Source organism: Apostichopus japonicus, chromosome 20, assembly GCF_037975245.1.
Source record: "Apostichopus japonicus isolate 1M-3 chromosome 20, ASM3797524v1, whole genome shotgun sequence".
NCBI classification, from domain to species: domain Eukaryota; kingdom Metazoa; phylum Echinodermata; class Holothuroidea; order Aspidochirotida; family Stichopodidae; genus Apostichopus; species Apostichopus japonicus.
Window position 1 is genome coordinate 8657099 of NC_092580.1, and position 72089 is coordinate 8729187.

Genomic DNA, 72089 nt, shown 5'->3' on the forward strand with positions numbered 1-72089 from the left:
ATCTGTTATAGACTTAGTAGACCAGCCATTTTAAATGATGATCCTCGTGTTTTTAAGAGGCATATTTTTTTTATTAACAGTGCACAGAAATACAACATGGAGTGAGAGTGGAGCGTTTTAACGAACTGTAACCTATCAACATGAACTATCTGCAAAGAAAGCGACTACAAATAAAATCAATTGATATTAATATACCGCATTCCTCCATCGAATCTGTAGACAGTTGATAAAATAGGGAAAAGGGAATGTTTTGAAGTCACCGTAATACTGTTGTTAGGCTATACAACTAAACAATCACATTGCTAATATAATTCAACAAAACCTACTGTTCATTATAAAATATACGACATTAATTTGCACACAATGCAAAGAATATCTGTGGAATTACATTGACATAGAGAAATGATAAGCTGATTATTGTGAATTCATACGGTTTAGGGTGAAGAATACAAATAAGGAAAAATAGCTGTGGTGTAGGTAGATTTAGATGATATGTAACGAATATAACGGTTACCGAGGTTATTACTATACCAGTATACGGCGGACACAATTAACAATTAAAGTGGGTATCTAGATATACGCTGTGTGAGAGCATTGCACATTTTTCAAGCATCTCTACTTTTCTACTTTTGAATATTTTTCATAAAAACGGCCAAAGCAGCACTTTTTCAATACATTTTTTTCCTACTGTTCAAGAAAATGGTGCTTTTAACTGTCATGATTTATTTCTCAACAAACGGATTTAGCAAGGGAAGAAAATGAAAGAGTGAACCATTTATTGAGAAGAACGACACTTCTCATATATTTGCAGGAGCCCTTTTCCCCCTTCCCAGGGGCGGCGATCTGTTTCAAATATTGGGGGGGGGGGGACATTTGCTTGGGTGCAGGCAAATTACTATCAAAGCGGAGCGCCACCATTGGTTGGCGGGCAGCGTACAAGAAAAATTCTGGTTTTGATAGCCCCCAGATCACCGGAAATGGCACTTCTCGGGCTTGAAAATGGCCAACCAAATGTACACTTTTGCCTGAGAACCAAGTTTTTTTTTCATTCACAACCTTTTTTCAAGATTGTCACCAGTCACACATCATGTTCGACCTCATTGCATCTCCTGTGGATCATTGCTTTTGTAGGTAATTCTACGTAACGCCCCACAATACCCGTCAGCCCCACTTTTCAAGGTATTAAGCCCATTATTTGTTCAGAATTTGAATAATAAATTCACTTCAAAACATATCCATAATGTTGCAAAAAATTCTATCTATGGACAACCAATATAGAAAAAAAACCTCAACCCCTAACAGACCGGTCAAAATTGAACGAGTAGAGGGAAATATGATGAAGAATGTTGGTCAAGGAATTTTCGAAAATTCAGACACAGTTAAATTATTGGTGTACAAATATTAAAACCTCTTATAATGGCTACTATCAAACTTAGATATCATAGAAAATACCCCAAAAATATGCTTGAGGGGGAGGGGCAGTTTCCACCCTTTGCCCCCCCCCCCTCCCTTGGCTACGCACCTGCGGTTAGAAATCTTGTAGGAAACAGGGCAAATGGAAACCCAGTGAACCCATATCGATGTGGATCACATGTATGATTGTACGTACTGACACTCATACACAAGAGTCAAACCAAATTTCATTACGGATGCGGTCCGTCTAGCTATTCATTTCGAAAAAAAAGTAAAAACTACTTTCAGTCATATAGTAACAAATTGTGCCACAGTTAGATAGGCGCCTTGCGAGGAATTTGCCAAGGGAGGGGCAAAGCTTGTACCCAGACTTTCTAAGCGTAGCGCCACCATAAGTTGGCGCGAAGCGCAAAAGAAAAGTTTGGCCGAAAATGCCTCCCAGATCAATGGAAATGGCACTTCCCAGGCCTTGTAAGTTGCATCTAAGCATTTCCTATTTTGAAATTACTAGCGATATCATAAAAAAATACAAAACAAATGCTTGAAAAAAACTATGCCACCAAATATTGGGGGGGATATTAGATACTATATCCCCCCACCTAAAATATTGGGGGGGGACATGTCCCCCCCCCCGTCCCCCCCATGATCGCCGCCCATGCCCCTTACATTTTTAAAGATGGCTTAGGATGGGGTGAGGTGAATTACCAAACTCAAGTCATGAATGCAATCATTGAAGATAATATACGTACTTTTTAGGCAGCTTAATGGGAACTCTGTTAGGATCAAGACAAAAGAAGAAAAACTGAATAATTGTAACAGTTCACATTTCAAATATTTCATTCTCTATCATGCATGTTATTATTTTTAATGTTGTACATACAAAAAAGTATATTAAGTTACACAAAAGTTTTAATATAAACTTAAAACAACTGCATGATGTGCTTATCAATGGGTTACTATAGAAGCCATTTTCCCACGTTGGTATGCTCGTAATGATCAAAATGACCCCTGACCTTTGAACCTATGTAGGCACTAGATCCAATCACCGGGCACATACTAAGTGTTTGAAGTTAACCGATGGTGAAGGAGTAGTTCGCGAAACGACACTTCTCCCTGATGTAGGACATACGTTATTATGACAATATAGGTACAAAATCATTGGTTAGACGTGAAACGTTAATATAAAAAAAAAAACAGTTATTTGGTCATGACACGTACACCCAAATTACCGAAACCCTCAAACCCATCTACAATATTGGAATATGAACGTTTACATAACAATAAACGTCGAAGGCCACATGATCAATGGAGAGATCAAAGATCAAAGTAGGTCAGATTCATATAAGTGAGAATGTGGCGACCTACTCCTCATTCTTAAACCTCAACCTTGATTGTTGAGTGTATGACGATCGATGTGTCCCAGATTGAAGTGGTCATATACCCAACTGTGGCCTGCAACTCCAGGGATTACCTACTTCTTACAACCTTTAAAAGGATGAGACTGTTAGCAAGGCATACCCTAGTGAAAGTGAACAACATCATCCACTATTCCCAACCCCACTCCACCCCACACCTCCCTTTTCACTTCCATCCCTCCATGTTCCGCCTGTCTCTTCCTCCACCCACCTCTCACCCTCTAGCTCACCCTCTCTCCACCTCTCTCTCTCTCCATCACCTTTTTGATTTCCTAGCACGCTTCCTTTCTCACAATATTATAACATATGACTTCGTATCCTGATTTGGACAAACTTGTGAATGACCAAGAAATTAAGCATAATTAAAAACAGATTGACTTTGAAAAGTATATTTTACACTAAATGTGTAACAGGTCGACATATATAGGATTTAATAAAAAGATATGTCAGTCTTCCTATCGGGAGACTCTCCACTTCGGCATATCACCGGGTCTTAACACATGGTTGTGCTAATAAATACATTTTTTTGGGTTTCGATCGTAATCATAACCTTTGCATTTATGATGGCGTATGTGGGTGTTCGTGTGTATGTGTGTGTGTGTTTGTATGTGAGGGCGTGTCAGGGGAATACAGCCAACGAACATATAAAGTCATAAAAGAGGACATTTAACAAATCGCTCAGGGGGTCCGAATTGGTTCTATACGGGCCTAACTGGTGTTTTGGGAAGTTATCGAATGGACTTGAGGATCGAATCAATTTTCCTTCATTATTCTCCTTGTTGACCTTCACATGATGAACATTTTTTTAAAAGGTATGTCTTACTTCGAACGATAACTATCTTTTATTGAGTAATCTTCCATGGGTCTATCCAAATTGTTGAAAACCGCAATACCGTTAAACAATAATTTTGCCAGCCATCCATTGAGCTGGAAGTATCCAACAACTATAACATCATCACTAATGCCAAAGTTCTTCCCGTATTTACAGCACGCCGCACTGCATTTTATAACCCGAAAGGAATTTGCTTTTCCCTCTATATCACCCCCCCCCCCTCCTCCCGATCACCCACACCTCAAACACCATTCATTTAAAGTCGCTTCGTCGGCAGAGCAGAGAATTCCCCCCCCCCCACACACACATCACCACCACCACCAGTGGGGAGAGTATGCTGTGTGCTTCCATGCATGGTAGGTCACTGTGTTCATTTGTATGAGAGATTTTGCTCCATATATCGGTGGAGAGTTCGCGCCGATGAAATTACAACACAGTTATCGATAGCTTGCATGTGTTACCCCGTTGAGAAAGATAAACACGTCGATCAACCACCAACCCAATTATGTCTCAGTAAAGCTTTCACCCCCTCTATACACTGAGCAGCCAATAATTAGGAAATCTGGACCACGACATGAAACAGTGTCAGGCACGCATAAGTAGTGAAAGATGTCTATTTGGAGCTTCGAAATACACATTCCATACAGTGCGTACTGTGTATAAAGTAATAAATAAAATAACCAATGGATTCTATATAGCGGTATATAGTCTACGTTAGAGTCAGGGAAGCATTACACAAGTAATCTAATTTGTCCACTTTTCCTGACACAGGGCAAATCAAAGCAATACGAAATGACTGAGCAATTTGGAATTATGGGTAAATTGGTCTTCGCCCTCGGAAAACTCGGAACAAAAAGCATAACTCATGCCATATAAAACTACAAATGCAAATGACTATCAAAAATGTGGTGGATGCATGTCGACCCGCTTAACTTATATGAAATAGTTTTACCTAATACTCATACCTATAACTCATTGATTGTAACAAACGTCAGAATCTGTTGGCTTCCGTGCTGCTCTCAGCGAGGACTGTATTACATACCACTGAACCTTGTTTAAGTCTCATCTCTCGAAACGGCTGGACTGCTTAGCTCATCAGAAGCAACCCGAAATTCAACGAACAAAATTCAGTATAAGAATAACAAATAACAAAAAAGGGCAAATGGCAAAGTACCAGCGCATTCCCTTTTTCACATATAGTGTGACATATTGAAACTAACATGTGTTTTTTTAACCACTCATGTAACGACCATGCACAGTTTACCTAACGAAATGTTTCCCATCGTTCGTTTGACAACTTTTACACATGCACGTCTGGTAATCCACCAATCATAAAGCTTCTTTGAGGTAATTTCAATCACGTCTGCTAAAGTAAATTTTAGCTTTGCCAGCGGCTTTAAAATTGTATCCAATGTTCGAAATGAAATATATACTGGACTTTCAATTGGGATGCTTCTCGTAATTAATTGGAGACGAGATCTCTTTAAACATTTTTTCACAACCAGTACATAGATTGAGAACGTTACAGCTGTGCTAAACAAAATCTTTGCAGACCTTTAAAAAAAAGGATCGATCATGCGCATTAGGAACCCATTTAGGGCTCTGTTTGTACCCAGAACCTAGACATATCCCTATTAGGAACGGTAACCAGAGCCTTATATACAGATATATTCCTACCATCTTCCCTCATCGACGATGCAAGAAAGTGAGGCATGAGCATCTAGTATATGAGTCACTCTACCAAGTGTTGTAAGCTGAAACAAATGGCAGCTTCTTTGCTGTAGCTTTCCTGTTCCTCCATGTTGGAACCCCCCCCCTTCCCCGGATCCCAACTTAACAGGTAGACAATTTGTGTGATTTGTTTTGATTTAATACTACGGGTTCAGGAAGCCTTTGAGGTTCATACGAGGAACCCTGGCCGTGATGATCGTGGATGAGCACCGACTACAGTGCTCAGATATTAACGAGGCAGGGGTGTAACCAAGCCCATCCTGCTCCCGGGACTGCCATTTTGTGCCCCCATCTGACTGATGCCAGCGTACTCCAGGAACCGACCACGTTCTCTGAACCTGGAGGAGAGGGAGGGATTAATTCATTTTTTTTTCGGCGTGGCTGTTTATATCCGACCGACGAGACCAATTGTGATACCCCGAAACAATCCCTCTCCCCTGCCCCACATGTCACCTTTAACCCTGCGCTCTAAATTTTGTGGGACTGGAACACAGACAAAATGTGATTGGTCCATTTAGTTACCATAGCAACCAATTTTCAAAGCCCTAGCTTCATGATTCTGTGCACCATGTCAGTACCAGTCACATGTCCAAATATCAACTTCATCAGCCATTGCTAGCTCAAGTTACAGTTAATCCCAATTTTGACCAATCACAGGCTTTGTTTGGTTACCATGGCAACAATGGAAGAATATACATTATTCCGCAACTGTGCAATATGTGTTACAATATGATATATTACCAGTCATAATACAATTTTACCGTACCAGAATATCAACTGTTGAATTTGGACTTCCAAAATGTGCCAACCTCATCCCCTTGAACTTGAGCGCAGCCAGTCCCTCCCCCCCCCCCCTCCCGTTCGACACTCGACGCCCTACTTACACAGCCTCGGCGCATAAAAGCACCACAACATGAGCAGGCCAAAAATAAAACCCAGAATCCCGCTCACACTTCTACAATGCTATCGAAAAATTCCCCTATCCACCTGAACGCCCATTCCCACACATACTGTATGTTGCCCATTTGGCCCCAAAATGGCGCCCAAATTTCAGTTGTCGCAACTCTCTGTATATACGGCTCTGACGGTAACGGTATGACAGCGCTCTCTGCCAAAATACGGTGAAGATCCCTGTTTGCAGTAATTAATGCGGTAAAACAATCAACTTCGGCTAATGGGTTATCACAGCTAAATCAACATAATGCATTAATATGCATGCATGACCTCCTTTTTCTGCCACTTTTCTTTAATCTTATATACTGCCTTGCGGGTTTATTAACGAAGGTTTGATTTATTTTGCCCTTTTAAAACTCTTGAAATAATTATAATTATATCACTTAGCTTTCTATGTGATAGGTTACAAAGTGCTCCGTTCATGTGCTGTCCACTCGGTGAGTATAAATATAAACTGAACCCTCGTCCAATTCAACATCAGTGTCAACAAGAGTTGTGTAATTTTGTTTATAGCTTGACCAAGGATATCTGGCGTTTTTCGTCTTCCGCTCCGAGGAGTTGGGTGTGGGACTCCCTTTTTCAAGGTTATAGTCAATTTCGATATGCCGAAAACCGTTAAACAAGTGTCCTATTAGTCCACCCAAGCCGAAAAGGTGTGAGCTTATATTTGTTCTTAACGTGTAGCATATCATGCATTTATATGCCAGGGTGTTATAACACACTAACACGTGTTATGTTTTGGGAGCATGCGAGAGCTAGATATGTTAAAGATACAATACAGTAAATCGTAGTGGTATTATATATATATATTTTTATTTTTTTATATTTTTATATTTTTATATAATATAAAATATTTTTATATTTTTTATTTGTTTTATTTTTATATTTTTATATATTTTTTTAACACAGGCCGCAATAAAATGTGCCTCTAGCATAACACGTGTTATCATGTTATAACACAGATGCATATAAATGCGTTATATATTCAAGTCGAAAACGCTATTATAAGCAACTGTACAATTCGGTTCGGGTGATTAGTCACTTAAAGTGGGCTTAACTAACTACTTATGTCCATGGTGTAACAACTCAATAGAATAACAAATGACTTTTATGTCATGGTAAAAGTCTACCCTCATATTAAAATTAAGTTTTCACCAATTAAAATAATCCTGTAATTAGAATCTTTCAGAACCATCGTACTTTTTCAGGATATAGAAGAATAGCCTATTTCAACTATTGAAAGATTTGGACGACTAAAATACTGTAAGCAGCCTACTTTCAAATTAGTGCAAGCATAGCAAGCACTAAGGAGTGCAAGCATAGCAAGCACTAACGACTTGAAAGCAATGCTACATTAAACTTTTCAAATTGAAAATTTTCGACGTTTTCAACTTTAACAACTTAAAATAGGTTAAACGTCAAAATAAGTTGAGAAATTTTACAATTACGAAAAGAAGAAATGGATTCCCCCCTCCCCCTACCTATGGATTTTCACCCACCGTGTTTTTCGGTTAGCTAGGACCCTCAGCTGTCAAAATATACTTGTTTGCCTTTAACTTAGTGTTGGGTTTGGCCATAGCAGCATAATAAATATTAGAAAAAAATCATATATTTGGGAGTATACAACATAAAAACACAATCTAAGTGTTTGGTAACATCAATTGTATGGTGCCTGGTTGATTGCAATCAAGATCTGAGTTATTTAAGGGTTTTATTATACCAAATCAGGACCGTTGCGATGACGACGCTTGAAAAAATATTGTTGGGGGGGGGGGGATTTAATATAATACATATAATTGTAACTGAACAGCATGAAAACACAATCAATGTGTCATTGGCATATATATTTTAGACTTTCTGATTGATTGAGCTCAAGATCAGGCCCATTTAAAGTCACGGAAGAGCTCAATCAAGACCGTTGCCATGGCAACACTAAGCTGACTGAATTTGAGTTTGAAATGGAGCTTGACAGTAAAATGTCATATTTATGTAACTAAACAACATAGAAACACAATGTAAGTGTCAAGGTATATAGATTTAGGGCTTCCTGGTAGATTAGATCAAGATCATTATCATCGCATATCAAGCTCATTCCCAATCAAGACCATTGTTATGGCAACACTATGCTGACAGAATTGTAATTCGAATTTGAGAAGAATATGTCATGTCTTTGCTCAAATATACAGTTAGACATTAGTAATTTGACATTTTGTTCTATAATTTGAATTTATCATCATAGTGTGACCATGGCAACAGCCCTATTAAGACATGACAATGACATTAAGTGATCCAAATCTTGACTGCAATCAACCGGGCAGCGACAAATCAATGCAAAAAACACATTTAGTTTGTATTTTTTGGTATATGTATATTATATGATATTTTTCTCAAAGTCCAAATTTCATCATGGTTATATACTGAGACACTAACGATGTGCTTTTAGGTTATTGAATTACAGAGATATGGCATTTTCTCAAATTTCAAGTTTTCATGAATTTGTCGCCATGGCAACAGCGCTGGTGGCCACACCTTTGTGATAGCTGAGGGTCCTAGCTAACCAAAAAAACATGATGGGGTGAAATCCCTGAGACACTAACGTTGTGCTTTTAGGTTATTTAATTGCAAAGATATGACATATTCTCAAATTCCAAGTTTCACGAATGTGTCGCCATGGCAACAGCGCTGGTGGTCACACCATTGTGATAGCTGAGGGTCCTAGCTAACCGAAAAACATGATGGGGTGAAAATCACTAAGAAAAAGCATGTTGGGGTGAAAATTTCTAAGGGATTCGCTTTTCTTTTCTTTTTCTTTTTCATTTTTATTGGGGGGGGGGGGGCGGAAGGGTGTTTTGCTGAGTTGCCCTATTTCGTGCTTCTGCACCAGTCCTCGCTTTTGCTACCGTCTTTTTTCACTTTCATGTTGTCACGTTATTTTCTTGATGGCAAACGCCAAACTGTATGAATTGAGCGTGACGCATTTGCGAGTTACCCAACGGTAATACCAGTTCCTAATAAAGGACGATACCATGGTTACCTACGGTTACCCAATTTACATAGCTACGTTTGTACCTTTCATGCTTAAACCTGAACTAATGCTTTATATTGATTTTAGCTGCTGATAGAGTCGACCATGTCAGAGTGTTGACTTGTATTGCACATATAAAGCTATAAAAACATCCAAACCCCGTCCTCGTCACCGTCCCTTCCTCATTACCATTCAGTCTTTCAAAATACAACCATTGTAAACAACTTTGGCTGATAATAGATCAAAATTAAATTGATAAAGATGATTGTAACATTTTGTATATAACTAAATACACACTTCGTATGTATGTGGAACACAGTCATTGGAGGGGGGGGGGGCGGGGGGCTATACACGCAAATAACGCAGTTTCAGAGGATCAATAAACACATCTAGTCATTTGCGGACTAAACAAATTCTTGTAGTTGACGAATTTCCGATCCCCGTGTTTCCCAAAATTACTTGCATAAACTTAAACCTCTATGAATTATGTTTCGGGTTTCGAATTACTGTGCTATTTCCAACCATTCAGATCCCTATATAAGATTAGCCACATGTAGTTAACGTGTTTGACTTAATAAGTATTGTCCCTTCCTCATTCAAAAAGGTCTTGGTATGTGAATAGGTATTGTTTGTTCAAATTTCAGGCTTAATCCCAGTTCATGATCGTCTGCATAGAATATAGTTGTAAAGGGAAACAACTTACAGCAAGAACTCTCTTGCGAGCATAATCTTAAGCAAGCTCAGTTTGTGAATAAGAAGATTTCACGGAATCCATTTTTCTTTTACTGTTTGCTTCAAAGTCATCGATAGTATCGGGGCATGAGCCTATTGTACATTTACGTCTTGGAAGGAAGCGACATTCTTACTGCTTGCTGCAATGTAAACAAAGACAAGCGTGAGCTTCTTGTAAATAAAGATATTCAGATCCGTTGTTCTAATGAGAGTAACACAGGATGAATAGAGATTTCGTTGGTAACAGTGTCGTTCACTGTTACCAATAGATTGTATCCAACCAACAATACTAATTTAAGCTCATAGTTAGTTAACTCGTCAAATGGTTCAGTGGGTAGAACAGTGGACTGGTAACCTGATGAACTGAGTTCGACTCCATCATAGATTATACACGTTTAAACATTCTTTTTCTCTTTCAGCAGTCCACGGTGAAGTATTGATATATTAATTCGACCATATAATTTACTAGCTGATGTGATGGCCGATGTTATAGAGGGTGACGAAAGACTCATTCCTCGTCGGTCGTGTAAATCGTGGCTAGGGTTCAAGACAGGCCTCTGGCGATAATACCTTTGGCTGTGGCATGGTGCTTTTTTGTGGCCTAGGATCCCGTACCATGTCTCCCTTGTTGTCGCAAAAGAACCCGGGAGGATGCGCAGAGGGTCGGTCAAATCGACCAGAAGCGTACTAGGTGGCGTGCGTGAATCCTTGCCTTTGGCCAGAGGTGGGGACACTCTCTGCGACCGGCATGCTTGCAGCCACCGTCCACTGAATACGTGGCTTGATGAGGCACTATTCTCCTAAAAGTGAATCTATGGATGCCTTTAAGAGCCATATTATTATTTTATATTAAAAAACACCTTGTTTCAAACTAGCGCCATCGAATTCCTTAAAAGCCGTTCTTTTTTCTAGTCACTCTGAAGGTGGAATGAATTTTATTGTAATGGGTTATTTGTGTAAGCCAAGCTAAACATTCAAACAGTCATGCGGTTCACAAGGATTTGCAGGAACTTAATTAAACTCATTGTTTGACATAAATGTGTTCAACTTGGCAAAGATTTACACAACTAACAACAATATTATATTCAAGTATTATATTCGTTGCAATGCCAGAGACATACAAGCCAGCAAGACCATAAGATAACGTTTTAATATACATAGAATTCAATCTATATCACTTTTGCAAGATAACCAAAGTAGACCAGTGTCAATATGGTCCCATTTTAATTCTAATACCCGATAGTAGGTAGTTTCAGAAACTGAGTGATTCTTAAGAACTTTGTTTGAGATTCACAAAAAAAAATATACCCCGTATTCTGTTTTGATAACTTCATGAACAAGATTAACTTTGATATGCCGTGGACTGTTCAAAACCACTGCTCTCGGTCTAGCTAGTGTTCTATAGCACATCACTTTTTTGTTTGTTTTTTTGAAGGATCCATTAAACAGTTGAGGTTCACTAGTTAAAGTGACTGGACCTTTTAGTTTAGTACACAGCCCATCAGACTAGTTCCTCAGTTGCCTTACTAAACGCTATGGGAGAAATTCAGATTATATGGTCTCAAATGACATGTTTATAATTTATTACAAATTTGTTCAGGACAAATGATGTTAAGTGCCATCCAAGGGAACTCTGTTGCTTACATGAAGATCAACGAACATATTCTGGTTGACCCCATAAACAAGGGATGAACATTAACTATAAGAACTGCAGTGAGGAGCCGACGTCACCATCCAGTTAGCCTATACGAATATTCCAGTAATTAAGGATATTTAACGATACTATCTTGAAAAATACTGGAACAGCTACAGAAACATTATTGGACTCAAAGTTTTCTGTTTTCTTTGTATTATAACATATAAAGACTAAAATTCTGCTTTATTCATTATTTAATTATTTAAGTGCATTATTTAAGTGAGTTATCAAGTTATCGCAAAATCTATCTGTCGATAATTCTCCCATGATTGAATACCGGTAATACTTTTTAAGAAAAGTCACCCAGGAAAGAACCTGGGCACGAAAACCAAACTACTGATTCGTCTGATCAGCTCTCAACCCCAGTCCCATTGCATCGAGACTGTGACTGTGTGATCATCGCCAGCTGTGTATAACCATTCCCCTCGAAAGGGAACAGATACTACACATGATCGTCGGGGATGTCTTCAACACCTCGGTCTATCCAGGGGCGCACATCCCGGGGGGATGGGGATATACCCCTACTATTTGGTTAAGGGGGCTGGTCTACATAATCATCCCCCCCACTTTTCAGTCCGATATTAAAAAAAAGTTCAAATTAAAATAAAATAAAATAAATTAAAGTTAAGTTAAAATTAGGTAAGGTCAAAATACTGAGGTTGCAACCTCAGTATTTTTGCAAGCTGTTCTCACTCCAGGGTTCCATACACTGCAAACAAACAACAACAAAATGTAACGAATATAGGCCTATGATATAACGAGTCGGGGCGTCGGAACATGTTGAGGATGAAGGGATATGCCTAGCCTACTTGAAGAGCTTGCATCGTGCTGACGTCTAAATGCCTCTTTAAACACTTACATATATTTGCTAGCTTTCACAATTTGAGCGCTGTAGCGTAAAACATTGGAACAGTAGGCGTTCAAGATTTGAACACTATACACACCAGGCGCTCAAAAATTAGGTGTCACTAAAAAGGGCATTAGATGTCAAAAAGTATACCACTTAACCACTTAACTTGTTCTTTATTGTAATAAGGCTTTGACGCCCAGGTGCGTTCTATATCGGACGATCATCGGTTACATTTTGCTGTTTGTAGTGTATATATAAGATTACAAACCGACGATCAAACGTCCTCCTTGTAGTCCACTCACGTTACACACCGTTACACACGTTACACACAGAATAAATGAAAGAGGATACACAATTCATTATCATTTTCTCAACTCATCTGACATGTATTACTTTTTTGCATAGATTGAATATTTTCTCAATAATTGAGGAATTGCATACTTGAAATTTATATTTCAAGGCTGAACTCATCAGCCTAAAACACTTCGGGGGCCGTTTCCGGACATCTGGGGGGTTTGTAAAGACTAACATTGTCTTGTACGCTCCGCGCCAACCGATGGTGGCGCTCCGCTTAGATAGTCTACTAATATCATCCCCCCCACTCTTCGGAACGGATGTGCGCCACTGGGTCTATCTGTTCGTTGTACACGTCTCAGGATAAAACTAGTTTGATCTCGGAAGAATATTATCCGATGCCTTGTTCTTTATTCTATTTGTTTTACAATTCAATGGACTACATTCTGATGAACAAAGAACAGATGAAGAAAACTGCGATGACTAGAATACCAAGTAGTCCCCGCTATGTCCAACACGTAACACACTAATGGACCGTACGCGTATCGATACTCATCGACGAACCACATCTTCTTTATTCGAAACAAGTTTATAACAATAGATAGAGATTGATGCCATTCAAGTGGTGCATTTGCTTTGTCGTCGATTTGTACAATTTTTTTTTTGTTGATCCGCGAGTACAACAATTACTGCAAAAATGCATGCCTTTTTGCATGGTCACGCGCCTCTACTATCTGATCTACGACAAATGTTCTTGCAATTACACGTCAGAGGATCTCTACCGTTTCTATGCTGACTTCCTATTTCTCTACCGAACGAACTCGTTCTTCGGTAATACTGCAAGCTTCAATTGAAATTACACACAGCTTGCTATACTGTCCGTAATAAGGCACCAGCTAGTGTACAGTCAATACATACGGGCTGCGGCCAATACCACAGCACAGTGTACAAACGATGTAGCGAAGGACATCTCAGGTCCAGCTAAAGACTAGCAACGTGCATAATTGTGTAGCAAAAAAATCACTTTCAGGCACTTTTCAGAGGGCGGCACGCGGTCTGGGGCGAGTCTTCTTTCCCTTTAAGCTGAACTGTTGAAAACCTACCTAGCCAGGCTACCGCGTATAGGTTTTACTGTTTTTACTCAGTGTAGTATTTACTATATTAACAGTTTGTAATTAAATGAGTGACATTCGGAAAGAGAAAGAAAGTAATAATTATAAATAACGTTCAGAATTTGATGTATTTCCAAATTGTTCATTAAACAGTGTTTATGTTTACATTGAAGCTGTAAAAATCCTGATTTTCTACTTCAAACAGTTGAGTATCCTTACATCTTTTGAAATAAGTAACTTTTGATTAGTTTCCAAAACTGGCGCCTTTGTGCGTGTATATGTACTGCCAATACTCAGCCTAACAACCACGCCTACACCGTCAGCTTTGAACCAATACTGTGCGTGCTTGCTGCTGGCAGTCGCCTTTGAATGCAGCGCTTGGGCCTTTCACAAAAGCAGGTCTGCATACTGTAGTGTTGATTGGCGGGTTACATCTTTATATTCCGACGTCTCTATGTTCCGACGTCTCTATGTTCCGACAATTTTTTTGGACTCAAATTTTTTCGGACCAAAATTTTTGACACCAACATGTTTTCGGACCAACTTTTTTCTGACCAAATTATTTTTTGACCAAACTGATTTTGGCCCCAAAAAAACATAACATAACAAACTTTGGGCCCTTTTTTTCCTGAAAAAAAATTGGTGCGTCCAAAAAATTGTGTCCCCCAAAAAGGTAGGTCAGAAAAAATGTTGGTCCAAAAAATTGAGTCCCCCCAAAGATATTGGGTCCCAAAAAATTTGGGGCCCAAAAAATTTAGGGCCCCAAAAATTAAGTCCCCCAAAAAAATTTGGTCCGAAAAATGGGGGACCAAACAGATTGAGTCTCCAAAAAAAAATTGGGTCCGAAAAAAGTTTGTCCAAACAATTTGTCGGAACATAGAGACGTCGGAACATAGGGATGTCACCGTTGATTGTTTGTCTTCGTTTGTTTATCTTCGCATAGTATTATGAAAGTTGCCGGCTGCAGAATGTAATAACGGCCCTACTATAGCCAGCTATCTGATTCACTGCGAATATGCTTCTGAATTTGTTTGAGTGAGAGTATATGCGATTGTGCTTTAGAAAGAGCACCTAACTCCCAGTTTCGCTGAGTTCTTTGGTTGAAAGGTTTAAAAATCTTTTGGGTAGTTTCTTCCTTAAGCGCCTTGTCTTGTTCCAAGCGGTATTGCCCATGCTCAATTTCTTAAAGGCATTGAAGACTCGCCCCAAACCGCGTGCCGCCCTCTGATAAAAAGTTAACTTTCCGTTGCTTGCAACTGAAGTTTTCTTCTTGTCGGAACAAATTGCAGACAGTAATGAAACGTGATACCATCGTATCTTTTATCTGGACCTGAGATCAGGGAGCTCCATAACAACTCCCTGCTGAGATGTCCATCGCTGCTATGTACACTGTGTTTGGGGTATTGAAGGTAGCTGCATGAACTGACTGTACACTAGTGTCTAATTACCGACGGTAGCAAGCTGTGTGTGTATTTTCTGGTATCGATGGCGGTGTCTAACACTTTTGTTACACCTCATTCCAAACTAGGTCAGTTACCGGAATCAGACGTTTCTTTGTGCGCGAGTCTTCACCCTCTTTAACCGCGCCCACATCACACCACACCACAGGAACACAGTCATACGTAATGAAAGGCGCTTCCCGCCGTTCAAGCTCTTTTAGATTAACGTGCAAGTAGGACGTACGGTAAATGAGGCCTGCGTGCATTGCAGGGTTTCCAGTCTTGTTGTCTGCGACACCCGATACTAATAGCTAGTACGTAACTTCTATGCATGTTCCACAACCGTGCACCAGTAACTATACTGCGCTGTGTTCGTAACACGGTAACATGTGTTACAGGTGGCACAGTAATTACTGCAAAGCTGTTACACGTTCCCTTGTAAGACAAATAACTGCGCGACTGGACAAGGAGTCTATGAGAATTTGACGTGGTAAACTATTACTATATTAAGGCCTAATTTAGACGTGGAACTACCCATAAGGCTAATCTAGGTTCCCCTCCCCCACCTTAGGTCCCATTTTGTGTATCTGTTTTGTGTATATTTGAGACTTGCACACACTCACCCGTCCGTGAATATCTTAATCGAATGGATTTACTACTACGATAAGAAAAGAGTTAGGCTACCATCTGAATCTCGCATGCAGTATAAAATAACCGCCGCAGTGTGTCGGCTACGTGTTGTGACAGCGCCGACCATGCACTCCGTATTGTACAGCTAGGGAGTAGTCTTCGTTACCCAGCCGCCTCGCATTTTCACCTTTCGGACTCGTAGTTCAACGTGTAACGGCTTTGCAGTAGTTACTGCAGCCACCTGTAACACATGTTACCGTGTTACGAATACTGCGCAGTAGTAACTGATGCACGGTTGTGGAACATAAACAGTACTCACTGTATTAGCTATGAGTATTGGGTGTCTGCGAGGATATATTTATGGAAGGTTGGGTGGGAATTTGGGGAAGATCAATCCACGGCGACACATTTAAGTGGTCGACGAGTCAGTATATGTAACATGAACTGTTTTAGTTAGTGCAGTATAGTCTTGTTTAAACCCTACTATGTACAGCCTAGTGTGCCTTTCTTTTGCACAAAGCTATTTTCCCGTATCTATTTGCTGTACTGCCCAGAAAACGTCCGCTGCAACGCTTTAGATTGATACTATAGTTTGTATCGAACAAATCTTAGTAGTAGTAGTCAGGCGCGGCGAAACGGAAAAATTATTGGGGGGGGGGGGTGCTAACGTGTGGAGACTATCTAAGCGGAGCGCCACCATCGGTTGGCGCGGAGCGTACAAGAAAATTTGGGGTTATTTCAAACCCCCAGATGGCCGGAAACGGCACTTCCCGTGTGTTTTATACTGCGAATACCTAGCCCTAAAATATGGGTCTCAAGTCTGCAATTTCTCAGATTGCACGTAAAAGTCTGTAAAAACATTGTAATTTGTATATTCGATGGTGTTTCAAGAGAGTAGCTATTATACTCGTAGTGTACTCGCAAAGACGGTTTTTGAGTGTAGTAAGGGCAGTGGCGGAGCTAGGGGTATTGGTCGGGGGGCGGCAAGAATGGTCTGAAGGGGCGCTTTCGACACTATCTAAGCGGAGCACCACCACAGGTTGGCGCGGAGCGTACAGAAAATTTTTGAGTAAAGATACTCCCTAGATCGCCGGAAATGACCCTTTCCGGTCCTGGCTAATTTGCAGATAAACGAAGAATAAGGTGTCATCGCCAAATTTACACCAACAAAATGTGACAAATGTCAATAAGTAGATGAGAGCGCTATAAGAAAGTGAATAATCTAGAATAAGTAAAAAGTGGTAAAGAGCTGAAAAAGGCGCCAGCAGTCCATTTGAGTCCGTCAGGGGGGGGGGCATCCGCCCCCTGACCGTATGGACGCTCCGCCACTGCGCGGCGGGGTGCAGCCCCTAATTCGCCATTACTAATGTAAAAGAGAGTTTTGACATAATTGGACCTCCATGCTTTTTATAGGCCTACATCTACATGAGACATGTCGTTGTTTACATTAGCATCCCGCGGTATACTGCGCAATTTTAACGGACCGTACGGTACATGATGGCATGCGATGTAATAACCGGTGCTTGCTTATATGATATTGACATTAACCCGTTGAACGCGCGCGAAGCGCGCGAAAATCTTTGGTTATTTTTCCAGGCAAGTCAGACAGTTTTGAGGCTTTTCATCCTGGAACGCCATTTTCATGCTCACTGATATGATGTGATATCTGCTGTTTGCGTTACAAATTCGAACAGGCGCGTAGCGAGGAATTTGCCAAGGGAGGGGCGAAGCCTGTAGGCAAATTATCTAAGCGTAGCGCCACCATAGGTTGGCGCGAAGCGTACAAGAAAATTGTGGCCGAAAGTGTCTCCCAGATCGCTGGAAATGGCACTTCCCAGGACCATTTGTTAGCGCGAAGCGTACAAGAAATGTTGGCCGAAAATGTCTCCCAGATCGCTGGAAATGACCCAGGCGATTCCCAGGCCTTGTAAGTTGCATCTAAGCACTTTCTATTTTGAAATTACTTAGCGATATCATTTAAAAAAATGCTGAATGGGGGGGGGGGGCGGGCGGTCGCCCCCATCCCAAAAATCGTCATGTTCCCCGACGACACGGTCGAGTTCGAGACCAGCCACAGTTGGTTTCATAGCACAATTCTACACACGCGTTATGATAGACCATATATAGTATATATATAGATCATTAGTGAGAGAGGAAAATGGAAACGTAAAAAATGGAGTTGTCGGTGTAAGGGGTAGGGTGAGTCACACTTTTACGAAATCATTGATCCGACTGCGTCTCCCACCCATGAGAACCAACCGTCATCGCAATTCGTTTATTCCACGTGCAATAAGGCTTTACAATGATAACTTGAGCCGTTAGGTCCTGCCTATGTGTGTTTTATTGTTCGGTTGTTTTATGTTTATTGTTTTATCGTTCCGTCCTATCCCTGTTTTTCATATTTGTAACATAGCCATATTTTTAGCTATATTTTTATACTGTCTTTTTACATTTTATGTGCAAGATCTCAATTTCCTTCTTTGGAGTAATAAAGTTCTACTTATCTTATCTTATCTTATCTTAACGGTGGGAGTCATCATTATAATTTTCAATTTCGGAAATTTCGTCAGTTAATTATTGTTCATGGGCAATTTTGACTAGAAAATGTTGTTGTTTAATTATTTTGTTCCTTTTAGTTTTTTAATTTCTCTTTTGATCAATATCTTTACAGTTGTCAAGTTGGAGTCTAAGGTCTTTTTGTTTTTTGGATAAGTTTGCTATTTCAGTATTATTAAACGTACCTTTTTGTGGGTGGATTTAAGTTTTGGGCATTGTCTAAAAAATTGTTGACAGTTCATTCCAATAAGTAGCTGGTGATTGGGAAAAATTGGTTTCGTTTAATGCGTTAAATACCTTTCATTATAGTCAACTTTGTTTGATTTAAGATGGCAGAATTACTACTTTCAACAGTGTTATTTACTGGATAAATTTGTCTTCTTGTTGAACTATTCAGGGTGAAACTACTTATATTGATTTTGTGATCAGTGTTAATATGAAGGCCATTATAAGCTCGAGCATCAATATTAATATATTTGAAGTTTAATAGGGCTATGATATAGTCAATTTGGCTTCTGATATGGTTTCTGTGATTATTAGGTATAAAATTACTTGTATAAGTGTTGATATGCTCAAGTTTGTGTTTTTTAGAAAGTATTACATAAGCATAAATCGTTACGTACAATTAGGTCTGTTAAGAATTCATCATTAGTATTAGTATTACCAGTGGTGTATTTTCCAATATGTTAGGAAAGAAAGGATTTGATGAGCCAACTTTTGCATTGAAATCACCACATATCATTACTTCATTTCTATTGACAGTATTTAGTAGATCTTCAAGATTTTGGTAAAATTGTTCGGTTTCTTCAGGATTCTTATAAGTTATTGCTGATGCAGGGGCATAAGCAGTAATATTATGTAGCGGGTGGACTTTGTTATTATAAGTTCTATAAATGGTCAACAGAGCAAGGCGATCAGATATGGTTTTAAAAACACAATAAATTCCTCTCTAAACAAAGAAACCTACACCGTGATATGAATTGCTACAAGCTGCTTTTAAAATGTATATGAATTGGATTGATCTGACCTTGGTAGTTTGACATCGCCTGGACCTCTAATCTTTGTTTCTTGCACAGCGGCGATGTCAATATTGTATCTTTTGATGTCTTCAAATTAATTCAAGTTGTTTTTCTTCTTTTGAAATCCCACGAACAGATCCTCTGGCATGTTTATATAATGACAGTGGGCAAGCACATTCGTGGTATATATGCAAAAACGGACTCGGAGGCATGTACAGTTGCATGAGAGAAAATGAGTATTACAAACAACTTGGCCAAAACTAAGTGTTGACGGCTTATACAGCACGAAAAGCTAAAAGTCAGCGTTTACTTTACAACCACAGAAACATTTTGAAGTTAGCTTCTGTAAACAAGAAGCACTGAAAATTACTTATATTGATTTGTTATTTTCTTAACGAAGTTTACGTACTTCACCAACGTTGTTTTAAGGTCAAGGGATACATAGAGTTGACTTCCAATAATGTAAAACTTAACAATTCTAATGTTAAGAAAACCCCAACTCCGTTGCCATTTTCCATCTCCAAGGGGGTAGAAATTGGTAGCAAGTACTATTACGTAATAGCTGCAGATTGGTGCGTGAAAAATATCGCTATTACTCCATTGCACTACTTCAATCAAAGCGATCTCTTACGCAATGAAAATCTAAGGATTAAAATAGCATCTTCCTTCCACTCGCAACTGGGTTAAGTGAAAATGTTTGCTAATAAACTATCAGCAATAACAGCAAACTTGTCTCAAAACTACTTAAATTGTTGTATATTTTGCAAAATATGTCTGTAGGATATGCCTTAAGAAATAATTTAGGAAGAGTGTGAAGGAGCACCTAAAGTAGAAGAAGAGTATACAGTAAAAGAAGCTGGCTGTTTTTGTGGAGGTCAAAGGTTATTTGGGGTCACGAGGGGTCAAACTGTGAAAACATTGTAAACAAGATATCTCAAGAAGAGAAACTTGGACGAGTCTCATATTTAGTATGTAGTTGTAATACGTTCAGTTTAAGAAGACTTTTGTTTTCTGTAGAGGTCAAATATAATTTGTAGTCACCAGAGGCCAAATCGTGGGACCTTGTTTATAATCTACCGTATCTCCCACCGACCAGCCTAGTAAATAACACGTGCGTACGCCTCATTAGCATAGGAGGCTGCTGGCAATTGGAAATAAGCTTATGGGCGTTATTATCTGTAGAATCTAGTCAAAGACTGGTGTAAAAATCCCCATAGCCTTCAGCGCATCGCTCCGGAGCATACTTTGGCTACATATTCTTGCGTGCAAAAAAGGTGTAATATTGTACATACAGCGGCGCTGTCGGAAGGATTCCGTCGTATTTTGCAATTGTTGAGATTCACTGCCAAATGAAAACTTCAGGTTTGCATGAAAGTTACGAAACTTAACTGTCACCTAGAAGGATTTTCACTCACATCATCGGTGAGAGTGGAAGATAGATGCTCTTTCAAACGCTACCTTTCAAACATAGGTTTTCAGTGTTAAAAGATCGCTTAGTTAGGCAGTGTAATGGAGCAAAAGCGATACTTTCGCACACCAATCTGTAGCTAATAGACAAGATAAGTAATTGGGAAAATATACGAACCGCACTATTCGAGGAGCGGTTCAAAGTTGCAGTGAGATACTGAATAGGCTTAGGACTCTCGCACACCAAGCTACTTTAGTATATGCCTTGTTCGAGAGGAGCCCTAATGTAGCAGAAGCCAAGCTATACTAGTAGGTATTTTTGCAGATGTTTTATTTGTATTTGTTTGAGACACTACAGTAGGCCTAGCTGCTTATTTATGATTCTGCCACATGTATTATTTTGTTCATCACTTACTTTTGGTGGAAAAATGTTTTAACTTTATACTGCACAGTAACATAATTTTCCAATGTGCAATTACGAAGCACCATGTATCTGCCTAAGTGGCCTTAAGGCCCGGTCACACTATACCGATTTTTTATCGGAATACTATCCGATTTTCCCGGAGGAATCGAAACAGCCTGTTTTTCGTTCGGGTCTTCTAGCCACAGTGATAAAGGACCTGATTTGCTATCAGTTGAGCCATTCCGATGTGGAATAGCCCTCTCCTAACTTTTGATATTGACTCCGTTTCCTTTTATCGGATAGCTATCCGATTTCTCTTCCGATTTTTGTCGTTTTTCGATGTGACGTCACTTCAGAATGTAGTCCGTTCCAGAACCCCTCAGATTTGGAATAGGTATTCGAATATTCCACTGCATTCATTACATTCACTACCACAAACCTCACTCTTCGGCCTAAAATCGGAAATATCGGACCGTATTCCGATAAAATATCGCTGTAGTGTGACCGGGCCTTTAACCTTGTTCATAGAAAGTATTGATGATATAGCTCTTCCCATATGGAGATTTGAAAATTTGTGTTTTGGCGAGCAGACTCTTAGTCACGGTCGCCAAATCGCATTAAAAACATTTGTCGAGCCTGAAAACCTTTAAAACATGATTTCTCATGGTAGAAGTCATAGATACTTCTCATAGGCTACATGGTGTATGAATTTGCCATATTGAGTACAAAAATCATGTTGTTTGTCTGGTCAAATCTCATTTGAGGTCAGCAGAGGCCAAACTCTGAAAAGCCTTTTGCATGATATCTAACGATGGGAATCGTTGGTACTTCTAAAACTTGGTGTGCGTATGCATAACATTGAGTACGCTACCCCTATTGATTTTGGTGGAGGTGTGTATTGCCACGTACAGTAGCTAGGTAACAGCTATTCTGGTTTACAAGCAGAAGTTTAGTGCAATGAAGTCATCGAAACCTCACTGCGTTTCGCATTCTGGTTGTTTTTCGTTTAAATATTTTTAACATTTTTGTCTAATCTATATATATCCGTGGCTTATGTTTTTTTTTTTTGGTAGGGGGGGGGGGGCATGGCCGCATTAGTCTTCCGTACAATACGTCCGATCCATTCTTTTCTTTATTTCCGCTGGCCACCCATGGTAGTTTGTCTATGTGTACTTTTCGCGTTCCATATTAATAAAACAGGCTTCTAGACAAATCTTTTATGTACAGTAAATGCATAGAGCAGAATATATTCAGCTCTATTAGTACTAGTAGTAGTATACGCCAATTTGTGTTACACTTGGCATGCCCTTACTTCCATCAAAATGAAGATAGAAGAAGTGAAAAGTACGACAAAGACGCAACGAATTGCATCACACAGTCATGTGAAAGGCTTAGGCTTAGATGAAGTGGGTAATGCCCATGCATCAGCGGCTGGTTTTGTCGGACAAGAGCAAGCTCGGGAGGTAGGCTACACATTTACCCTAACGTTACGTGTTGGCTAGCGCCGTAGCGTCCGCTTCAGACCATGTGCATTTTCATGGCGGAAACTACTGTATTTAGTAGTTACGTATATAACATGTGTGATGTCTCGGATTGAGCAGGATCTTCTTCAGAGGCTGAATGACATGTAACAACCTGTAACTTGTCATTCAGCCCATGAGGAAGATCCTGCTAGATTTGAAACTTGCAAGGTATATACCTATAGTCAGTATTGCGAAGTTCGGAACACTGCGAAGTTCGCACACCTTACACGATTTCACCATGACAACCTACAGCAAGAGCCAATTTCACGAAAAACTACGAAGTTACAGTTATTTTCTCTAAAAAATGACCACAACATATCAAGTATATTTTCAAGTGATTTTTACCATAAGATATAGTTTTAAGGTGTTTTAAGGCTTAGGTGTCCGAACTTCGTAGTGTCCATGCTATAGTACCATAGGCCTACTTATATTAACAATAACACCAATAAGATTGCATGCATAGCATGCAGTACTTTGAGTACACGGCTCCAGTGCCATTTCGCCATAGGTACATACCGCCATACCATTCCGCCATAGGTTTTGAACCATGCCGCCAAGGCGGAAAAATATGTCGAAGGGTACATTTTAAGAATGGATTTTACACTGGAATGTATTAGTGAAACTTTGATTTGCGTGGAAGAAGGTACACAGTCTTCAAATTTGATGGATTAGATGGATAGACTGAATTGTAGCTACTGTAAGGCTATTTGGGGGAAAGGTACACAGTCTTTAATGTATATATAGTAAAGGCTTCTTATTGACGCACTTTCAAGAACTGTATTTACTAGCAACGATACAGCAGGCAACCTAAACTTTTTGCAGCAGAGTTACATATTTCATGAGTTTGAATCCATTTGAGGTATATGCTGATCAAATTGTGTTTTGTTTTAAGCTTTTAACTCCCTTCCCCCAAGTTTTGCACATGTTTTGGACATATGGAAATCTTACTCCCTAAAAATAACCAAAATTACCTCAATATAATAGGTACTAAGGTAGTCTCTGGGACCTGACCTGTCTGAGCTTAGACTGGTTCAGAGCAGAGCAAACAGCATACAGTATAACATCAATGGATGTACATACTTAGGCCTACACTATAGTTAGCTTATCGAAGAATGTGTCAATTTACTGTAGGGTATGTAAGACTTGACACAGCAGACATTTTGTGGTCAAATTCTTCTCAATTGTACGTTAAGTAGGCACATCATTACATTTCTGAGGAACTACACATATGAAAAATGCAAGCAGTTGCGTGATTTGGATTTGTTGGTTGATAGACATCGTCAATCAAATCCTTAAAGGCATTGAAGACTAGCCCCAAACTGCTTGCGGCCATCTGAAAAAGTTAACTTTCGTTGCTTGCATGTGACGTTTTTTTCTTGTCGCTACACGTACAAAATGCAGACGGTAATGAAACGTGATACCTTGTTTTAGCTGGACCTGAGATTGGCATTGCTGTATCGTCACTTGTACACAGTGCTGTGGGTATTGACCGCAAGCTGTGTGTGTGTATTTTCTGGGATTGATGGTTGTGTCTAACACTTCTGTTACACCTCATTCGAAACTAGGTCAGATTATCGGCATTAGACGTTTCTTTTTGTGCGAGTCTTCACACTCTTTAAGTGCGTCAAGTATGAGCCCACCATGCTACATGTTGATTGAATCGTTTTAATTGTTAAGCTAGTAAGAGTCGATACACTGTTGTCAATTTCAAATATAGTATTGTTGGTTGAATAAGTCAAATTAATTTAAGTTGATTGTTTATTAAAAAGACCGATTCTGATTGTTGATTTAAATGACTGATTTTGTGGATTTTGCGGGCCTAGATAGTTTGAAGGGAAGCAATATAGTGCATTAAGGCCTACAGTGCACCCACCATAATGTGCTCTTTCCGCCAAACAAAAGTGCTTACCGCCATCGGAGTAACATGACGGAATGGCACTTTTTATATGGCGGAATGAGCACATTTTCTATGGCAGAATGACACGGCCCCCGTCTTACACTACATACCCTACCCTACATTCTTATACAGGCTCTTAAGCAGATATGCAGTTTGGTAACAGTTTTGTTTTATTTTTAAATTGTATATATTGTGTCAGTAATGTTACTAGCAAAAAAAGTTTACAGCCCACTGATGCAAGTCCCTAAAAATGATTGCATCCCGTAAAAAAAGCTTTCATAAGCTATTGGACACCAATTGTGTTTATTGTATGCCTTACTTTCATTAGTGTAGTTGTAAACTTGTGATAGTATCTTTGTCCATACTTTGTGAATGTTTTTTTCAATAAATAGGCTTAGTGCACATGGCCGAGTGGCCTGCCCCTCTTTTCATCCTCCTTGCTCCTTCAACCAATTTTCACTACCCTGCCTCTCTTTCAACTACCCTTGTACTTCCCTACCTGCCAACTCTGTAGTAGCTACATGCTTTGACCTTGCAGCAACAACCAACTCTTCAAATATCCCTGTACCTAGACTACAGTGTGAAGTTCTCATGCTAAATTCTACACCGTTCACAACTGTATGTACATAGGCCTGTTCAAACTTAGGAGTTTCAAACACATGCGCAAAAAATATATTCCCTGGGTACTACTGCACAGTGTTTGCAAGCTACCAGTACATGGCAACAATTACAGTAGACCTACGTAAATAAATTTTTACACAATGTTGTTAATAAAACTTTCAATATATATGGTGTTTGAAATTTTGGCCCTCAGTGTACACAAGTTACTTCACTGATTGTGAAAATGACCATACAATAAGACACAAATAAGGTATAATGTAACTAAATTGTACTACATGTTTTTGTCTTCCTCTCCTTTGTCAGGCAGCTGGTATTGTTGTGGAACTCATCAAATCCAAGAAAATGGCTGGTAGGGCTATACTCTTGGCTGGACCCCCAGGGACTGGAAAGACAGCCTTGGCACTAGCTATTGCGCAAGAACTCGGTAGCAAAGTTCCTTTCTGTCCTATGATTGGCAGTGAAGTGTTCTCAACAGAAATTAAAAAGACTGAAGTTTTAATGGAAAACTTCCGACGAGCGATAGGTATATATGAATACCTTTAGCTGCTTTGATTGCTGCCTTATTTTTTATTTTTGAATGGGTTGGTACATTAGGAGAGGGAGGCAAAGTGTAAACTTAATAACTCTCAGGCTCAGGTTATGCTATATGTTCTTCATTAGTATTTCATTCTGCATTGAATGAGGAGTACAGAAGATTTTACGTGTCACAAGTTGAGTTTAATATTTTATATATATGTTTATTTGCAAAGTTTGACAGAAAGGTCAACAAAGGTCAGTCTGAATGATATGTTAACATGATAACTTCAATAGGAAACCTTGGATTAGCTTCATACTTGGTCTGTGGAGTCATCTTGTGGAATACAGTCATTTTCCTCTGGACTGTGAAGGTGAAAGGTCATTTGAAATCAGCATGTACATGTGTGAATACAGTACTTTGTTAACTTCAAAAGTATAGCTTTGTTCTAACAGTCACGATAACTCTCAATGTAAACATTGGATGAATTTTTTACTTTGTATGTGACCCTCTTGTTGCATACAGCAGGTTTATTGTTTACTTGGGTCCAAGGTCCATTGAGGTCAACAGATGTAAAATGCATATACATGGTTTGTGGATCCAACTTAACGAGTACAAGAAAGTAGAAACATAGTGTTTGCAGTGTGGTCAAAGTGATTTGAGGTCAGCAAATGATCAAATGTAAATGTAAATCCAAATGTATAGCTTCGATGAACTTCATAGTCCACCCTATGGAGTAAAACAATTCTGTTTTTAGCGCAATGGAGGTCAAAGAATGAACCTCAATGTTTGTAAACAAACTGAAATTTGGATGAACTAATTGAGAGCAATCTTGTTGCAGTCTGGTTGCTGTATGTGAGATTGTCACTTACCAATATTTTGTAACAATTAGATCATTGACAGATGTTAATATCCTCATTTAATCAAAGTGTATTAGTGCAGTATAAATTTCTGTTCCCAACAGGTCTTAGGATCAAGGAAACAAAAGAGGTGTATGAAGGAGAAGTAACCGAACTAACACCTTGTGAAACAGAAAACCCTATGGGAGGTAAGAACTGACCAGTGCTGCAATGGATTCACTCGGAGTCAAGTATGGAGTTGTCGAGTCTAGTAACTGAGTATTCGATTCCAAGTCTTTAACTTTCATGGTGTGAAGTTGAGTAATTCATGTGGCTTGAGGAGTCTGGTTTAGCCTTATACCTGCCTTGTCTGATTCATGTCACCTCTCATCAGTTCTTTAATGATTTGACGTCCATTGACATGTGATTATCACATCTTTTCAATCAATTTCATTTATCGAGATACCACATGTGGGTGATTCTAATTTAAGGATAGGAAGCTATCAGAACATTGGAGAGAGAGAGAGAAGGGATGGGGTAGTGGGTTAGAACAGTTCATGAAATGTTTTTGGGATTGTAAATGCTATTATAATCCAGATTTGACATAAAGGAATCTTCAAATTTAATTTCAAAATTTTAATAGTGATTTCAAACTTTATCTCAGAACTCTGATTATTTAATCTCACAATTGCAAAGTATCCAATGTAAGACTATTTTCTGGTTGTGTGAAACTTTTAACTTCTTATTCCCGCCAAAGGCAAGAGGAATAGTGGTGGTGTGTATGAGACATGGTGAAAATAGCTCAAAAAGTACATGATGGATGATTATATTTAGCATGTGAATCTTCTTTTCTGTGAAGGTGAAATGTCATCTGTGGTCAGACCAGGCAAACAGTGGTCAAAGTTTGAAAATGTTTTGAAAATGATTTCTCAAAAGTAAAGCTTTCATGAATTTCATAGGTGATATGAAGATCCAACCTTAGTGAGTACAATAAACTTGTTATATTTCTGTGGAGGTCAAGGTCATATGTTCAGTTAATACATGCCAAAAGTCTGAAAGCATTGTAAGCACCATTTTGATTCCTTGCCAAAGGCAGAGGGAATCTTTGCGACAGCAATGGCCTGTGCCTGCATGTGTAGATACAGTATGTAGAAATCATGACTGGTGACATAAGACAAACAGTCATTGCTTGTCTAGACAAAGGGTTGGAATGAATAGAAAGATCATGGGTTGTTGTGCATACAAGTTTGAGTACAGTGTGTGATGCCATGACTTTAAAACTCAAAAAACTATGGTGGGTAAAATTTGTATTTGGTACATAGATGCACCTTATAGAGCAGAAGAACCCTGTTGTGTCGTGTATGATCAAATGTCTATGGAAGGCAACAGAGGTGAGGTCAAAGTCTGAAAACCTTGTAAACACGATAACTCAAACACTATACGCTAACGCTTGGATTTACTCAAAAAACAATAAAGTGGATGAACTTTATATGCAGCTTTATTGACGAGAAGAATGCTATTTGTTTTCTGCAGAGTTAAAAAGTCATTTGAGGTCAGCAGCTCTAGGTGAAAGTATGTAGACTGTCAATTTTGCAACTAAAGAAGGAAAGCTCGATTTACTTCTCAGTTTGTATGTGGATACACATTATTTGGTACAAGAACCTTTGTTTTCTGCAGACTTCTAAGGTCAACAGAGGTGAAATTGTGAAAAAAAAATTTAACTCAAAAAAGAAAGCTTGAATTTACATGGATCCAACATATTAAGTACAAGAATCCTGTTGTTTATGCAGAGGTCAAATGTCATTTGAGATCTGCAGTGGTCAAAATGTTCAAGTAAACAAGATTACCCAACTTATGTGAAATTTGAAGTTGTATGACTGTTGCCACCTGCCTTCATTTAAGCAAATCAAATACTGCACAGATCAGAACTTGTGTTAATGAGAGATTGGGAGTACTGTGTTCTGCTTAAATGTTGTGTTGTATTGTACATGGGCTAGGGAATGTTTCCACTGTAGGTTCCAGTTCTATTTTTCAGAAAATAATGTTCATGAATCATTATAGCAGAAAGCCTTGGACAGGTGAGAACACTGTGACAGATAGAACAGCTTCCTCCAAAATGACCCTCAAACCATTGTTTTTAACCATTGCTTCTACTGCTACCTTCTGAAGAGGGTTTAGCATTTGAAGCAATCACATGAAACACTCTTTCACTCATGCTTTCTAAGCCAAATTACTAAATAGATTTAATGCCAAACAATTTCTCCATCTGCTTGATTTATGTAAGAAAGCTATTGCACGCAGACAGTTTCAATGTGCTTGGTTGTACAGTATGTGACATTTGTAAACACCAGTAACTGAAAAAGTACACTGTGGATTTACTTCATACTTGGTTTGTTGATCTGCCTTATTGAGCACAAGAAGCCTATTCTTTTTGTGAAGGTCAAAGATCACATTGGGTTACAGTTTGAAAACTTTTTTTTTTTTTTACCATGCTTGGTACTGTATCTTTATTGGTAACATTCTTGTGCCAATTCGTACACATTTGAAAACAATAAGGTCAAAGACCTTTTACAAGTAATGATAAGTACAATAAAAACAATGATGCATCGTAATTAACTGAGCAGTATAATGCAATTACTACATGAGTCTTTTTACTGCTCATAAGAAATAAAAGCTATGCCTCTTAGCTTGAGTTCTTTTTCAAGTTAAATAGCAAATTTAATATGAATAAGTCCCTACATCTCATTTCCACGTTTGTAATTTTTTTACTGAAGATGAAGTACTTGAGATGAAAAATTAAGAAATGATGTGGGTGATTCACAGAAAAAAGATAATCGAAGCATATATGTCATTCTTCGAAAATATAAACTGACTGCCAAATATAGCTTGCTCCACATCTAATATGAAGTTCGATATAATAGGGCAATTCCCTACACAGATGTAACAGGGTCTCATCATAGCGACCACCAAAGTGACATCCCGGGTTATCGATTTGCCCTATTTTATGGCGGTAGTGTTTTGTTCCAATAATGCGATGGAGGAAGCGAAATTGGAAATATTGCATCTTGGAATCTCTGACAGAGTGGAACGGGACTTGAAAAGTATTCTCCAATTGGGTGGCTGTGATCTTGAAATAAAGATTCCATTTGGCTACAGCCGCAGGAGGAGTGCTAACATGAGTAATAAGGCTATTATGAATATGTTTAGAGACAGAGGGAATAAACTGGGGATAATCACTAGAGCTATCAACAATATCCTTGTAAACCTTCATCAGTCCATCCTTCTATGCTCTAGGGATAGACGAAATAATTCCATAGTAAACAGTAAACAGTAAATGGACAATATAATCTAATCTATACTTCTCTTTGAACACAGTATTGACAATAGACGAATGTCATTGTCAAACAATTGCTTCACCTGCCTAATCCCTTTTTGGAACATTGAGTTGTAAAATATGATCTTATTGTTAAATTTAAAAAACTAATTTTTCCTAATTTTTTTTTTCATGATAATTGAAATTAGTAATAAAAGAGTGCAATGACCATGCATGGCAAACATAAAAAATGCATTACTTTTATGAATGTCGCCTATTTTATAACTACAGTATCAAACCAATGGCTTCTTTATCTCCACATTGACCTATTCTATTTCATAGGATATGGGAAAACAGTGAGTCATGTTATTATTGGCCTGAAGACTACCAAAGGTACAAAGCAGCTGAAGCTGGACCCTTCCATTTATGAGAGTCTACAGAAGGAGAAGGTTGAGGTTGGAGATGTTATCTATATTGAAGCCAATAGTGGATCTGTTAAGGTACAAGTCTACTTCTATCATTATAGGGTTAGCACTTTGTCGAACTAAGCAAATAATATTAGATTGAATGTGGTCAAATTACATCTTATTGGTTTGTTTTCACCAAACGTTCTGTTACTATTAAAATAACTGATTGTTTATTTCACTAATAAGTTGTGGCCCTCACACCATTTTCATAGATCATAAAAAACACGCAAGAAGCAGATAAGAAGTGTTGAAAGTTGCTACAGTGTAATTGTATTTGAAACTGCTTAACTTCTGTGGGAGAACTGTTCACCTTTGAGTATACAAAATTAATGGTCAATCCCATGAAATACTGTTGACATGTTTGCACTCTCTTCACAAAATTTCATCAACATTGAGGATTCTTGCGGACTACCCCATATTGGTCAATGGGTTATCCCACTTGTGTGGGTTTGCTGCTGCTTGAAAGACTACTCACCAGGAAATCAGACATGGTGTCCAGGACAAACCATATAGGATTTTCACAGTTATGGAAATGGTTACTAAGTCATGACACTGATCTTGTCCATATAGCATTGATATAGATTAGGCAAATACCTAGGATAAGGAATTACTTGTCAATAAATACATCTTGGACTACCAGGTTGTTGTTTAACTATTAAAATGAAACCTAGCTTCTTAATATCAATGATAAAGAACTGGAAATCATGGCATGCGCATTGTATTTGACCATGTGTTTGTCATAGCATGATCATTTTGCATTATATTTATGGAGATGTGTCTAAACTAATATGCATAAAATACTTGCTAATATAAACTTCTCCATTTCAATCTATTTTGATCACACAATTGGTAATCGCACAAGTCGTAGTCCCCAATAGAAGCAGCATGTATACATTCAAACTTTTTAAAGTATATCACCAGATTTATCTCCTTAAATGCGGTGGCTTCTACTGTAGGTGTACGTCTCTTTGGTTCTAGGTACATATTATAACATGGCTAAACCAAGGTCAAACTAGGTATTCACAATTAAAGACTTGTTCAATCACTTTTGTGTTGTTACGTTTAGTGATTCTACTCAAGAGCTAACAACAACCCGGTGAAGTAAACCTATTATTGTCTTATTTCTTTTACCAGAGGCAAGGACGATCAGACACATATGCAACAGAGTTTGATTTAGAGGCAGAGGAGTATGTTCCTTTACCAAAAGGAGATGTTCATAAGAAGAAAGACATCATACAGGATGTGACCCTTCATGACCTAGATGTGGCCAATGCCAGACCACAGGTGATTTTCTGTAAAATTGTCCACATCTTGTCAGTATTTCAAAACTAGCCATTGAAGGTTGAGACCTTGATGTTAGATGGGTTACTTGAGCACAGGGAGGATCTTGTTTAGACATCTAGCCTTCCTTTGTGATCTGACACAAACCCTTGTAAAAATGAAGAGAGAGCTTACTAATGGCCTTATAATAGAGGAAAGTAATGATTATCAGTGGTTGCAAAAAAGCCAAAGCAAATTATACAGGTTGACTTTGATTTTTTTACCTGCATTTAAGATATGTATGTATATCCATCTTATAGATTGTTGTGAAGATTAAAGGTCATTTGAGGCCAATATAGGTCAAAGTGAAAGAATTTTGTAAACATGATAACTGAAAAAGTAAAGGCAGGATGAATTTCATACTTTTATGCAAGCCCACATAAGTTCTGCTGGTAACGATAGTCTAATCTTAAAAAAAAAAAATTGTGCAATCTTCTGTTAATATTCTCATGTAATGTGCAACAGGGAGTCACCAAGCCTTTGGCATTCCTGGTTCTGTCATTATAGGGTGGTCAAGATATCTTGTCGATGATGGGTCAATTGCTGAAACCAAAGAAGACAGAAATCACTGATAAACTGAGAAAGGAGATAAATAAAGTGGTCAATAAGTACATCGATACAGGTGTAGCAGATCTGGTTCCTGGAGTTCTCTTTATAGATGAGGTACACATGTTGGATATCGAATGTTTCACCTACCTACACAGGGCTCTGGAGTCTTCACTGGCACCTATTGTAATCTTTGCCACAAACCGAGGCAAATGTAAAATCAGGTAAGATGTGATAAGTTTTCAATCAGTCTGATATAAAGAGAGGGTAGATAACATGATTTGGTGATAATGCAGACAGAGGTAATTTAAACTGAGCTTGCATGTTAGCAAAGGTATGCAAGACTTACTTTGTTCCTCGCTTACCTGTATCCTTACAACCTTAGCACTCTCGTTCTACCGTGTCTAGGATGAACTGGTAACCTTTTAACACTGTGCGCCCTCTATGTCCAGTCAATGCCCTCCCTTCTCATTCTACCACATAAAGTATTCAGACATTCGTTTTTAATGTCAGATTTTATGGCGTTTCAATTCTTTTGGAACTGTTTTTTTAGGACAATTGTTTTGTTTATTGGAAGAAGGATTTCTGAGCTGAAATAGGTGTGCTTAACCCGATAAGTATACTTTTCATTTGGGAATGTTTTTGGGAAATACTGTATTTAGAATGTTGTTTGAAATGATGTTGAATATATGTGTTTTGGGGTCTTGGCATTCTCACCCTTAGCTATGAAGAGCATATGGATCTGGGTACCTTTACCACAAAGTTCTCAGGTGTCCAATCAGTATCTCAGTTCTGCGTAACCTATGAGCCTACTGTGTAGTTTACTGTGTGTTATGTGCGAGCAACATTCCGCTTGGTGCTAGTTGTACGCAATTTTTAAATTGGCTATGAAACAATGCATTTGTCAGAGTAAAACAAATCCTCCATGCGACAGGGGCAAGCACATTTTCCTGATTTTCACTGGCATGTCGTACGATAGCTACAGACCGATTGATTTGCTGCACTTGAAAAAATTGCATCGTTACTTTGTGATAAATTACACTTTTCCATTACGTTAAAAGTTACTTTTTGATAGATAAATAGTAATAAACAAAGGGTACACACTTTTTTAGTTTGTTGCTGGCAATCCAGATGAAAGAAGCAAACTAATATTGATAAATGGCCCCAGCACAGTTTGGATATGTCTAATCTATGGTTGCCAAATAGATAGGCGAGGTATATATTCAATTTGTTTATTGAGTAAGGAAACAACAAAATTGATGGAATGATTTGAGCTAGGTAATGAATGGGAAGGTCATCCGATTAATTCTCACATTAGTTCAGCTGAAGATATTTAGTCACATCGACAACTTTGACTCTTCAGGCTGTGCCACTGGGGTTATCATAGGAGCACTGAATGAAACTGTTTTGTCACCTAATAGCAGCAAGTGAGAGTACCTCTTCAACACTCCATAACATCACAATATATATGTTATGTTAAATTAATCTGACACAATACAAAATAATGACAAGTTATTCTGTGCCAACAATTAATAAGCCAAGATCAATTCACATTTAAATACTGGTGTACAATAAAGTATGCAGTGAAACCAATGTTCAATCATTTATTTATTAACATGACACAGTTGTTACATTGATAGCATCAAATATGTAGCTTACATTACACTATGAATGAACATGCAAATCAATGCTAAAAACTACAAAAAGAAGTAAAATACATAATGCACTAAAGGCAGCAATCAATGTTTGACATCATGAAAAAGAACTCTTATGATACATTACACCAATTTTTTTAGTTTGTTTGTCAGCTCCCCTTCCTGTTGGAATGCAAAAATTGGACAAGCCATAATTTAGAAAATGTCAGGGGAATTTAAGAGATTAAACAATCGTAAGTTTCGGAACACATTGTCATAACTTCAACATGTTCCTACTTATTTGTTGTTCGTTGACTATCACAGAATGAAACAGTCCTAACAAATAAATATCATATTCTTGCTATTCAAGCATCTCTGACTTAGGCATAACTTCATATGTGCGGTTTTACTGACTTGATATATTACATTCAAACTTTAAGGTTGGGCTACACTGGGAGTTTTTTGCTGGTTGTACACACGAACAATTCTATCACATTGTATCTAAGATGAGCTTCTGCATCTGTGATACTCTAGATTTCCTTCTCAGAAAGTATGATGTTACTTAGTAAGAAAAGGTCTGGAAATGTTAATGTGTTAAAAAAATTATAAATGTGATTTTGACCTGTTGTGAGTTGAACTGTTGATGATGTTTTTGTTTTGCAGAGGCACTGATGATGTCATTTCCCCTCACGGGATTCCCCTGGATCTACTTGATCGAGTCATGATCATAAGGACTCTGCCTTATTCTCAGGAAGAAATGATACAAGTTAGTCTATTGATAATTCTTTTATAATCCTTTTCTATTTCATTTACGGGACATACAAAGATATATTACCTTGTTTATAAATATGTCCTTGATTGCATTAAGACATAAATTTGTCATTACTTTAGAACCATACATCAGTGTATTGCTTTGATAAGTATTCTGATGAGTCTCAGTAAGATAATGATATAATTGGATCAACGGAAGCATATTTCTTTGTCTCCTCTGAAGATCTTAAAGATCCGGTCTCAGACTGAAAACATTCAAGTAGATGACGACTCCTTGAAACAGTTGGGCGAGATTGGAACTAAATCTACCCTGAGGTCTGTATACTGTACTTTTCTGATTATCTTGAGATGGTCTTAGTGACATTTGGTTCTGATCAGTGTGAGACATTATGTTTTGCATCTCTTCCTAGTGCTTTTTGGTTTTGGTGACAATTGCAACCACTTTAATATTTTGATGTTGATTGGTTTGCATGTGTCAGCGTGTATTTGATGCACATACTTGTTAATCTATGCCCTGGGTATCAATTGAAGGAATAACTTGTCCTTTCCATGCCTTCATAGATGAAAGTGGCATTTCAGTGCCAGTACAACTGAATACTATACAATCATATAGGGCATTATACATAACTGTGGTCAACTATTGTATGTATAGAAGCTAACCTTTTTATCAGAGAGTAAAGTTAGTCACCTCTTTTTGGCTTTCATATATGAAACTACTCTGTAACTCTGTTGATATTATGATCATTTGTACAAGGGAAAAACTCAATTGTACAAGGAAAAAACTCCCAAAATCTTTCTGTGTACCCTCTCATTGACTCTTGATAACTTTTTCCCACTGCTTCAAAGTGTTTATTTGCTTTGGTTATTTGCCTTAGGCAGGCAAGTAAAAGCCTTGTGTGTATTAATGTTTCTATGTTTGTTAATGCTATGAAAAGTAGAGGATGACTGATGTCAACGTGACTTTTTCTCTTACCCTAAAACATGAAATTAATCATGTTGCACTGAGAAAATTGTTATATTTTGTCACATCCTCTGTATTTAGTAGGGTTCTGCTTTCCTTACCCGGTAGACCTGCAAAAGAATGACTACTACAGAGTACAGAGTGAATTTGCTCTTTTGTTTATACGCCCCTGTTAATAATGTAAATAGTGTTTGTGAAATTGTTGTACCCTACATGAAGTTGGTCAGTTGATACTGGTATGTTTTTAATGATGCTAGCTAATAGGGAACACCATATATAGCAAGCAAGTACCCACAGGGGTGTGTCCAGGATCATGCATGCATATACAGTATACAGTAGTATTTGCTAGACTGAGGTTTACTCCAGCCCTAGTGAAAGGCGAAAGGCTTTTCTTTTACCGCTGTGTAATAATTATTTTTTTATGGTATATGACTACAGGCCTGGGATCAATGTAGCCTACCTCTCAGTTTGTAATGTATAGGCCGATGAGATATTGTACTTCACATGATGTGAAGAAGTGTGTGTGTGAGTAAGTGCGTGTGTGAGCATCAGCAAGAAAGTGTGTCACAAACTCCTCCTTAGTCCGGTCAACTTGATTGATGACGTCAAACTTCAAGAAACATAAAAAAAACTGGTTTTTAGCCATTTTCTGCTTGTCAACATGTAGGAAAGAGTCATTTAAAGAAAGAGGCATTAAAGAAAGAGGCAATCAACCTCACAATACTTAGGGAATGATGAGACAAATTTTAGATAGGACAGATTTAGTTCTTTAGGGTCAGGTCAATGGCCAGTTGAGGTCTAATTGGCCTAATTTGTGCGAAAAAGGAGTGTCGCAAACTTTTCCAATGTAAGTCCGATCACATTTAAACTTGGTTGATGCTGTGTAGGCCCTGTGTGTGATATTGGTGAAGGTCATTTGAGGTCAATATGCTGCTACCGTAGTAGTTGTGCGATGAAACCTTTTACAAGACTTTACAATGGCTCAATGGTTTGATATTCAGACCTCTGAAATATCCTGTTTACTCCATGAGGATACAGGCCAACTATTGAAAAGTGTTGATACGCACAATGCTTGATAAGCCAGAAGGCTGCAGAAAGAAGCCTTGTGAAATAAACTTTTAGCACAACCAGCCATCTTTGTGTAAGCCTTCTCTAGACTCTTTACAGTAGTGAAACACACATGAACTGCTCTTAAATTAAGATTGGTTTAATAAAGTAGCGAGAAGAATTTTTTCTGTTTGAATATCACACTGATATGCTAGGCTGAGCTTACTACAAATTGGGTTCCATTCACTATTTTGTGTGTGCTCTTGAGGTAGGGATGTGGTAGTGAAAGAGGTAGTATGTGAGGGGTTTCTGCAATAACGGAATGCTGTACAAGCAGTCCATGGCATCTGTAAGAGTAAGGAGTTCATTTGATATCATAACCTCAAACTATTCAATTGCTTTGTACCTTTGATTTTGTTGGGCTATGGAAACTTGGAAGTAAAATTTCCCTTCTGAAAGTTTGACCACACATTGAAGCATATCATTGATGTATACTTGCCAACATGTTTGTGTCTGGCCTTCATTCTCATATTAATGGCCATATTAGTTACTATTTTGTTATGTTTATCATGTTTTTGCCTTTAGATATGCAGTGCAACTTCTAACTCCAGCCAATCAGCTGGCAAAGGTCAATGGAAAAGAAGCCATTGGAAAAGAAGAGATCGAAGAAATTAATGAATTATTCTTTGATGCCAAGACATCTGCAAAGATTTTAGCAGAGGCTGGTGATAAATACATGAAATAAGTATGTTCACTTTCTCTGCTGTAATGGACAGAATCATTTGCTGTGAATAGTGCAAGGAGATGCATGCCAGTTGCAACAAAAAGACCCTCCAGCGTACGTCCTAGGATTATTTGTTAGTGGGAGTAAGCTAGCTACAGAGCCAGCATTGGTCACATGGACCTATTTCTTTACTGGACTACCTCACTTTAGTATGTGATGCATATTTGTTTAAGCTCTTTATTCTCATTATTAAAGTTGATGCACTGTCTTGGTTCAGAGTGAAAATATGATTCTCTAATCACCAGCACATAAAATATTCCCTCAGAGTATTGTACTGTGTATTCCTAGATGCAATTTGGTGACATCCAATTTTAGTGATTTGATGATGATACAAATGATTAAGGTATATTAGTTGTCAATACAGAACCTTCAAGTGCTACCCTGGCCATTATTTGTCTTTTATCTATTGTTAAATGGAATGTCTGAATGGATCTGCTACTTACTTAGTATATACTTGGAGTTAATGCAAAGCGTTGGATGCATTCTGCTACTCACAACAGCTTTGTTGTTTTTGTTTCAGCTGGATACTGGACAAGTTTGGCTATTCCATGTGTGGAGTTTGGAAATTAGGCTAATGTAACCTCTGTATATGAGTTTAATCTACTGTTCGAACAAACACAGAGAAAAAATAGAAAGACACCTCAATATGTAGTTTCCATAGATTTATATGGAATTTTGAAACTGTAACAGTAACTACTGTAACATAAGAGGTAAAGCATGGTCCGGCCATAGCATAAAACGGAGGTACTATATAGGAGAAAGAACTTGATAACATAATGGCTTCCTGATTTTATACAAGCAAAAGAGAATGTCTAGCGTAACAAATAAACATGATTGCTTAACCGTAATAGAGACCAGCTATGTTTGCCACTGAACACTTAATTTGCAATAAAAGTAAAAGAATCTGTTACACTACAACACTATGGAAATTTCAGCTCAAAGCAGAACTAAGTAAAAAAAACTGGATATGTTCGTCATCCAAAGGAATGTTGTAGAAGCTACTGAGAAGCTTCCAGGATTTGCAAGAGGACAGGGGTTAAGACCAGTAACAGGATATGAATTTAGGTGACAGTGACTGTATTGATTGCACACACAGACAGCATGGAATGATGCTGCTGATCTTATTATTCTTACTTATCCATGAACTTACTCGAATGTATGATGGTGAATGACTGGTTGTATTGTTGGTTCAAGGTGGTAGGGTCTATGGTTGTTGAACTAGTGTTGGGACCTGCAATGTTCATAACCAACTGTAACTTGCTGTAAATCTTCAAGATAGTATATAGGACATTTTCTCACCTTCCCTTTTTGTGTTATCAAAATTGTTTTTTAATTATTTTGTGAAATGCACTTTCTTAAAGATTTGTATATTTTCAAATCATTCCGCTCAGTTATGTAAAATGAAAGATACCTTTTGGTACAAATATTCCATATTTTTGTTTTTATTGTGTTTTGACTTGTATGTTACATGGCGATATTCTGAGTACTGCTAATTTAAACTGACCATTGCTTCAATCTGAGGTTCCTTCTGGTCTTTATCTTAATTTTGACTCTACAAGTTAAGCTACTGTCATGTTGAAGTGTCTATCTGTTCGTTGACAATGGTTGAGAAGTAACTTTTCTAAGGTACTTTGCTGCATTTGTTAGTACAAGAATCCTGTTATTTGGCCCAAACTCAAAACAATTAAGTTTGTGGATTTAGTTGCTACTGTAGCTTTTGACAGTCATACCAAACCAATGAATAAAATCATTAGTAAATTAGAATTGATGTAATTTTGAAACTTCTTTCACCATGTGAACATGAATAAAGAAGTAATAAAATAGTGCTACATATTCTCCCAAACTAGTTGTTCATATGTAGTTCAGTTTAAGCACTGTGCCATTTTATATCTTCCAGTCTTTCTCTTTGTTGTTGAAACTTGATTAGTCTGCCTTATGATTTTGTAAAGTTATACCGAGAAATTAATCATATCACTATTTGAAGTTTCCTCACAGAGAAAATTTTTATTTCTTTATTATTATACAATATTCCCACAAAAATTCCCTCCTGCCTAGTTCAAGTTATTTGCACCCACTTATTTGCTCATTTCTAGTGCAGAGTCAAAATGCCCTGCAAGCTGTGTTATCCATGGTTGGAAGATAACACAGAATGCTATATCAATTTTTTGGTTTCAGTGTAAATTGTTATCTTTGCAATCATAATGGTGTGTATATGTGTGTAACGCCTTTCCTGTAAACAGGGTATCTCCAGCGGACTGTTGAATGGATCATGAAAGTTTGCTTTTTGGATGCCCCATACTTGAGGCCAATGACCCTAATGTTAGAAGCTGAGATCAGCTTGTTATTTGAGGTTGGCAGACGTCAATATCTGAGAACTTTGTACTTCTTCAGTACTAAGAAAGTAGAAAATGAGGTAAACTAAGTATTCGTACTAGCACTTTGACAAATACTTTACTTCACTCTGATGTGTTTGACTCGACTAGACAACACAGGGGCGTATCCAGGATTTTCTAATCCGGAGGGCGCGAATGACTATCTAAGCGGAGCGCCACCATCGGTTGGCGCGCAGCGTACAAGAAAATTTCTGGCTTTGATACCACCCAGTTCACCGGAAATGGCACTTCTCGGGCTTGTACATGACCAACCAGATGTAAACTTTCGCCTGAGAACCAAGTATTTCCCAATAGTTTTTTTTTCCATCCATAACCTTGATTGTCACCAGTCACACATCATGCTCGACCTCATTGCATGTCCTGTGGATCATTGCTTTTGTAGGTGATCGCGGCCCACAATATTCGTCAGCCCCACTTTTGAAGGTTTTAAGCCCATTATTTTTTCAGAATTTCAAAAATTCACATTCTCGTGAATAAACTCACTTCAAAACATACCCATAATGTTGCACAAAATTTCATCTATGGACAACCAATATAGAAAAACCTCAGTCAACCCCTAACAGTCCGGTAAAAATTGCACTAGTAGAGGGAAGTGTGCAGAAGAATGTTGGTCAGAAATTTTCGAAAATTCAGACACAGTTAATTTATTGGTGTACAAATATTAAAACTTCTTATAACGGCTATTATAAAACTTCGTTGAAGGAAATGAAAAAAATAGCAGATATTTCCTAACATTACACACGTAGGCGTAGGAGGCGGGGAGGGGGGGCAGGTGCGTATCCAGGGTGGTGTTGGGGGCGCGCGCCCCCCGGGTAAGAAAAAGAGAAGAGAAAAAAAGAGAAGAAAAAAGGAAAAAAGAGGGGAAAAAGAGGAGAAGGAGAGGAAGGAAGGGAAAAGAAAAAGAAGAAAGAGAGAAAAAGGAGAAAAAGAGGGAGTAAAAGCAAAACGCGAAGACACCGGGAAGAGAAAAAGGAACAGTGACATCATTACAGCGCTGAAGGGTAGCCAGTGACGGATCAATGATTTCGTAAAAGTGTGACTCACCTTACCCCTCACACCGACAACTCCATTTTTTGACGTTTCCATTTTCCTCTCTCACTAATGATCTATATATATACTATATATGGTCTATCATAACGCGTGTGTAGAATTGTGCTATGAAACCAACTGTGGCTGGTCTCGAACTCGACCGTGTCGTCGGGGAACATGACGCATTTTGGGATGGGGGCGACCGCCCGCCCCCCCCCCCCCCATTCAGCATTTTTTAAATGATATCGCTAAGTAATTTCAAAATAGAAAGTGCTTAGATGCAACTTACAAGGCCTGGGAAGTGTCATTTCCAGCGATCTGGGAGACATTTTCGGCCAAAATTTTCTTGTACGCTTCGCGCCAACCTATGGTGGCGCTACGCTTAGATAATTTGCCTACAGGCTTCGCCCGTCCCTTGGCAAATTCCTCGCTACGCGCCTGTTCGAATTTGTAACGCAAACAGCAGATATCACATCATATCAGTGAGCATGAAAATGGCGTTCCAGGATGAAAAGCCTCAAAACTGTCCGACTTGCCTGAAAAAATAACCAAAAGTTTTCGCGCGCTTCGCGCGCGTTCAACGTGTTCATGTCAATATCATATAAGCAAGCATCGGTTATTACATCGCATGCCATCATGTACCGAACGGTCCGTTAAAATTGCGCAGTATACCGCGGGATGCTAATGTAAACAACGACATGTCTCATGTAGATGTATAAAAAGCATGGAGGTCCAATTATGTCAAAACTCTCTTTTACATTAGTAATGGCGAATCAGGGCCTGCACCCCCGCCGCGCAGTGGCGGAGCGTCCATATGGTCAGGGGGGCGGACCCCCCCTGACGGACTCAAATGGACTGCTGGCGCCTTTTTCAGCTCTTTACCACTTTTTAATTATTCTAGATTATTGACTTTTTTATTGCGCTCTCATCTACTTATTGACATTTGTCACATTTTGTTGGTGTAATTTGGCGATGACACCTTATTCTTCGTTTATCTGCAAATTAGCCAGGCCCGGAAAGGGTCATTTCCTGCGATCTAGGGAGTACCTTTACTCAAAAAATTTCTGTACGCTACGCGCCAACCAGTGGTGGCGCTCCGCTTAGATAGTGTCGAAAGCGCCCCTTCAGACCATTCTCGCCACTCCTGACCAATACCCCTAGCTCCGCCACTGCCGCCGCGCCTCCTACGCCTATGTGTGTAGTGTTCGGTTTCGGAAATAACTGCTATTTTTTCATTTCCTTCAACCAAGTTTTATAATAGCCGTTATAACAGGTTTTAATATTTGTACACCAATAAATAAACTGTGTCTGAATTTTCGAAAATTTCTGACCAACATTCTACATCACACTTCCCTCTACTCGTGCAAATTTTGACCGGTCTGTTAGGGGTTGAAGGAAGTTTTTTCTATATTGGTTGTCCATAGATGACATTTTGTACAAGATTATGGGTATGCTTTCAAGTGAGTTTATTCACGAGAAATGTGAATTTTCAAATTCTGAACAAATATGGGGCTTAAAACCTTGAAAAGTGGGGCTGACGGGTATTGTGGGCCGCGACGTAGAATCACCTACAAAAGCAAAGACCCACAGGAGATGCGATCAGGTCGAACATGATGTGTGCCGGGTTGACAATCTTCAAAAAGGTTATGGATGGAAAAAAAAACTATTAGGAAATACTTGGTTCTCAGGCAAAAAGTGTACATCTGGTTGGTCATTTCAAGCCCGAAAAGTGCCGTTTCCGGTGATCTGGGGGGTTTCAAAACAAGAAATTTTCTTGTACGCTGCGCGCCAACCGATGGTGGCGCTCCGCTTAGATAGTAATTCGCGCCCCCCGGGTTTGAAAATCCTGGATACGCGCCTGGGGGGGGGGGGGCTGAAGCCCCTAATTCGCCATTACTAATGTAAAAGAGAGTTTCTCTACCTACATAAGACATTTCGTTGTTTACATTAGCATCCCGCGGCATACTGGGTAACTTTCACGGACAGTACGGTATACGATGGCATGCGATGTAATAACCGATGCTTGCATATATGATATTGACATTAGCATGTTGAACGCGCGCGGAGCGCGCACAAATTTTGGTTATATTGTTCGGGCAAGTCGAACAGTTTTGAGGCTGTTCATCCTGGAACGCCATTTTCAGGCTCACTGATATGATGTGATATCTGCTGTTTGCTTTACAAATTCGAACAGGCGCGTAGCGAGGAATTTGCCAAGGGAGGGGCGAAGCCTGTAGGCAAATTATCTAAGCGTAGCGCCACCATATGTTGCCGCGAAGCGTACAAGAAAATTGTGGCCGAAAATGCCTCCCAGATCGCTGGAAATGGCACTTCTACCCAGGACCATTTGTTGGGGCGAAGCGTACAAGAAAATTTTGGCCAAAAATGCCTCCCAGATCGCTGGAAATGACACTTCCCTGGCCTTGTAAGTTGCATCTAAGCACTTTCTATTTTGATATTACTCTCAATATCATAAAAAAAATGCTGAATGGGGGGGGGGGGGGCGGTCGCCCCCTTCCTGAAATGCGTCATGTTCCCGGTCGACACGGTCGAGTTCGAGACCAGCCACAGTTGGTTTCATAGCACAATTCTACAATTGTTTAAGGCGTATATACACACACACGCCTTATAATAGACCATATATAGTATATATATAGATCATGAGTGAGAGAGGAAAAATGGAATTGTCGGTGTAAGGGGTAGGGTGAGGCACACGCCCCTTCCGAAATCCTCGATCCGTCACTGGCTACCCTGTGTATATAATAGGGATCAGCGCTGTAATAATGTCACTGTTCTTCTTTCTCTTCCCGGTGTCTTGGCGTTTTTCTTTTACTCCCTCCTTTCCTCCTTTTTCTCTCTTTCTTCTTTTTCTTTTCCCTTCCTTCCTCTCCTCCTCCACTTTTTCCCCCCTTTTTTCCTTTTTTCTTCTTTTTTTTCTCTCCTCTTTTTCTTATCCGGGGGGCGCGCGCCCCCAACACCCCCCCTGAATACGCGTCTGCAACACATCTATCGAATTAGAGCAGGAGTCCAGAGGGTTTGGTTAGCTGTAAGGTAACTAATTGCCTTGTACATCACAATGTTCACAGTGCATTCCTGCATATGAAACCAGATGACTGGCTAACCTGCTGTGGGGACAAACTAAAACGAATGACCGAATGACAATTGACTTCGTACAGGGTAAATTATCATTTGCGAAGGACAGCGAATGACAGCGAATGACAACGAATGACAACGAAGGACACACCCCTGCTGTGGTGGGTGTGGCTGGGAGGGCAATTTTAAAATTCACCTTAAAGCTAAACTAGCTCAGCTTTCATTGGTAACCCCATCAAAATAAGTACAATGTTTCAGGTGCAGCCCCCAGAGCAACAAATGGCCATCTCCAGTGATAATTGATGGTGGGGTAGCTTCGCTAGTAATCAATTGACCCCTCATGGATGGCCTAGGTCAGCTCATGAGGTAACCACTTGAAACATACTGGAAAATGATGGTTAGGACTCCAGATACAAGGGATGGGCATTTCCAGTAATTTTGATTGGTTGGGTACCCCTGCCAGTGGACCACCAAAATACCCATGCCAGTGGACCACCATAAATACCCCTCCCCTCATTGATCTAGGTCAGCTCATGAGGTAACCAGATTAAACCTATTGGAAAATGATAGGTATCACTTCATATGTAAGGTATGGGCATTTCCAGTAATTTCTATTAGTGTGGTACCCCTGTCAGTGGACCCCCAAATTGCCCACTCCATCATTGATCTAGGTCAGCTCATGAGGTAACCAGTTGAAACCTATTGGAAAATGATAGGTATCACTTCATATGTAAGGTATGGGCATTTCTAGTAATTTTTATTGGTAGGGTACCCATGCCAGTGGACCCCAAAATTCCCCTCCCCTCATTGACTTAGGTCAGCTTATGAGGTAACCAGTTGAAACCTACTGGAAAATGATAGGTGTCACTTCATATGTAAGGTATGGGCATTTCCAGTAATTTCTAGTAGTAGGGTATCCATGCCAGTGAACCCCCAAAATGGCCCTCCCTCTCAACAGCTCATGAGGTAACCAGTTGAACACTACTGGAAAATGATAGGTATCACTTCATATGTAAGCGATGGGCATTTCCAGTAATTTTTATTGCCCACACCCATGCCAGTGGACCCCAAAATTCCCCTCCTCTCATTGACCTAGGTCAGCTCATGAGGTAACCAGTTGCAACCTACTGGAAAATGAGAGGTGTCACTTCATATGTAAGCTATGGGCATTTCCAGTAATTTCTATTAGTAGGGTACCCCTGCCAGTCAGTGGACCCCCAAAATGCCCACTCCCTCATTGATCTAGGTCAGCTCATGAGGTAACCAGTTGAAACCTACTGGAAAATGATAAGTATCACTTCATATGTAAGGTATGGGCATTTCCAGTAATTTCTTTTAGTGGGGTAGGCTACCCCTGCCAGTGGACCACCATAAATGCCCCTCCCCTGCATTGATCTAGGTCAGCTCATGAGGTAACCATTTGAAAACTATTGAGAATGATAGGCAGGACTCTATATGTAAGGGATGCATCATTTCCAGTGATTTCTATTAGTGAGGTAGGCCTACCCCTGCCATTGAACCCCCAAAATACCCCTCCCCTCGTTGACCTAGATCAGTTCATAAGGTAACCAGTTGAAACATACTGGAAAATGATAGGCCCTATCGGGTATCACTTCATATGTAAGGAATTGGCATTTCCAGTAATTTATATTGGTGGGCCACCACTGCCAAAGGTCGCCCCCCCCCCAACCTTATTAACCTAGGTCAGCTTATGATGTTACCAATTGAAAACCAGTGGCGGAACTAGGGGTATTGGTCAGGGGGCGAGAATGGTCGGTAGGGGCGCTTTCGACACTAAGCGGAGCGCCACCACTGCTTGGCGCGGAGCGTACAGAATTTTTTTGAGTAAAGATACTCCCTAGATCACTGGATATTACCCTTTCCGGGCCTTGCTAATTTGCAGATAAACAAAGAATAAAAAGGTGTCATCGCCATATTGTCAGATTATTACACCAACAAAATGTGACAAGTGTCAATAGGTATTTGAGAGTGAAATAAAAAAAAAGTAAATAATCGCGAATAAGTAAACAGTGGTAAAAAACTGAAAAGGGCGCCAGCAGTCCATTTGAGTCCGTCAGGGGAGGGGGGCATCCGCCCCTCTAACTGTATGGACGCTACGCCACTGTTGAAAACTACTTGTAAATTAAAGGTAGGACTCCAGATTTAAGGAGAGTCAGTAATGTCCACTGTCTCACATTAGATTATAGCTCACACCCCAAGACTCCAAAAACACCCCAGATACACTGTAACCACTCAAATGACCTCAGATGGCCTCAAATGACTGAATTCAACCTGTTTAGGAAGTATATACGTGACAGTCAACGTTCATTACATTCAGCAGTTCTCAAGTGACCTGTTCAAGTTACCGTAGATTTACTAATGCCAAGGTGTTTGTCTGATTGAAACATTTCTGTGTATCTTGTAAACATCGATAAATAGCAACCATTTTGATATATAGTGTATGTACCGGTTCCGCGAAATTTCGCGTGAACAAAACATATACCGGATATTAGCGATATTTTCTAGTCGATATATCGATATCGTTTTTTAGCGATAACAACGGACCTTACTGCACTATGACCCAGAATTTGAATTACTTGCAATGTGTTATGTGCCTTGCACTGTCCTGGCCGACAGTCAAAAGCTAAGACCTCCATTGAACGGGAACATTAGGTAGCACTGCGGAAGGCAGGTATATATTTTTTTTATATATATTTTCTATCATCCTTATATGGTCAACTGATGTTCTCTGATATACAGCCTACAGGCCCTCGTAGGTTTCGTCGCAATTGATTGTTTTTAAGAGGCTGTTTTTATTATTCATTTTTTTTTCATAACAAACTAAGTGTAATTTAGAATAAAGCGTTTCGTCTTAGTGTTAAAGGAGGTCGAGTAGTTTGAAATTCAGTTGGGAGAGAGAGCAGAATGATTATTTCTTTATATTGAAAAAGGGTGATTTAAATTAGGAGACAAACTAAAAAATGACTTCATTAAAGCCAAAAGTTTGAAAATAACATTTATGCTAAATAGGATATGCCTGTGTTTAAGAGCTCTGTTCTGTATCAAATGACAGTAGTTTTCACAATCCTGAGTATTTTCTCTTTCATGTAAGAATTATTATTTTTGGATTTGTGGAGATGGCAATATGGCAGCCTGAACTCATCGAGCCCCTTTAACGCCAAATGATAACCATGATAGCGAGATTGATGTTTGATGAAATAGTACTTGAATTCAGAAGGACAAAGTAAAAGGTTATTAGATAAGAACTTCACTATCATGACTGTGAGAATACTAGTAATATCGGTGGAAGACTACGTCGATCAACTGGCAGGAGAACCCCACCAACAGAAATTACTAGAATGCCAAATCCGCACACATGGAATCCTGACTATCATTTTCCAGTAGGTTTCAACCAGTTACATAATGAGCTGACCTTTTTCAACGAGGAGCATTTTGGGGAACCTGGCAGGGTTATTCTACCAATAGAAAAACTGGAAATGCCCATCCCTTACATATAGAGTCATGTTTATCAATTTTCAGTTTGCTTCACCTGCATGGTTACCTCATAAGCTGACCTAGCTCAGTGAGGGGATGGCGTTGCATTGGGGAGCACTGGTAGAGGTACACCACCAATAAAAATTACTGGAAATGCATATCCCTTACAGATGGATTATGGAGTGATACCTATCATTTTCCAGTATAGTTTTCAACTGGTTACAGCGGCGTAACGATGAGTCTGGGGAAGGAAGGGCCCCCTGGCTGCTGCGGAGATTCAACCGATGTGCGCGCAGCGCACATCATGAGCGCGGAGCGCGAAGTCCCAAAGGCGTGGGTTCTACAAGCTCTCTGGTGCAATCTAAGCCGTATATGGAACATTTCGTGGTGATTTTATCGACTGAGATTTTGGGGAAAATCTGCGTTGATAGACATATTTTTGATCCGCCATGTCTGTAATACTGGGAACATGAAAAAAAATGTGTTGCAAAGCTAGAATACATTAAGAGATTGAAATTTTGGCAAAATATCAGCAAAACGGTGGAAAATATGCCAATTTCGATTTAATGTAGCCTATGATACGGAAACATAGAAATCCACACAAATCTTAGGCATGGGCGCTTATATATTTCGCTATAATATGTACTAGCGTAGCCTATCAAGTTCCAGTGTGTACCTCAGGCTCTTGAGTCAGTCGTGCGGAAAGAAGGATACGAGATTTGCAGTTGCAGGGGCATAAGATTTATGACGAACGTATTCACGCACAGAAAATTATGTCCATTGTCTCGTTTATAGTCTCCTTTTCCAACGAAAAAGCGCCGTTTCAAAAAAGAAAAAAAGAAAAAAAAAGAGTACCCCTCTTCTAAGTTCTGTACATCAGTGCAGCGGGGGCCCCTTTGGTCGGGGGCCCCTGGGTTTGCCCCGTCCGAGCCCATAGGCGTTACGCCGCTGACTGGTTACCTCATGAGCTGACCTAGTTCAATGAGGGGAGGGGCATTTGGGGGTCCACTGGCAGGGATACCCCACCAATAGAAATTACTGGAAATGCCCATCCCTTGTATCTGGAGTCCTAACCATCATTTTCCAGTATGGTTCAAGTGGTTAACTCATGAGCATAGACGTACGAGGCGGGGGCAGGGGGCAGACCCCCCCCCCAATTTCCAGAGGACAAGAAATTTGGGCAAAAGTCCTGAAAAATTCGGGCAGCCTAAGAGGAGAGAAAAAAAAAAATATATATATATATATATATATATAAATATGCAGTAGCTTGCCCGAATCTTTTTCAAATTTTTGCCCGACAATTCCATGATTTTCTTTATTTAGCATCATGCATGCCCGAATATTTCCGTGTAACTCCATCGTAAGCGCAGCTCATCTGGGCTACCACGCTTATAAAATTATATATTTTATATATAAAAATGCAGTAGCTTGCCCGAATCTTTTTCAAATTTTTGCCCGACAATTCCATGATTTTCTTTATTTAGCATCATGCATGCCCGAATATTTCCGTGTAACACCATCGTAAGCGCAGCTCATCTGGGCTACCACGCTTTTTGCACGATCAATTTTTTTCTAACTAGTCAACTGTATACCTGGACATCCCCGACGTGAGTGTATATAAGAAACATTTTCTTTTCCATGGATGGTGGGGATGGGGGGGGTACCTAAAAGCCTAGAAGTACAGGTTTATCATATTCTTTGTTATATTTTATACTTTTTTGTGAGACAAATTGCAGTCTCACCCGACACAGCGACATTGTACCGCCTACGTGTCGTTGAACAATGTATGTTTTTCTGGAGGTAGCTGAGTACTGTGTTAAAATAATAAATACGGTAACTAAATAGGAGCTTAAAAAATATACTGTCCTATTTTTCTCCTTCAAAGTGATGTTACCATTTTTTCTTCTTCTAATTTACCAAATTTTTGGGGTAATTTTTTTTTTTTTTAAATTTTGGTTTAGATGCAACTTGCAAGGCCTCAGAAGTGCCGTTTCCGGCAATCTTAGAGGCATCTTTTGCCCAAAAATTTTTTGTGTGCTACGCGCCAACTAGTGGTGGCGCTCCGCTTAGATAGTGTCCAGAGCCATATACGGCTCTGATAGTGTCACGGGAACTTTCGGGCAAAATATTTCTGCCACCCCCCCCCAAAAAACTGAAATTGTCCCGTACGCTTATGCCAGGCGCGGCGGAACGGGAAAATTATTGGGGGGGTGGGCTAATGCGGAGCGTACCAGAAAAATTTGGGGTTTTCAAATCCCCAGATGGCCGGAAACGGCCCTTCCCAAGTGTTTTATGCTGCGAATACCTAGCCCTAAAATATGGGTCTCAAGCCTGCAATTTCTCAGATTGCACGTAAAAATCTGTAAAAACATTGTAATTTGTATATTCGATGGTGTTTTAAGAGAGTAGCTATTACTCGTAGTGTACTCGCAAGGACGTTTTTGAGTGTAGTAAATTACTACTTGCAATTAAATGCAATTATTAAATAAATGTCATAAGAAAAAAACAGAGAACATTTCTTAATGTCAACAAATGGGTAATTCCAAAACCATGTGCAGTTGCCAACAAATTTCTATGAACCAAGCACTGATATATCCTTCAGGGGATGTCAACCGCGGCGGAAGCACTTTTAATCTGGGGGGGGGGGGCACCGACATCAAAGGGCACTTTGCAGAAATTCGATTGGACTGATGCAGCCTTACTACCGGTGCTGTGGCCGAGTGGATAAAGGCGGTGGCATTAAAGGCAATCAGGCTTAGCAATCAGGAGGTTCGCGGCCCGATTCCCGGCCGGGTCATAGTAAGGTGGGTTTTTCATCCAAGAGAAATCTACGGTTTTCCCATCTGAAATGACTTTCTAAATTGAAAAGATTCCAAAATTTGAGTTAAATGTTGAATTGTAAGCCACCCGACGTGTAAGTTGTAATCCATAAGCCCTTGCGGGCTTCTCCCACATTTGTGGTCGCTTAAGCGTCGTAAATATAACTGCTGATTATTATTATTATTATTATATTTAGTACCTTTTATAACTCTTATTGTATAATCTTATTTGCGTATACACATCACTCCATCACCCCCCCCCCCCTCCTTCAAGGAAAATATGCATACTAGCACTGCAATATCCAATGTGCAAATTGGGAAACAAGGAACAAGTTTTCTTTTGAGACAAAATGAGGTTAAATCATGCTAGTTGCTAATGTAGGAATCTTCCGGATTAGAGTTTATTTTTTGTTAATATCTTAACAATTGTTTTCCATTCGAAATAGCTTGAGTTTGAACCACAGAAATTCATCAAAAGTCAGGGGCGTAGCCAGGATTTGCAAAGTTGTTTGCACGACTATCTGAGCGGAGCGCCACCATCGGTTGGAGCGGAGCGTACAAGAGAACTTTTGGTTTTACAACCCCTCAGATGGCCGGAAACGGCCCTTCCCGAGTGTTCATTCTGGTTCCCTGGCCTCTTGCTAACTTGAGACACCTCAATTTTTATGTAGAAAAAGGGCACATTTTTAACCTGAGGAAAAGTGGGGGGGGGCCACGTGCCCCCCGGTTCCGCCGCCCTTGGGGATGTTGGAGAACTGGCTGAAATGAGGCAAGTCATTGGCCTAAGACGAAGTTGTGTTGCACTTACCGGTACTCACACTCACTGCTTCCACTTTTCACGGGGCGTGAAGACGCGGTTGGGGTGACAATGTGGTCAATAGCCAGGGGACGGGCCGAGGGTCCCCCAGCATTTACTAAAATTATTACACATATATAGTATACGTGTGCATCGGACAGATCGACAAGTATGATTGAAAAATGGGCAGATGCACGTTTTGCAGCCTTGGTAATTATTGGGGGGGGGGGGGGCTTATCATGCATTTGCCCCCTCAACTTTTTCATTGGAGCTGAGCCCCCCAAGCCCCCCCCCCGGTTCCGCCGCCACTGGCTTATGCTTATGAGCTGACAAGTATTGATGACTGGCGAAGTTTGAAACTTTATTTTTATTTTAAGGCTCATATGGGTGGTAGAACTAAGACTATAGTGTGTGCAGTGAGCCTGCTGGCGAACGGGGTGCCAAGTTGTGGCCCAATAAGGTGCTCTTGGGATCGACCCTCTGGATAGCTATTGATATCTGGATCACTGACCGTGCTTCCATTGTCACGGGGCAACCAGTGCAAACGGTTATTTTCCGAGACGTGATACATCAAAGTCACGAAATACTGGGCTACCCGACATTAATTTAGAAGGGGGTGGGGGGGGGGGGAGGAGGAAGATACATGGTCTCAGCAAGAAAGAAATGATAAAATCCAAAGGAATTCCAATTCTACGGTGGCGTACTAAGGACATAGGGAAAAAAGGGAGTCATCAAACCTCAAATGTGGACTTTATATCTTAAAATGAGGACTTTTTACCTAATCGTTTTGGGATGAAAAGTCAAAGTTCAAGATATGATAAAGTCATCTCTTTGTTCCTCTGCAGTTTATCTTCTACCTCTCTTCCCCTTCATGTTGGTTTTTTCTTCTCTCCATTGATGAAGTGATCACTTGTCTACTAATCCTCTTACATTCTATCTCTTTGTGTTCACCATGCTCATTAACCTGTCTGTATTCTGTGCGTGTATTTTGTCCCCTCTGCTACTGTTACTTGTCAATCAGCCTCTGAAGAAAAGATCCTGCTAGGATCGAAATGTCAATTTCTACACAAGATAAGAAGTCAAAATGTGAAGACACTGTTTTTCTTACCTATGTCTCTATAGAGCCGCCGTACAATTCCACTTGTTTCAAAGATTGATTCCCTAATACATGGCAAAATAAAACTTAGATTATGGTAATATTTTCTGCATCGCTACATACGTTTAAGAAGTAGGTTTTTACATTACTCCTCTAATTTGCTAATCGGACCACCGACATGGGTTTCCAATGGGGGGGGGGGGGGTAGACAGCCCGATGCCAAGAGTTGTCAAAATTCACCAACTTTACATGTTTAAAAAGTCTATTTGGAAATCATTGCTTTGAAAATTATTAGGGCCATGCCCCCACCCCGGTGTCGGTGGCTCTGCAAAAGTCATTTCAAATATGTCTGTTTTCATTACAATTTTGGTTTGTTCATGGAGTTATTTAGTTCAATGTTGTTTTGCATTGTTTCCATATCCTCTGAACTAGAGTAAAAATGGAAAAAAAAAACCGAGAACTGTTCACCGGCTGTATAGGCCGAAATGTTTGGAAATTTATTTACTAGAGTTGGGATCCCATCACAATTAATCTTTTGTTTTCAAATTACGTTTATTAACCAATATATATTAAAGAACATCATTGCGACCATCTAATTGCAAAAGCGAATAGGTGTGAGTTGAGGGTCAGAAAGCATGTTTTAGGGGATGGGAACTGCTATTTCCGAGCCCTATATGATCAGAATTGGAGTATAGAATTGTAAGCCTACGGTACTTGGGGAAAAAATTCAGTGCACTCTTATACACTAAGCTTATAGGCTAATCCTACCAGAACAGAATAAACATCAGCTTTGGTGAACATTCTAATTTATTCGTTTGCTTGAAACGTACTGCACCTATTTTTTTAATTAATTGTACTTGTGTAAATAGACCTCTACCATACTAATTAGTCTATAAGTGACAGCAATGGGATCGGGTAAGGTTCTGCTTGATTTCAAATATACATATGAGGTCTTCTAACAGCTCTTTGGCTTAAGGTTTTATCACAGAAGTGTACGAGCGGAAGTTTTTGGTTTCAATGATAATCGTAACCTATGCATTCAAGCAGGCGGAGTGTGTGTATGCGTGTGTGGGTTTGGGCAAGACACCCACCTCCATCTTCAGTCGGTGAGGAAAGTTAAATCATGGGATGATTTTAAAAAAATCAAGAGTTTTTATTAGCACAATATTGAGTATCGAGCTCATTGGAGACTTAATTGAAAGTCTAAATATGACTTAAAATGTACCATTTGACGTCTCTAACTTTGATTTTGTTTTCTGGACAGTCCGTTTATTAAAGGTTCATGCCCCTACCAAAATCAATGGCGGAATGTGAACCGCCCCACCACCTCCTCTCCGTCAACCTTTGAAATTCTGTTCCCGTCACACGCAGGTGGTATTGGTACTCTAGTATTTAATTGTAGTACAACCGTTTCGTGTTCAAAACAGCCGAATAATTTGAATTAGCTTAAATATTACAAATACTAGATGGTAATAGGAAATTTTAAGAAATGTCTTACACTGTCCATCTAAAATGAATGTAAAACAAAAGAAAAATCATTAGCTCAAAAGCAAGAACAACAACCAAAAGTTTACTTGTTGAATCGTTGGGATGGGGGTATTTGTTAGTCTTCATCTTTTAAATCATTTTATTTTCAGTACTCTTTTTGACTGTATCTGCCAAACATGGCAGAGACAGTTTGGTCACTACATTGGAAGAAAAGATCATCACTTCTGATCTGCCATTGTCATAACATTTGTCATCTCATCCATTGTCTAGGGAAAACAATGCATCAGAAAAACTGGTCGAATGTCTAATGCCCTTTTCGTGGCAAATTCAAAAGAGCTAGCGATGAAAAATTGTGTATTAAAGATTCCAAACATTTTGGCCCCAGAGCCAACTTGAAGTTGACCTAATGTGGTGTTGAAGAAACTATCAAAGGAAAATTAAAGCAACCTGTACATTTCTTGAGCTTGAAAGGGGACATCGTTTTTCAGAGGGACTGAGAAAATCATTTGAAGCAAAAATGAATATTAGTAGCACAAATTTCACTTTGTGGGCATTATAAGTATAGCCTACCACATCGAATGAAATATAAATTTCTATCCTAAGCTCAGCAACATGCCAACATAGAAATATTTCTCAATATTGTGGTACATGCCATACACAAATATTCCCCCTTGAGAGCTTGGTGTACCATATTGTTTATAGTTCATGCGGTAGGAAAATTAAAATAGGAATAGGTGATCAGACGTGTCCAACTACATCATGTTGCACCTACTGGTTAATAGCAATGCTTCCAGCGATATCATGTCCCGGACTTTCCTGCAAAAAGATGATCACCTTGCAATAGGGCCAGTCCTTTGAGTAGCAGATATACAAATTGGGAGAGATTCCTGGTGTGCTAAAGTAGTCCCTGCCTAGGGTTTGGTAACTCGAGAGTGGGTGGGTGGGGCGGTTTGCTAAATTTCTAGCCGTGGATACCATAAAGTACTCAGGTAACTTCATGCATGAGTTCAACACAGATGTATGCCTTTTTTTATTAAAGTGAGTCACCTACTTTTGTTGTTTTATGTTAACATATTTTGATGTAAAAGTTACAAAAGAATACAGCCAACTCAGGTAGCATCCCCTTTTGCCTTTTTCGTTTTCTTTTGATCTAATGACCAAAAAATTAAGCATAAATAAAAACAAATTGACTTTAAAAAGTAAATTTTACACTAAATGTGTAACAGGTTGGCATATATAGGTATGGCAGACTAAGGTATGGCAGACTTCCTGTCTGGAGACTCTCCACTGGGGCATCCCACCGGGTCTTAACACATGGTTGTGCTAATAAATACATTTTTTTTTTTTGGGGGGGGGGGGGTTCGATCATAATCGTAACCTTTGCATTCACGATGGCGTATGCGTGCGTGCACGCGTGTGTGCGTGTGTGACGCCTCGCTTGTAAACACGATATCTCAAGAAGGGAACTTGGACCAATTTAATATTTGGTGTATATGAGTACCACATTGAGTAGAAGATCCCTATTGTTTTTTATGGAGGTCCAAATCGATTTGGGGTCACCAGAGGTCAAAATATTAAAACCTTGTAAACACGATAACTCAAGAAGGGAAGGTTGAACGAATCTCATATTCAGTATGTAGTTGGTACACGTTCAGTACAAGATTTATTGAGGCCAAAGGTCAGTTGGAGTCACCAGATGCCAAATTGTGGAAACCTTGTTTTATAAGCTACCGTATCTTCGACAGACCAGCCTATCAGAAAACATGTACGTTACGCCTCATACGAATATGAGGCTATTGACAATTAGAAATGAGCTTATGGGCATCCGTAGAATCATAAACTGAAAACACCGAACATATTTGCATTGGCTTCAACGTACCGCTCGGAAGCCCTATTTTGCGTGCAGAAACGTGTAATTTGTGGCACAGCGGTTCTATTGGACGTTTTCCGTCATATTTATTACAGGCTGGATGAAGTTTCGTTGTGACCAGACAGTGTTTATGAAAATTAACAGTTCGTCTAGTTAAATTTGTTACCATGACTAATCTCAATGCGAAATAATTGTGTAAAACGGTCTTAGTTTGGCAGTTCCCGAGCTTTTGTCTGGATCGGCTGTTGGTCTCAATTTGTGTAGTCTGTTCCACCAGTTTCAGCATAGCAAGGTTCGACTTTCGTCACGTTTATGATTATGGGACAACTTGAACAAACCTGGCTAGGCCTGTGAGCAATTTTATGTTGTCTAGGCCAGCTACGGTTGCGTAGAATAGGGTTCGTCAACACAACAACGTGAAAACTACCAGTCAGAATACCAATACACTTAATATGGCAAGCATCTCCTTAATTATTTCTTAAAGCATTTTCCTACTGGCTATCAGTTAGGGTTGGGCGATATTTGCTTTTTAACGTCACGATAAATAGAAATTTATCGCGATGTTTCGATAATTACGATAATTTTGCCTTGTTGTTTTTAGTGTGTTCGCGAACACACTTAAACCAACTGCCGGTTTCCCAACGGTGTTTTCGCGCAGCGAACACACCGAACACGCGTTGCGTGCGAGCATAATGGCGTGAGGTCCAGGGCCCGCCTTAGGGCCCCGGTGGGGTCAAGGGGTGGAACCCCATGTGGGGGTCCAGGGGCGAAGGCCCCGTAAAAATTTAGTATTTCTGCGTGGCAATAAAAAAATCGCAGTTGAGGATTCAAAATACTGACAAGTTTTTGAATTTAAATTGTCACGAAACTGATAAAAAATTTGAAATGACAAGTTAGAGTAGCTATCTTATGTGATAAAATTAAGAGATTTAATCTGTCTTACAATCTTTGAAAAGTTTAACTTACAAAACCGTCGATATTATGAAAAAAACTACGTTCGGCAAAGCCCCGTTTCTAGACTGCCTAACAATGAACAGCGTGCACTATTAGCCCGGTGCATTTGATCAAACGAACGAGGTACCACTTGAAACCAATGTCAACTTAATGCATGAATGCCACAAAGTACTGAATGGCCCATGCCAGACAAATTTTCTGCTGCTAAGGGCCCGCCAGACACCCCCAAATATGGCCCAAATGCCCATAATCGTAGCATTGACCCAGATTAAATATGCAAGGTAGCCTACCACTCAAAACCGGTTTGGAATGTTCTGGTCGATCTAACAGACTTTGGAAATCATCATGCCAGACAAATTTTCTGCTACAAAGGGGCCAACAGACACACTAAAAAAAGGGCCCCCAAATGGGCTATGATCAATCATAGTTGTTACCACACAAAACCAATATCAAATGCAAAGGAACTTTCCACAGAGGAAAGAACTGCCAATGCAGGACAAATTTTCTTCAGCATAGGTACACCAGAACGAAAATAATAAGTGGCCCAATGCGGCCCTATATGGGCCTAATGAATTGTTTATTGATGCAGACTATATGTGCCTTGTGACATGACATTTGTACCTTTCCACAGAGTAAAGAAATGCCAATGCAATACAAATTTTCTTCTGCAAAGGGCCCACCACATGTAAAAAAAAATGTACAGTTTAAATAGTTAAGATACCACAAGAAATCAATTTATAACAATCAAGAACATCCTGAATTATTTAAATTCCTTCCCGCTACATAGGCCAATGGAATAATGAGATTAGTACACTAGTAGGTGTATCAATTACTGAACATTTTATTGAGCAACAGTTATAATGCATTCTTCCTTTTCCTTTTATCCATTATTTTCCTTTTATCCAGTCAGTACTTTGCATCGTGAGCAGTGTTTAACTTGGCAGTTACTTTGTTTCGCTGGAAACACTGGAGAAGATTAAAATCAGTTTATGTATTGTAAATAAGAAACCCCAAATCATTTTGTATCTAAACACACTGTGTTTACGTTAGCATTGTAATTCTACAAAGTTTAAATCTTGAGAAAGAACGCTTAAGTGTCATTTTAAGACATATATGTAGTCGAACAAAAGAGATTGTTTTGTTTCTTAAGCTCAGACAAAGACACAAAAATTAAACAATGGTGAAAATGCTTTATAACGTGTACTTAACGATAAAGGTTTGGGTTGAAACTGTCCAATATGTTTTTTTAAAGATACATAATTGAAGCATAGCAATGTATATGTACCCTTATGCTCGGTACACTCTTTAAAGGACTTAAAATGCTAAGATTGAACAAACAGATACTGATATCACCACGTATGACTCCATTCCTTGATACAAAACATAAAATGAGTAATTGGCCTATATTACTCCATCTTGGTCTTTTAGAATTTCCATCATTACACTAATTCAATTCGAATAGCTTGTAACAAGTCTAACAAATAGATGTGGCATCCATTTTTCAGAAATATGAATGCTAGATGAGGGTTTTTGTTTTCATTTATGAAGGAATCTTTTACCTTTCAAGAAAGTCATCTTGCTAGTTTAAAATGTACTAAAATCATAATTGGCAAAGATAGTAACAAAAGATCACTATGTGTTTACTCTGAACATGACACATGTTAGGTATTGCTTCGAAGTATAAGAACTGAGAATTCATGTCTCATGTGTGTGCATTGTAATAAGACACTGCATTTGCCATTCAGACAGATCTCAAAAGAATAATTAGTAAGTTTATGAAAATTAAGTATTCCCATGAACTTGATGCTAAAAAGACAATGGAAGCTCAAATCTATGTTTCATCGTCGGGGTCATCACTCCAAGATGGTTCAATACTTGAATCATCGGCATGAAACTCGGAAGCCACGTCTGGTCGGCTACTTTGGAAATCTTCGCTCAGTTCCCCCTCTTGGAATAGATGATTTGGGAGAGCCTGTCCCTCAAACCAGTCAGGGCTGTAGCACCCATTCTTGCTCTTCCACCCGTAGTTCTGTGGATCCAAGCCAGGCAGTGGCGTAGCTAGGATTTTTTCAGTGGGGGGCCATGGGGGGGCTGTTCTTTCTTGTGGGGGGGGGGCGGGTTACTATCTGAGCGGAGCGCCACCTTGGTTGGCGCGGAGCGTACAGAGAAAATTTGAGATTTCAGCACCCCCCAGATCGCAGGAGATGGCACCTGTGAGGCAAAATAGCAACCAAAAAGATGTGCAACTTTGGTGACAGAAATGCAAATTTTTTTTTTCTCTTTCATGCTGACTGGCCTTGCCAACTCAGCCAGACTTTTAAGTTGAGTGAAGTTGACATCAAAGGCGTACGGGACCATTTCAGTTTGGGGGGGGGGCAGAACTTTTTGTGCCCGAAAGTTCCCGTGACACTATCTAAGCGGAGCGCCACCATCGGTTGGCGCGTAGCGAACAAGAAAATTTTTGGCACACAATGCCTCTCAGATTGCCGGAAACGGCACTTCTGAGGCCTTGCAAGTTGCATCTAAACATTCTTTATTTTATAATCTCACGTTTTAGAAATTTACATTTGGTAAATTAGAAGAAGAAAATATGGTAACATCACTTTGAAGGGGAAAAATGGGACAGTATATTTTTTAAGCTGCTATATTTAGTTAGTTTAGTTATTTAGTTTATTATTTTAACACAGTACTCAGCTACCCCCAGAAAAACATTGTTCAACGACACGTAGGCGGGATAATGTCGCTGTGTCGGGTGAGACTGCAATTTTTCTCACAAAAAAGTATAAAATATAACAAAGAATATGATACACATGTACTTCTAGGCTTGTAGACACTCCCCCTCCCCCACCATCCATGAAAAAGAAAATGTTTCTTTTATACACTCATGTCGGGGATATCCAGGTCAAGGGCGGCGGAAGCACTTTTAATCTGGGGGGGGGGCACCGACATCAAAAGGCACTTTGCAGAAATTCGATTGGAATGATGCAGCGTTATATTCAGTACCCTTTATAACTCTTATTGTATTATCTTATTTGTGTATACACATCACTCCATCAACGCCCCCCCCCCCCCCCTCAAGGAAAATATGCATACTAGCACTGCAATATCCAATGCGCAAATTGGGAAACAAGGACCAAGTTTTCTTTTGAGACAAAATGAGGTGAAATCATGCTAGTTGCTAATGTAGGAATCTTCCGAATTAGAGTTTTTTTCTTGTTAATATCTTAACAAATTTTTTCCATTCGAAAATGCTTTGAGTTTGACTCACAGAAATTCGTAAAATGTCACGGGCTTAGCCAGGATTTGCAAAGTTGTATGCACGGCTATCTGAGCGGAGCGCCACCATCGGTTGGCGCGGAGCGTACTTTAAAAAAAATTTTGGTTTTACAAACCCCTCAGATGGCCGGAAACGGCCCTTCCCGAGTGTTCATTCTGGTTCCCTGGCCTCTTGCTAACTTAAGGCACCTCAATTTTTATGTAGAAAAAAGGCACATTTCTAACCTGAGGAAAAGTGGGGGAGGGGCACGTGCCCCCTTTTTCCCCCGGTTCCGCCGCCCTTGGTCCAGGTATACAATTGACTAGTTAGAAGAAAAAAAATTGATCGTGCAAAAAGCGTGGTAGCCCAGATGAACTGCGCTTACGGTGGTGTTACACGGAAATATTCGGGCATCATGATGCTAAATAAAGAAAATCATGGAATTGTGGGGCAAAAATTTGAAAAAGATTCGGGCAAGCTACTGCATATTTATATATATATTTAGGGGGGCAGTCTGCCCCCCCCCTGCACCCCCGCCTCGTACGCCTATGGTTGGCATCATTTGTTGTTTCAAGGTGTCAAGGCCTTTCTCCCAACTCAAACCCCTGTGGGCTACCGGTAGGTTTGCAGGAAATGCCCACATGTGGACTTAAATAGCATTAGAGGAAGGGGATGGAAGACTAACACGCATCGATGTTTCGGTAATGGTCCACATTGGTGGCTCGGTGCTAATTAGGCCATTTATTGGGTTTCTTGAGGCAGCTGTCATCAGAATCTGGGTTTTTGTGCCAATCGATGACCGATAACATGTATTGGTAGATATCGATATCGCGCAGCACATGCACAAGGTTCGTGGTGTATGGTCGCAACCGTCGCATCGACCATTGCCATGCCATGCTGTATGACCATTCTCATGATTACTACAGATATTGTACTATTCTTATTCTGCCAGATGCAGACGAGAAAATTGTGTAACTCTATTTCCCAAATTATTGAACAAAAAATATTAGTGAATCCCACTGATGAGTTTTTTTTTTTTTTTTTTTACAAATTTTTTTTTTACATTTTTTTACCCCATTCCCAGTGGGGGGGCCAGTGGGGGGGGGGCAGCCGATTTCATGGGGGGCCCCGGCCCCCCCAGGCCCCCCCCCCCCCGTAGCTATGCCACTGAAGCCAGGCAAGACTCTTCCTCAGAGTGTTAGAATTATAATGTGGGGAAATGTAATACTTGCCCAGACCAGCAAATCCCAAATATCTAGAGGCTTAGGTGAAAGTGTTATCTTTATTTTGATTAGAGCAGCGAATAGCTAAATAAGATAAAATGCTGGTCTTAAAACACTGGTCTTATGTAGAGTAACTCCAATTTATGCTGGAAATAATATAATCATGAGCTTTAAATGTCATGTTACAAGGCACACATATCCAATTCTTTAGACCCATATATAGAGCCACATTGGGCCACCTACTCTTTGTATCTGGTGGGACCTATGCAGAAGAAAATTTGTCTTGCATTGGCAGTTCTTTACTCTGTGGAAAGTACCTTTGCATTTGATATTGGTTTTGTGTGGTTCCAACTATGACTGATCATATAGCCCATTTGGGGGCCCTTTTTTTTAGTGTGTCTGTTGGCCCCTTTGTAGCAGAATATTTGTCTGGCATGATGATTTCCATAGTCTGTTAGATCAACCCGAACATTCCAAACCGGTTTCGAGTGGTACCTTGCATATTTAATCTGGGTCAATGGGCATTTGGCCATATTTGGGGGCTTCTGGCGGGCCCTTTGCAGCAGAAAATTTGTCTGGCATGGGCCATTCAGTACTTTGTGGCATTCATGCATTAAGTTGACATTGGTTTCAAGTCGTACCTCGTACGTTTGATCAGATGCATTTTTGGGCCCCTTTAACCGGCCCCAGGGGCCACATGGGAGCAGAGGGACCACGGCAGACATTCACTTTTGGATATACTGGGTTTTTCCACAAATGTTCCAATAGTCAGATATTGGTACCTCGTTCGTTTGATCAAAGTGCACGGGGCAGTCTGGGCTGCCGGGCTATAACGTACATCAGTTTACAACTGCAATGTTTAACCCTACTTAAATATCACGGTAGGCTGGCTACATGTGCTACGAATTTTCCCATGTACCTTGCCAAACAACCCCCTGTCTAACACCTGTTTGTTAACATTTTTGGCACGTTTCCCAAAAACTTTTCATGGAGGAAACTATTTTGGCTCAACTCTAGAATTAATTAGGTCAGTCAGTAAAGGATCGGTAAAGTTATGCGAAATATTATCTTAGACGTTCAAGAAAAGTAGGTAAATATCCCCGTAAGTAAAACACACCTCAAGTCAACCGACTCCTCCGCACGAACAAAAAAATCTAGTCAATAGTCAATATGGCGCTGATCACGAGCGACACGGTCACTAGAGCTCTCCTGTTTTTAATGTTATTTCATGTCGTCATTTCATCTGTATCGTCCACTTTCCTGCAATATTCCAGAGAGGATTTATTACGATTACGCCAGGATCCTTTCTCGCAATTCGACGGTTTCGGACTCAACGAAAGTCAATTTTCTGTGGACTGGCCAACCGATGCCCCTTGGAATGAGCCTAAGCCTAACGTTAGGCCTACACGTAAGCGGGGCAGGAGAGGTGGCAAACTAGTAAAACTTCGTCGACGAATGTGCGGCACCGATCAATCGAATGTGCAGCACCGATCAATCGAATGTTCGGCACCGATCAATCGAATGTTTGACACCGATCAATCGAATGTGCGACACCGATCAATCGAATTTGCGGCACCGATCAACCGAATGTTCGACACCGATCAATCGAATGTTCAACACCGATCAATCGAATGTTTGATATCGATCAATCAAATGTGCGACACCCATCAATCGAATTTGCGGCACCGATCAATCGAATGTTCGACACCGATCAATCGAATATACGACACCGATCAATCGAATGTTCGACACCGATCAATCGAATGTTCGACACCGATCAATCGAATGTTCGACACCTATCAACCGAATGTGCGACTCAGATCAATCGAATGTTCGACACACATCAATCGTATATCCGACACCAGTAAATCGAATGTGCGGTACCGATGAATCGAATATGCGACACCCATTAATCGAATGTTCGACACCGATCAATCGAATGTTCGACACCTATCAATCGAATTTTCGACACCCATCAATCGAATGTTCGACACCGATCAATCGAATGTTCGACACCGATGAATCGAATGTTCGACACCTATCAACCGAATGTGCGACACAGATCAATCGAATGTTCGACACCCATCAACCGAATGTGCGACATCGATCAATCGAATGTTCGACACCTATCAATCGAATGTGCGACACAGATCAATCGAATGTTCGACACCCAACAACCGAATGTGCGACATCGATCAATCGAATGTTCGACACCGATCAATCAAATGTGTGGCACAGATCAATCGAATGTTCGACACCGATCAATCGAATGTGCGACACCGATCAATCGGATGTTCGACACCCATCAATCGAATGTTCGACACCGATCAATCGAATGTTCGACAACGATCAATCGAATATGCGACACAGATCAATCGAATGTTCGACACCCATCAACCGAATGTGCGACATCGATCAATCGAATGTTCGACACCGATCAATCGAATATACGACACCGATCAATCGAATGTGCGACACCCATTAATCGAATGTCCGACAACCATCAATCGAATGTTCGACAACGATCAGCGGAATATGCGACCCCTATCAATCGAATGTTCGACAACCATCAATCGAATGTGCGACACAGATCAATCGAATGTTCGAATTCTATCAATCTAATGTTCGACACCTATCAATCGAATGTGCGACACAGATCAATCGAATGTTCGACACCCATCAACCGAATGTGCGACACAGATCAATCGAATGTGCGAGACCTATCAATCGAATGTGCGACACAGATCAATCGAATGTGCGACACCCATTAATCGAATGTCCGACAACCATCAATCGAATGTTCGACAACGATCAGCGGAATATGCGACCCCTATCAATCGAATGTTCGACAACCATCAATCGAATGTGCGACACAGATCAATCGAATGTTCGAATTCTATCAATCGAATGTTCGACACCTATCAATCGAATGTGCGACACAGATCAATCGAATGTTCGACACCCATCAATCGAATGTGCGACACAGATCAATCGAATGTTCGACACCCATCAACCGAATGTGCGACCCCTATCAATCGAATGTTCGACAACCATCAATCGTATGTCCGACACCGGTAAATCAAATGTGCGGTACCGATGAATCTAATAGGCGACACCCATTAATCGAATGTTCGACACCCATCAATCGAATGTTCGACAACCATCAAACGAATGTGCGACACCCATCAATCGAATCCTCGACACCCATCAATCGAATGTTCGACACCCCATCAATCGAATGTTCGACACCGATCAATCGAATGTTCGACACCGATCAATCGAATGTTCGACACCGATCTTCCATGTTCGACACCGATCAATCGATTTTGCGGCACCGATCAATCAAATGTGTGGCACAGATCAATCGAATGTTCGACACCGATCAATCGAATGTTCGACACCTATCAACCGAATGTGCGACACAGATCAATCGAATGTTCGACACACATCAATCGAATGTTCGACACCGATCAATCGAATTTGCGGCACCGATCAATCAAATGTGTGGCACAGATCAATCGAATGTTCGACACCGATCAATCGAATGTGCGACACCGATCAATCGGATGTTCGACACCCATCAATCGAATGTTCGACACCGATCAATCGAATGTTTGACACCGATCAATCGAATGTGCGACACCGATCAATCGAATTTGCGGCACCGATCAACCGAATGTTCGACACCGATCAATCGAATGTTCAACACCGATCAATCGAATGTTTGATATCGATCAATCAAATGTGCGACACCCATCAATCGAATTTGCGGCACCGATCAATCGAATGTTCGACACCGATCAATCGAATATACGACACCGATCAATCGAATGTTCGACACCGATCAATCGAATGTTCGACACCGATCAATCGAATGTTCGACACCTATCAACCGAATGTGCGACTCAGATCAATCGAATGTTCGACACACATCAATCGTATATCCGACACCAGTAAATCGAATGTGCGGTACCGATGAATCGAATATGCGACACCCATTAATCGAATGTTCGACACCGATCAATCGAATGTTCGACACCTATCAATCGAATTTTCGACACCCATCAATCGAATGTTCGACACCGATCAATCGAATGTTCGACACCGATGAATCGAATGTTCGACACCTATCAACCGAATGTGCGACACAGATCAATCGAATGTTCGACACCCATCAACCGAATGTGCGACATCGATCAATCGAATGTTCGACACCTATCAATCGAATGTGCGACACAGATCAATCGAATGTTCGACACCCAACAACCGAATGTGCGACATCGATCAATCGAATGTTCGACACCGATCAATCAAATGTGTGGCACAGATCAATCGAATGTTCGACACCGATCAATCGAATGTGCGACACCGATCAATCGGATGTTCGACACCCATCAATCGAATGTTCGACACCGATCAATCGAATGTTCGACAACGATCAATCGAATATGCGACACAGATCAATCGAATGTTCGACACCCATCAACCGAATGTGCGACATCGATCAATCGAATGTTCGACACCGATCAATCGAATATACGACACCGATCAATCGAATGTGCGACACCCATTAATCGAATGTCCGACAACCATCAATCGAATGTTCGACAACGATCAGCGGAATATGCGACCCCTATCAATCGAATGTTCGACAACCATCAATCGAATGTGCGACACAGATCAATCGAATGTTCGAATTCTATCAATCTAATGTTCGACACCTATCAATCGAATGTGCGACACAGATCAATCGAATGTTCGACACCCATCAACCGAATGTGCGACACAGATCAATCGAATGTGCGAGACCTATCAATCGAATGTGCGACACAGATCAATCGAATGTGCGACACCCATTAATCGAATGTCCGACAACCATCAATCGAATGTTCGACAACGATCAGCGGAATATGCGACCCCTATCAATCGAATGTTCGACAACCATCAATCGAATGTGCGACACAGATCAATCGAATGTTCGAATTCTATCAATCGAATGTTCGACACCTATCAATCGAATGTGCGACACAGATCAATCGAATGTTCGACACCCATCAATCGAATGTGCGACACAGATCAATCGAATGTTCGACACCCATCAACCGAATGTGCGACCCCTATCAATCGAATGTTCGACAACCATCAATCGTATGTCCGACACCGGTAAATCAAATGTGCGGTACCGATGAATCTAATAGGCGACACCCATTAATCGAATGTTCGACACCCATCAATCGAATGTTCGACAACCATCAAACGAATGTGCGACACCCATCAATCGAATCCTCGACACCCATCAATCGAATGTTCGACACCCATCAATCGAATGTGCGACACAGATCAATCGAATGTGCTACACCGATTAAACGAATGTTCGAAACCGATCAATCGAATGTTCGACACCCATCAACCAAATGTGCGACACAGATCAATCGAATGTTCGACACCGATCAATCGAATATACGACACCGATCAATCGAATGTGCTACACCGATTATCCAATGTTCGACACCGATCAATCGAATGTGCTACACCGATTAAACGAATGTTCGACACCGATCAATCGAATGTTCGACACCCATCAATCAAATGTGTGGCACCGATAAATCGAATGTTCGACACCGATCAATCGAATGTTCGACACCCATCAATCGAATGTTCGACACCCATCAATCGAATATACGACACCGATCAATCGAATATACGACACCCATTAATCGAATGTCCGACAACCATCAATCGAATGTTCGACAACGATCAGCCGAATATGCGACCCCTATCAATCGAATGTTCGACAACCATCCATCAATAAAATGTGCGACACAGATCAATCGAATGTTCGACACCTATCAACCGAATGTGCGACACAGATCAATCGAATGTTCGACACACATCAATCGAATGTTCGACACCGATCAATCGAATTTGCGGCACCGATCAATCAAATGTGTGGCACAGATCAATCGAATGTTCGACACCGATCAATCGAATGTGCGACACCGATCAATCGGATGTTCGACACCCATCAATCGAATGTTCGACACCGATCAATCGAATGTTTGACACCGATCAATCGAATGTTCGACACCGATCAATCGAATGTTCGACACCGATCAACCGAATGTTCGACACCTATCAACCGAATGTGCGACTCAGATCAATCGAATGTTCGACACACATCAATCGTATATCCGACACCAGTAAATCGAATGTGCGGTACCGATGAATCGAATATGCGACACCCATTAATCGAATGTTCGACACCGATCAATCGAATGTTCGACACCTATCAATCGAATTTTCGACACCCATCAATCGAATGTTCGACACCGATGAATCGAATGTTCGACACCGATGAATCGAATGTTCGACACCTATCAACCGAATGTGCGACACAGATCAATCGAATGTTCGACACCCATCAACCGAATGTGCGACATCGATCAATCGAATGTTCGACACCTATCAATCGAATGTGCGACACAGATCAATCGAATGTTCGACACCCAACAACCGAATGTGCGACATCGATCAATCGAATGTTCGACACCGATCAATCAAATGTGTGGCACAGATCAATCGAATGTTCGACACCGATCAATCGAATGTGCGACACCGATCAATCGGATGTTCGACACCCATCAATCGAATGTTCGACACCGATCAATCGAATGTTCGACAACGATCAATCGAATATGCGACACAGATCAATCGAATGTTCGACACCCATCAACCGAATGTGCGACATCGATCAATCGAATGTTCGACACCCATCAATCGAATATACGACACCGATCAATCGAATGTGCGACACCCATTAATCGAATGTCCGACAACCATCAATCGAATGTTCGACAACGATCAGCGGAATATGCGACCCCTATCAATCGAATGTTCGACAACCATCAATCGAATGTGCGACACAGATCAATCGAATGTTCGAATTCTATCAATCTAATGTTCGACACCTATCAATCGAATGTGCGACACAGATCAATCGAATGTTCGACACCCATCAACCGAATGTGCGACACAGATCAATCGAATGTGCGAGACCTATCAATCGAATGTGCGACACAGATCAATCGAATGTGCGACACCCATTAATCGAATGTCCGACAACCATCAATCGAATGTTCGACAACGATCAGCGGAATATGCGACCCCTATCAATCGAATGTTCGACAACCATCAATCGAATGTGCGACACAGATCAATCGAATGTTCGAATTCTATCAATCGAATGTTCGACACCTATCAATCGAATGTGCGACACAGATCAATCGAATGTTCGACACCCATCAATCGAATGTGCGACACAGATCAATCGAATGTTCGACACCCATCAACCGAATGTGCGACCCCTATCAATCGAATGTTCGACAACCATCAATCGTATGTCCGACACCGGTAAATCAAATGTGCGGTACCGATGAATCTAATAGGCGACACCGATCAATCGAATGTTCGACACCCATCAATCGAATGTTCGACAACCATCAAACGAATGTGCGACACCCATCAATCGAATCCTCGACACCCATCAATCGAATGTTCGACACCCATCAATCGAATGTGCGACACAGATCAATCGAATGTGCTACACCGATTAAACGAATGTTCGAAACCGATCAATCGAATGTTCGACACCCATCAACCAAATGTGCGACACAGATCAATCGAATGTTCGACACCGATCAATCGAATATACGACACCGATCAATCGAATGTGCTACACCGATTATCCAATGTTCGACACCGATCAATCGAATGTGCTACACCGATTAAACGAATGTTCGACACCGATCAATCGAATGTTCGACACCCATCAATCAAATGTGTGGCACCGATAAATCGAATGTTCGACACCGATCAATCGAATGTTCGACACCCATCAATCGAATGTTCGACACCCATCAATCGAATATACGACACCGATCAATCGAATATACGACACCCATTAATCGAATGTCCGACAACCATCAATCGAATGTTCGACAACGATCAGCCGAATATGCGACCCCTATCAATCGAATGTTCGACAACCATCCATCAATAAAATGTGCGACACAGATCAATCGAATGTGCGACACCCATCAGTGGAATGTTCGACACCTATCATTCGAATGTACGACAAAGATCAATCAAATGTTCTACACCAATCATCCAATGTTCGACACCGATCAATCGTATGTCCGACACCGGTAAATCGAATGTGCGGTACCGATGAATCGAATAGGCGACACCAATTAATCGAATGTTCGACACCCATCAATCGAATGTTCGACAACCATCAAACGAATGTGCGACACCCATCAATCGAATCTTCGACACACATCAATCGAATGTTCGACACCCATCAATCGAATGTGCGACACAGATCAATCGAATGTGCTACACCGATTAAACGAATGTTCGACACCGATCAATCGAATGTGCTACACCGATTAAACGAATGTTCGACACCGATCAATCGAATGTTCGACACCCATCAATCGAATGTGTGGCACCGATCAATCGAATGTTCGACACCGATTAATCGAATGTTCGACACCTATGAATCGAATGTTCGACACCCATCAATCGAATGTTCGACACCGATCAATCGAATGTTCGACACCGATCAATCGAATGTTCGACACCGATCTTCCAATGTTCGACACCGATCAATCGATTTTGCGGCACCGATCAATCAAATGTGTGGCACAGATCAATCGAATGTTCGACACCGATCAATCGAATGTTCGACACCTATCAACCGAATGTGCGACACAGATCAATCGAATGTTCGACACACATCAATCGAATGTTCGACACCGATCAATCGAATTTGCGGCACCGATCAATCAAATGTGTGGCACAGATCAATCGAATGTTCGACACCGATCAATCGAATGTGCGACACCGATCAATCGGATGTTCGACACCCATCAATCGAATGTTCGACACCGATCAATCGAATGTTCGACAACGATCAATCGAATATGCGACACAGATCAATCGAATGTTCGACACCCATCAACCGAATGTGCGACATCGATCAATCGAATGTTCGACACCGATCAATCGAATATACGACACCGATCAATCGAATGTGCGACACCCATTAATCGAATGTCCGACAACCATCAATCGAATGTTCGACAACGATCAGCGGAATATGCGACCCCTATCAATCGAATGTTCGACAACCATCAATCGAATGTGCGACACAGATCAATCGAATGTTCGAATTCTATCAATCGAATGTTCGACACCTATCAATCGAATGTGCGACACAGATCAATCGAATGTTCGACACCCATCAACCGAATGTGCGACACAGATCAATCGAATGTGCGAGACCTATCAATCGAATGTGCGACACAGATCAATCGAATGTGCGACACCCATTAATCGAATGTCCGACAACCATCAATCGAATGTTCGACAACGATCAGCGGAATATGCGACCCCTATCAATCGAATGTTCGACAACCATCAATCGAATGTGCGACACAGATCAATCGAATGTTCGAATTCTATCAATCGAATGTTCGACACCTATCAATCGAATGTGCGACACAGATCAATCGAATGTTCGACACCCATCAATCGAATGTGCGACACAGATCAATCGAATGTTCGACACCCATCAACCGAATGTGCGACCCCTATCAATCGAATGTTCGACAACCATCAATCGTATGTCCGACACCGGTAAATCAAATGTGCGGTACCGATGAATCTAATAGGCGACACCCATTAATCGAATGTTCGACACCCATCAATCGAATGTTCGACAACCATCAAACGAATGTGCGACACCCATCAATCGAATCCTCGACACCCATCAATCGAATGTTCGACACCCATCAATCGAATGTGCGACACAGATCAATCGAATGTTCGACACCCATCAACCGAATGTGCGACATCGATCAATCGAATGTTCGACACCTATCAATCGAATGTGCGACACAGATCAATCGAATGTTCGACACCCAACAACCGAATGTGCGACATCGATCAATCGAATGTTCGACACCTATCAATCGAATGTGCGACACAGATCAATCGAATGTTCGACACCCAACAACCGAATGTGCGACATCGATCAATCGAATGTTCGACACCGATCAATCAAATGTGTGGCACAGATCAATCGAATGTTCGACACCGATCAATCGAATGTGCGACACCGATCAATCGGATGTTCGACACCCATCAATCGAATGTTCGACACCGATCAATCGAATGTTCGACAACGATCAATCGAATATGCGACACAGATCAATCGAATGTTCGACACCCATCAACCGAATGTGCGACATCGATCAATCGAATGTTCGACACCGATCAATCGAATATACGACACCGATCAATCGAATGTGCGACACCCATTAATCGAATGTCCGACAACCATCAATCGAATGTTCGACAACGATCAGCGGAATATGCGACCCCTATCAATCGAATGTTCGACAACCATCAATCGAATGTGCGACACAGATCAATCGAATGTTCGAATTCTATCAATCGAATGTTCGACACCTATCAATCGAATGTGCGACACAGATCAATCGAATGTTCGACACCCATCAACCGAATGTGCGACACAGATCAATCGAATGTGCGAGACCTATCAATCGAATGTGCGACACAGATCAATCGAATGTGCGACACCCATTAATCGAATGTCCGACAACCATCAATCGAATGTTCGACAACGATCAGCGGAATATGCGACCCCTATCAATCGAATGTTCGACAACCATCAATCGAATGTGCGACACAGATCAATCGAATGTTCGAATTCTATCAATCGAATGTTCGACACCTATCAATCGAAT

General features: G+C 40.3%; 1 protein-coding gene across 2 annotated transcripts; it reads left to right on the forward strand.

The window, feature by feature from the left end:
- Window positions 1–22736: 22736 nt before the first annotated feature.
- LOC139961416 (ruvB-like 1) lies at window positions 22737–39171 on the forward strand. Of its 2 annotated transcripts, XM_071960558.1 has the most exons (10): window positions 22737–22971; window positions 25853–26072; window positions 27028–27111; window positions 30558–30715; window positions 31817–31966; window positions 32510–32772; window positions 34846–34948; window positions 35177–35268; window positions 37547–37706; window positions 38266–39171. In XM_071960558.1, exons 1-9 carry the CDS (start codon window positions 22831–22833, stop codon window positions 37704–37706), a joined length of 1371 nt encoding a protein of 456 aa, XP_071816659.1. In that variant the 5' UTR covers window positions 22737–22830; the 3' UTR covers window positions 38266–39171. The 2 variants fall into 2 exon arrangements, with proteins under 2 accessions (XP_071816659.1, XP_071816658.1); XM_071960557.1 differs by having other exon boundaries at window positions 22738–22971; window positions 37547–39171.
- Window positions 39172–72089: the final 32918 nt, after the last annotated feature.

Coding starts and splice junctions, on each gene's coding strand:
- LOC139961416 (XM_071960558.1), top strand. CDS start 22,831: ATGAAGATAGAAGAAGTGAAAAGTACGACAAAGACGCAACGAATTGCA. Junction 27,112..30,557: donor AACAGAAAACCCTATGGGAG/GTAAGAACTGAC, acceptor TCTATTTCATAG/GATATGGGAAAACAGTGAGT. Junction 32,773..34,845: donor CGAGGCAAATGTAAAATCAG/GTAAGATGTGAT, acceptor TTTGTTTTGCAG/AGGCACTGATGATGTCATTT.